The sequence below is a fragment of the Uloborus diversus genome, chromosome 9 (assembly GCF_026930045.1).
Source record: "Uloborus diversus isolate 005 chromosome 9, Udiv.v.3.1, whole genome shotgun sequence".
Lineage (NCBI taxonomy): Eukaryota > Metazoa > Arthropoda > Arachnida > Araneae > Uloboridae > Uloborus > Uloborus diversus.
Genome location: NC_072739.1, coordinates 58,917,952 through 58,990,040, shown reverse-complemented (window position 1 = coordinate 58,990,040; position 72,089 = coordinate 58,917,952). Strand labels below are relative to the sequence as shown.

At 33.0% G+C, this 72,089-nt stretch overlaps 1 protein-coding gene across 1 annotated transcript; it reads left to right on the top strand.

Moving 5' to 3' along the window:
- Nucleotides 1-37,790: 37,790 nt before the first annotated feature.
- LOC129230246 (speckle-type POZ protein-like) lies at nt 37,791-58,069 on the top strand. The gene is made up of 2 exons (XM_054864646.1): nt 37,791-37,921; nt 57,426-58,069. The coding sequence occupies exons 1-2, from the start codon at nt 37,894-37,896 to the stop codon at nt 58,067-58,069; spliced, it is 672 nt and encodes a 223-aa protein (XP_054720621.1). The 5' UTR covers nt 37,791-37,893.
- The last annotated feature ends 14,020 nt before the right edge of the window (nt 58,070-72,089 follow it).

Below are 72,089 nucleotides of genomic sequence, written 5' to 3'. Positions count from 1 at the left end.
CATCATGTATTTTTAAGTTGAATTTTCATATAAAGTACATTTTGCTTAGAAAACAATTTGCAAGGATTTTTGAGTTTATTTAATTTCAACTGAATAACTTTACTTTCCTTCAATGATTACAGCAGTTAACCTTTTAAAGTCGCAATTGCATATGATATATGTTACATTAAATAAATTCATTTCTCAGTTTTGTAGAATATTTAGCTTTGAAACTATAATGCTTTACTTACTGACCTTAGGCGAGCACGGAAATCACCTTTTTTAACGACGTAAATACTGGGAAAGCACGTTTTATCGCAGGGCAATTTTCTTGCTGTTGAGAGTTAAAAAATTTTGTGGAAAGTGATTTCTTAGCCAGTTCTTGCTAACAATTGAAGCTACTATGACGTCATGCATTGTTAAGATTTTGAAGTATTGTTGAAACACATTGTTATAGTTTGTTTGATTATGACAAAGAACTTTCAAATTAATCGATGGTCCGTAAAGACAGATATTGTTCCTTTACAACAAGCTGGATCTTATAACACTATTTTGTAATCCCTTAAACTTAGAACAATATTTGAGTTTAAATCTAAGTAACTAATGATAAACCTTTAAAAGAACAATGAATCGAACAGTGTATTTAACACTAAAAAGCAAATCACGCAATCGAAAATAGTTTGTAAATAAAAATGAAGATTTTACAAAACATTGAAAATGTCTTAATGATATCAATTAACGAAACACATTTTACACACAGCAAATCTATATTTACACGGAGTAGTGTATACAATACAAGAACGCACATACTGTTGATGAGCAAAAGAGAGATAATTTTTATTATAAAAATTTTAATTTAATTTCACACATAGTCAACTCTTTTAGGAAACAATTCCCAACTGGATTTGTTCGAATACAAATCACAACTCGAGCAGGACGTGAGACAATCAAAATTTTCTATAATATCTTCTGTAATTTTGGTGGAAAACCAAAATGCCCGACAACTTTTGTAATACTTTAGAAAGCTAGTTAAACTTATCATGTAGATTCCTATTTAAAACCATAATTTTACCTGCTTCAGACGCCAATTTAATGCAAATTGAATTTGTTTCCTTTTCTTCAGGAGATTGGCTTTATGTCTTTGATTTAGTGCTCATCCTAATGTCCTTGTTTTTGTCTTGTCATTGTTTTGCTTACAAACTTTAAAATTCGCTAATTTTTTTCTCAGATGTTTCCTCCGGCTCGTCACTCAAAATTTAAAACTTCGTTTATGTGTCTATTTTGACTAATTTTTCAAAATTCTAGAAGTTTTATGTCCTTGTCTCTTTAATAAAACCTATTGTTTTGGCTTTTCTTTCCACTACTTAACAATCGTTTGGCGTAGTATAGCCTTTTAAGGCTCTTGCGCCAAAAAATCCAATCAAACCAACCAACCAATCAGACGCCAATTTATCTTCCTAAACATTTTTTCATATGCTAAAAAGAAGTTACATATATCTCTCTTTTCTTGACAGTTTTGTGGTCTTCCATTTTAAAATACTTTCAAACAACTCAGCCTACTCTGCTTCGTAAATTTTGAAGACATTTGATACGCTTGGATTGTCAATTTTTTAAGCGCTTACTTTCCTCCTATTGAATACCGAATAATGGGCCTTGCCCGTGTATGCATTCTGCGCAAGACAGACATCGACTTAGTATTTTTAAGGGGGTCCGGGACACAAAAATCCTCAAATTTTGCAATTTTTTTTTATAATTTGAAAAATTGCTCCGTTTTTTTCTGCTTAAGAGGACGTTTGAATCTTGTTTCTACCTTAAATAGAACGAAAGTTATAGTTATTTTTGTTGCATGCATCTAACGAATGTGTACAAAACTTTAAAACTTTAAACGCGTTTTTCTCCATGATGCCATTTTTCCCGATTTCTTGCATTCGAACTCTTATAAGTCAGGAACCGATAGAGATAAGGTAATGAAACTTGGAGCATATCTTTTTCAAGCAATTTACTTTAATTTTTATTCAGCGAATTTGAAAAAAACGTTTACTGCAAAAATTATGATTTTTTTAAAAAAAAGTATCTTTGAATTTTTCGAAATTTTTCTTTAAATATTTTTTATTTTTTATTAAATCAATATTTTTAAAATCGCCGAATAAAATTTAAAGCTTAGATATTTGTGCATACTTTTTTGAAAAAAAATTGAAAATTGACCAACAATATTTTGAGTTATAGCAATTTAAAGCAACCCCATTTTTTTGAAAAACACTAATTAAATTTAAATAAAAAAATATTTTTTTTTCATATTTATGTTATGATTTTGCTTATTAAATAAATGATGAATCAGTTCAAAAAATTTCAAAACTCTAAAGTACATAATAAAAAAATTTTCAAAATGTGTCCCGGACCCCCTTAAAAGAATCGTTATTTCCTAAAATTTTGCATCAATAATACCACACAGTTAACTTTATAAAAATTAATTCCTCAACCAATTTCGTTCAAACATAAGATAGGAAGCAATTAAAGTTCATGTTTCCAATAAAATACATTAAATAAATAAATATCATTAAGCTCATAACATTAGACTTGAAAAAAAAAACTGTTGTGGAGGCAACCCAACGCTACAATAATTACTTCGTTTTACGCAGCAAAGGAAGAATTGTATTCACGAGAGAATTTTCACTCAAATGTCGACCTAAATTTCCATTTTGCTCACCTCCGAAGGAATGTTGAGTTCTTTTTTCGACCCGACCGCATTTGCATATGTACCTAAAAGCGTATGGATATCCGAAACATCTATTTTGACAATCTCCGAGTTAATTACCAAAGAGTTTTCTCGTGACGTCTGTATGTGCGTACGTATCTCACATAATTCAAAAACGGAAAGCCGTAAAAAATTGAAATTGGGTAAGTAGACTCTTATTTCGGTCTAGTTGTACACCTCCTTTTTTGTTGCATCTGGATGTTTCAAAGGGGATCTTTTTCATCCTTTTGGGGAAAATCAGTGATAATTTCAATCCAATCAAAATCACTCGTCAAGCTATGATGGGTGAAAATTGCTTCTACATTTGAAGGAAGCAATTGCCTGTTTGGTGATATTTTGATAATTGAAATTTTAACCCTAACTCCAGTGGATTAACCCTACTGAAATGACACAGTCCAACCAGTAAAACAGTTAAGTTACCGGATCCCGTTCAGCCGTGTCAAAATAAAGCATTTCCCTGCATGTCAAACTTTACCAACAAATGTTATCAAATTATCGTAGCGGGAGTGAGTGATATTGTTGATGAAGTCAGGGGCGTTACTCGATCATTCGCTATTACGTATATGAGGATTTATTCTGTGATATGAAATCAGGGAAAACAAAAAGTGTTTCGATCGAAACAACAAAATGAAAATAAAATGTTTTCATTTTGCCCGAAAATGTAAAAGCAAAGATTTAGATTTTAGTGATTTCATTTCAAATGATACAATACACGTAAAAGCATTATGATGCGTTATTTTCTGGTTAGTTTTTCTTGTCTAAATTAATAATGCATCTTAAAGCTTGAAAAATATTCTTCTAATTTTTGAAAATTTAATGATGTATCATCAAAGTATTGGTGATATTGTTTTTACGGTACAACGCACCAGGTATGTAAACTAACTTTCCGCAAGTTCTGTGGAAAAAAGAGCATTAAATTTAGATTTTAAATCAGCTCGTTTTTCTCACATTTTGAGTTGTGTCACTTTCTTTGCACTTACAATACCGGATCTCAACTTCTCATATTTTTCTTCCTATGATGGCTTGATTTAAGCGGTCCAGAACCAAAATTCTTTCTAAGGGAGATAGATATGCACAATTACACTTTTTTACCTCTCTGCTCAATGAATGGGATACTTCCCAGAAATTGCACAATTGTAGTAGTAGAACATATTCTTGCTCGTAGAGTTACTAGAAAAATTCGAGTTTTCAACTTTTTGTTTGAAATTAGTTTGTTACCTTACGTAGGACTCGGAAAATTTTTCAAAAAAATCTAATCAATGCTAAAATAGTAAAAAGTCATAATATTTTAATTGCACTAATTTTCCGAAAGTTTTTTTTTCTCTCTCTTTTAATAATGTTTTTTCGGTTATATCTTTTTCACGGAATCATAATACTCAAATTTCAAGATGTCGCACTCCGGCAGAGAAAGAGAAAACAATGGAGATAGTCAAGGTTTTACGCAATAGTGGTTTTAAGCAATTTAGTCTCAAATGTTACAATACGCGCAAAAAAATTATGATGTGATGTTTACTGGTTAGTTTTTGTTGTCTAAGATAATAATGCATACTTTAAGTTAGAAATTTTTGCTTCTAAATTATTAAGCTTGAATGATTTGTCACTATCGATTATATCATTTTTACGCCACCGTACACCAGTTAAGTTAGCTAATTTTATGAGAGTTTTGTGACAAGAAAGAGCATTAAATATAAATTTTACATCAATAGCTAATTTTTCCTTTTTTTGAAAATTTTGAATTGTGTCACTTTCCTTGTCGGGGTGCGATTCATCATAGAACTTGATTTAATTTTTTTACGTGACTTTTTTAACATTGCAAGCAAGTCCTACATTTGGAAATTTGCCGGGGGAGGGGAGGGGCACAGGTTTTGTGTTCAATACATTTTATAAGGAAAAAACTACAAAATACGTACAAAAAAGCCTAGTTTCATTATGTTTGTAAAATCCAGGGGGGGGGGTGGAGATCAATTGATACAACTGATAGCCCAAATGACGGGCCTGATTGCAAAGCACGTAGCAAATGCTTAATTTCCCCCACTTAATCAAGTTAAGTTTGAGCTCATGAACCAACAAAACCCAGACAAAAGGCATTTTTCTGAGATTATATTTCACATACTAAAATATTTGGCACTTACCTTAACTATTCGCCGAAGAGCCAGTATGTAATGCGGACGGTCAAAAACAATTTTTGAAAATCTTTTATTATGCAGGATAATTTTAGTACCTCAGAGCCAGAGGCCAGAACAACTTAGATCCCGCTCTTTTAACCCTGGAAAAAATTGTAAAGGTTTTTTTTTTTTAAGAATGACTATCACATGACTCGATGCGGAATGGTGGCCTAAATCTGATATTACTTTCATACTGGTAGCTAATGCTCTGTAAATTGACATTAAAAAAATGAAAATAACACTACGTTCATCAACAGCAATAACGAGCCTGATTCTGTAAAAGGACTCGCGTAAAACGTACGGCAGGTTTTTATCGCTCCATGCAATGCGTACAGCAGTGAAAATCATACTATTTCACTATAGAACTATTTAAGTTTAGTGTTGTCTTTTTGCTAGAAAGAAATCCTTCCTTTGTCAGGAGTGCTATAAGAAAATAGCATAAAGCAAACTGTATAACCTTTTGCCTTTGCTTACCATGGCCATTGACAAAAATATTTTAAACCTGAACTGACCATAAGCCCAGGGCTGTGGAGTCGGTGGGGTTCGAAGAGTCGGAGTCGGGCGGATTTTGGGGTAAAGGAGTCGGAGTCTTAGTCGTTAGAAAACAGGCCGACTCCGACTCCGGGCTTCTTTTTTTAATTAATATTCACTGACTCTCCTTGCATTTTTTAACAACTGACTACCAATTGGTTCGATTTACTAAGGCCTAATAAATAATACGAAAATAACTGTCATTGGCAACCAGCTGGCTTGATTGTTTGTCGACCTTTCTGTAACAGATACCTATGCCGTCCCCTAATTTGCTTGTTTTTTAACTCTCTTTAACTAATAGTAGCTCTCAGCAAACGGTTTTGTACCTAACATGTTCCAAGTAATCATTTTCAAAATAAAAATAATAATATACCAGTCGACCCGTGCGGAACTCCGCACTGTGCTTCGAATCGTTTCATAAGGTATTTCGCTCTTTAAGAATTTCAAAGGAAGAACATTATGAAGAAGAACCGAAAAAAAAGTAAGCGCAGAAGAGAGGGCATGTAATTTAAAGACATCAGTAACAAAACCTCGTTAAATACAACGTTGTGATAATTTGATCATCGCTCACCTTTTGGTCGTACATATTTTCAATTCAAACATAAATATCATTAAAAATGTGGCTGAGTAGTGACTCGTGAAAAAGCAATAATTGTGCATGTAAAAAAACAGGTTGTGGCAAATACAGTCCTGCCCATGTGAGCATCTGACGGGGAAAAAAAAGAAATATTAAAGAGATATTTATTAGCACGTATTCGAATTGGCGCCATTCTGATTAACAGCCCGACACCCCAACAAACCTAGCAATTGCGCCTTCCTTTTCGAAAGCTATTCATTGAAGGAATGCGTAGTAAAAAACAGCAAAAAAGCTTTTTGCCAATAATAATAATAATAATAATAATAATAATAATAATAATAATAATAATAATAATAATAATAATAATAATAACAATAGTAATAAGATCATGCTTCAATGTTTTGTCATTAACCAGCATGATACGATTTAAAATTATTCGAAAAGCATGGAATTTGATTAAAGAATGACGAAGATCTCAAGTAGCGATTGAAACGAACATTCTAGAGAAGTAATAAATTAGATTGAAAATAAGTGTTTTTATCTTTGAATATTGAACTATTTCACATAGAAGGTTGCTTTAACAGTTACGGCTTAAATGCCCGCACCTTTTTCTCTTTTAATCGAACACTTAAAATTCAAAACCAAAACCAGTTGAACTGAGTCCGTGTTTTAAGTGTAATTTTTCGAACGTAGACAAAATGTTTTTTTTTCAGCAGAAAGCAGAGGAGTAGAAAATGATTTCTTGCTAATGAAGTTGATAATAATTTTAATGCTTTATATCGTATTCGCGCGAATAAAAAATTAAAGGTTTACTATGTGAAACTCGTAGTTTTAATTTGGCGTAGTATTTTTTCATGTGTACAAAAGTTCGAACACTGCTATTAGAAACATCTACATTTCAGCATACAATGAAAATGTTTTTCTGCACAAAAAGGATTTCCTTTAAGTAAATCTAATACTTTTTTATGCTTACATTATGCTGAGTGGTCTTATATATATATATATATATATATATATATATATATATATATATATATATATATATATATATATATATATATATATATATATATATATGTGTGTGTATAGGTATGTGCGTATATGCGATATGTATATGTATTTCAAGTTTTCCCTTCAGTTTCTTTCCCTCCCCCTCAACCACCATGGTACCCTTCACCGGTTAAGCTAGAAATGGCAGGTACGAAGGTATCATTGGTTTAAAATAAAAATAAAAATAAAATAAAATAAAAAAATGCTGAGTAGTCTGGATGTAGTCCAAGCTTAAAAAAGGAAGAACACTCTTCGATTAACAGTCAACTTATCCGAATGATAACTGTAGCCTGCATAAAGGAGTCGAAACACCAAGTAGCATTCCCACTGCATTTATTTTATCACGTTTGTATGTTATGAGTACATGTAATGCGTAATACTAATATAAATTTGATATTTTTTCGGACAGCCCAAACTTGCCTGAAGTTCAGATAGTTTATAGCCGAACGCTCTACCGAAAAAAACTTATCAATTTAACCGAACAACTAAGTCTAGTGCTTTTAAGCTTTATTAAAATATGAACACACATACAGGCTTTTTTTTTTTTTTTTTTGCCGAAAGCGACGTAAAAAATGGAAAACTGCATTAGAACTTTGCATGAGAAGGGAATAATATATAAGATAAGATATTGAAGAAACATTTTTTCATTCTTGAAAATTTTTACAATTTGTTACCGCAGGCTGCTTGAACCGTTATGACTTAGATGGCAGCACGTGTTCATCATTTAACAGTACGGTTAAAATACAAAATAAATTGAACTATGCTCTTTTTTAAGCGTAGCTTTTCGAATGTAGTAAAAATGTGATAAGCTATTTGTTTTTTTGCAAAAAGAAGAAAAAATATATATATTACCCTTCAAATTGAGGTAGTAATTTTTTTATTTGTACAGAGAGTCAAAAACTCATTAGAAGAATATATATTTCAATATACGATTTATTATTTTTTTCTGAACAAAAAACAATTCTATTGTAGTCTGAAATCTTAAACCTGTTACTTATATTTTCACTTACATTATGCTTTAATTTTCTTACCAGAGTCAAAGCTTTAAAAAAAAACCGTATAGTTCAGAAGTACTTTAGCATGAAACCACATCAAGTTTTCTTAACAGCAAAGTTCGTTTCCTACTCATTTATTCTATTCCCTCAGATTTGTTATTCACTTAATTAAGTCGGCATGTAATGCACGATATTTCTCTAATTTATTTGATGCAGGTTGTCCGGACGTGGGCCCGAACACGCATTCTCCTAGTTACGAGGGGGACGCTCTGCCGATCAAGCTATTCAGCTCTGTCGGTCATAGTGCAAGTTAAAGTTATAAGTTTAACCGAAAATCTCATTCTGGTTCTTTAAAACAGGTTTTTCGGCTGAAAAAAACTATTTTTTGACCGTGGGTCTATTTTTCGTCAGTAGCCAGCACCAAAAGCTTTAAAATAAGGTGTAAATCAAAGAAATCGATCAAGAATTGAGGAAAATCTGGCGTAGAAACCAAAAACAGGCTACAGAAATAATATATAAGGATTTTTTGCTGCGGTCTCAGCTATGAAATAGCAAAAGAAATGTATCCTTTGAGCAAGTCAGTGTCCGTAGCTCTGGAGAAAACTTCTGAGGGTGATCGGTAAATTCAAATAAGTGTTGGCGTGAACACATGAATCCAAAAGATCCGATAGTATATACACCTGTTTTTTAAAATCTAAGGACTATATTCTCTGCTTGGTTCTCTCTAAAAAGTATGAAATAAAATAAGAATGTGATTTCTGATTACAACACTCAATAATTGCAATTAATCTAAAAATCTTCACATTAAAGTTAATTCTGAAGCAACCAGTAAAATTATAATTAAAAATTAAGCATATGTATAGTAAAAGCTATTCGCACAAAGCTGTATACCGCTGCATTTTGTGTAAAATTTGCTAAAGACGTACATGTACTTGTCCTCTTTGCGTAATATAGTGCCCTACGCTCGTTGAAATTTTAAAAATGAAATATAATTTAATTCTGAAAAATTCCCCCAATAAATCGTAAAATGTTTGTATTTTTTATAAACTTCAAAATTTACTAGGGATGTCAGCCCCCCCCCCTGAAGAAAAGTTTTTTGACTCACCAAAAAAGCTTTTGTTCTTTTAAGTTACAGCTTTCAAAAATTGAAAGCACTCGATTTGATCAACATCTATTTGTTAAAGATTAAAGGGGAGCAAATTTATCCTTTTCAATTTTTTAGAAAGCCGGATTTTTAAGTAATCTCACTTTTAAAATCGCAGCTATTAGAAAATTTGATCTTCAAATGGAATTTCTAATATTTTATGCATCCTAAGTTTACAATAAAATACTAATATTTCAATCGCTGTTTAGGGTTTTTTTCCCGGTCCCATGAGGGGGGGGGGATTGAAAATAAATGACTAAATAAATACATAAAAAAACGGAGTCAGAGTAAGAAGCATCAAAATCCAGGAGTCGGAGTCGACCATTTTCCTTCCTTCTCCGCAGCCCTGCATAAGCCATTACTAAATTGTGAAATTCTGACTGTCACTGAATACGTTGAGTTCCTAATAGCAGACAGTGAAAAAAATATGATTTCTTCACTTCTACTAGTACTTTTTATTATTAATGAGACACTAAAAGTAGACTACATAATATTTACCGAACCAAAAGTCAAAATAAATCCTTTAGCTCTTAATTTATATTAAAACTAATAGAACTTATTCCCAAGTTTGTTGGCACCGTTAAGCACCGTTAGGCTAACATTTGGTGCTTCTGGATCCTTTGAGTTAGTTCATTCTACTTTTATTTGCTCAATTTCGAAGAAAGCTATTTAGGGAGCTTTGACCCAAGCTAACTCGTAAGACTTGACCCAAAGAATAATTTGATGTTTTTTTTAAAGAATTTTTGTTTTTGAATAGCTATAATATTGTGGTTTAGACCTTAATTATTTGCTTTTATCTAAGCAATAACTTTAATATCGTGAATATGAATTGGTAATTTTGTTTACTTAAGGAATAACTAAAATATTTTGGTCTAATAAATTGTTTTTGTTAGACAAACAATTAAAATACTAATGATCATTAAGCCCAATGATCTGCTTCTTAATACAATAACTGAAACATTGTTTAGGTCTTAGCTGATAAAGTTTTGAATTAGACTTCTGCTTTTCTACTGATTAAAGGGATTAATTTTTAAAAAATCTGTAACACTTCACCTAAAGAGTGAATATTTGTTCATTCGCTTCAAGTATCCCTTAATAAAGCAAAAAATACCATTAAACATGGGGTTTTGATTTCAGTATCTATGAATCTTCTTACATTCACGTGGGGGGTCATGTCTCCCTAGGTATTGGGTCAAGTCTCCCTAGCTCAGACGTGATGAATATAATTTTTTGTATCATTTCTTTTTAGAATTATGCTATTATTTTTAGCCATGATGATGCGCAAAATGGCAAACTATGTATATTTTTTTATTTCGTTCTAACTATTCTACAAAAAATAAAATAAATAAATAAATAAAAAAGCAAAAATTGGGTCAAGTCTTACTAGTTTCCCCTACTAGAAATTTTCAGAAGTGGTTAGCCCACATCATCGAGGACGGAGGAAAAAGTGGAAACAGTGCTGTATTGGCTTCTAGTTATACGGCTAGGACTAGGTTTACAGATCCGAATCAAAAACTTCAGATGCGCTGAAGGACTGCATGCTCAATGTCCTCCTAACTAATGTATCACAGATACAACAATCACAGATGTACCCCGGAGATTACGAACAACCGAAGTTTGAAGTTTCCCTCCATAGCAGTTCTACCATACCACACTCCATAACCAAACTTATTTCGATAAAACCATTATAACAATTAATAATGGAGTTATTGCTTTTTTCAAAAATAGGGCTTACTTTTCGTCCACCCCGTATTTCATTTACAAAGATCTGCAAAACTAAGTATCATTGTCTGGATGTTTAAACTGTCGGTAACATGTATGATCGAATCTAATATTTTTAAAACTTGCATAATCTTCTTATGAACAAAATTATCAATAATTGGATTGTTGATCGTTTTGTTCAACAACCTGTCTTGAAGAAATATTGAACATCATGTAAGATTTTAAAAAAACGAATGAATTTTTAAAACATTCTACACTGAAATATTTTGTAACTTTAGACAGGCCATGAAATTGTTAGAAAAGCGATTTCCTGAAATAAAAACATTATGATAAAGAAACTTTTTTTAAAGATTTTGAACTACTTAAAAGTATTTATAATAAAGCTGGCTTTATGTTCGCGTAAAGGGATTTTCTATACAAAGTTTTTTAAAGAGAGAAAACCTTAACGTAAATTGTTCCGGAAAACAACAAAAGAGCGCGGTTATGTATCTACTAGGTGCCAAAATGACAATTACGGAGTTTATTTTCAAAACGTATCACATCCATTTTTGAAAAAAAAAAAAAAATTCCGTTTTCAAAATCATATAAGCCTTATCGACTCATGAATTTCTTTCTTCTCGAAGTGGTTTATATCAATTGTTAAAAAATACGTAAACATTGGTTTTACCACCTAAACGAGGTATATCCATGCATCCCCTTATTTCTCGCCAAGTCTTTTATAGCAAAGTGGAACTTGTCCCTTATTTGCCGGTACCCACTCATTCATTTTCATACCAAAAAGGGCACCTATACAAATTTGAATTTACCATTTCTAACTCAAAAGTAGTTCACAAATAAAATAGCGGAGCGAAGCGCTGGCTGAGCATTCCTAATCAAGCCTGATACCCGTCCATATTAGGAGATTGCAGCACCTTGCGCCTTGTGCAAGTCTGTTATCAGTTAGGCAAACGCGACCTCAAATTGTGATTACTAAATTAATATTAAATAGTTAATATTACTATTCAAATATGATTAATTAATGATTTATTGAACATTTTTGATTAATTGTGTTAAAAATTATGATCTATTAATACCTATACAATAAAAAATGTTGAATATTTTGTTTCAATCTAATAAAGTTTATTTCTGAAGAAAATTCGTGTATTTTTGCAAAAGGGGTGACACCCATTGTTTTACACCAAAGAGGAATATATCCAAAATAAAATTGGCAATTCAGATCTGGTAAAATTGAGGAAAAATTACTACATTTTTTTCCAATAGTCACTTGTTATTCTACGAAAACTTTGTGAGAAATTCGAAATTCTAACAGTTAGTGTTTCTGCGTAAAACGTTTTTTTTTTTTTTTTTTTTTGAGCAATCACGATTGCTTATTGCTTTCATTTGACTGTTTTTGATGTCCTTTGATTTTTCCCACCGCCACCCTCCGCACCATCACCGTGGACAGGCGGGCTCCTCACGCTGCTGCTCCTATAGCGAAAGCCGTCTCCAGGTTGCATCCATGTCCTACACACACGCGCATACATACACAACTACACAAACACGCACACACACACAAACACACATACATACAGACACTTACACATATACACACACAAAAACCTACACACACACACACAAAACTACCCACACTTTCATGCCTGCACACAGACACAAACACACATGCCTACACACACATACCCTATACGCGCATACATACATATCTCCCCCCACACACACTCGTGATTGCGAAAAACATAATTTGAATTCAAGATGTCAAAATTCAAATTATTATTATTATTTTTTTTTTTTTTTTTTTGCCAAAAAAGTATAAAACTGGATACAATCTGTTTTGAAAGTAAACTCCTCAATTACTAACTACACACGATTTTTTGTCTCGTTCCTGAAAGTCTCGTGTGCATCATAACGTTTGTTTCAAAATTTTGCAAAATTTGAAATGGCAATTGAATTTTTATTTATCGTTTGATTTCAAACATAGTTACTTTTAGCTGAGTAACTCATCTTACGAAATTATGAAACGCTTTTAGTAGTAATATAAACACCTTTTTCAGCCAAGTGTTTTTCAAAGCATTTACGAAACAAATTTTTGCATGACGGAAGAATACATCTTAAAATGGTAATTATTTTTTAGTTTAATTTAAACCACAGTGTACTTAGATGTAATTCACGTAATGAAAAACTAAAGTACAGTATAACCTCGATGTAACTATTGTCAATGGACTGGAAAAAGTTATCGTTAAATCATCATGAAATTGATCGTTAAATCGGGTATCGTTAAATCGAAGTTATACTGTATCCCCCTTCCTCTCCCAGTTCTACATCAAGTAGAACACATTTTTAAGGTTAATTTCTAGTAAAGTATATTCTGGTTCTAAATATAATTGTCAAGATAGACGTTTATCTTTTTTTTTTTTTTTTTGAGCAATCACGATTGCTTATTGTTCTCACTTGACCGTCCTTGGCGTTGTGGTTCCTTTTTCAGCTTGGACCAGAGGCAGCACCACCGCCCACCGGCCTCTGCAGGCGCGCCGGAATCAACTTTTCCTGGTCGGAGACGTCCATGTCCTGTACACACACATGCTCACACACATATACACACACGCCTACGTGCATACACACAGGTCTATACACACACACAAGCCTACACATGCATGCACGCGCGCCTACGCACACACACACACCACTACAAACGCAAGCCCAGGAGGAGGGACAAGCTTGGGGGGAGAGGAGCCTTTTCTAGAAACAATAACTCCAATGAGTAGGGCCATGTTGCAACTCGTGATTGCGAAATACATAATTTGAATTCAAAATTTCAGAATTCAAATTATTATTATTTTTTTTTTTTTGCCAATGTTTATTCTTTTTCAACTGTTACCTCAGGTAATATTTTAAAATGTTGCGCAAAATAACTCCGATTTGACTCAAAAAGAAACATAGGAGCACTCGGCACTTAATAGTATTCTTTTCGCTAGTTCATTTCGTCTGCATTCTGGCAAAAAGCATTCAGTACAGAAAACATAGTTTGATAAATCACTGCAAATAGTTACACTTTATAAATAGTAATCTCCACATGTAATCGAATTGTACACTTTAAAAGTTACATAAATAAACTTACACAAAGAGTTAAGGGCCTGTAAAATGATTTTTGCTACTTTTCATGGCGATTTGAAAGTGCAATTTGAAGATGTCTCAAAACTTTCAGATCGATGAACTTTGACTGAGAGCCACCGTTATAAAGTATTAAAAGTACATGATACAAAAAAAAATGAATTTATTTCGCAAATCTGTACAATAATTTGGTTTGAAACTATAATACTTTAGTTACTTACCTTAGACAACTACGGATTTGGTCTTTTCTAGTGACACAAAGACTGGGACAGCAGTTTTTAATCGCACCAAAAATTTCTTGCGACTAATAGCTCCAAAATTTCGACTTAAGTGATTTGTGAAATATTGTTTCCCAATAATGTAAGACTACTTTCACGTTATGTATTGTTTACATTTCAGGGTGAAATAGCACAATTGTTGAAACACATTGTTGCAATTTAAGTTTGGATGAATAAAGAAGTTTTAAATCAATTGATGACCTGAAACGAAGTATTATTGGTTCAACCTTCTCTGAAACACATTTTTGCATTAATAGGTCAATGCCAATATCTTTGACAATGGCAAAAAGAGAAAAAAAAATTAATTTGAATTTTGACATCTTGAATTCAAATTATATTTTTCGCAATCACAAGTGTGGGTATGTAGGCGTGTGTGTTTGTGTGTGGGGGTATGTGTGTTTGTGTGCAGGGGTATGTGTATGTGTGTGTAGGAATGTGTGTTTGTCTGTGCGCTGGCATAAGTGTGTGGGTAGTTGTGTATACGAATGTGTGTATGTGTGTGGGGGGGGGTATGTGTATGTGTGTGTAGGCATATGTGTTTGTGTCATTGTGCAGGCATGAATGTGTGGGTAGTTGTGTGTATGTGTGTGTGCGTGTGTGTGTGTAGCTGCGTATGTTTGCGCTTGTGTGTAGGACATGGATGCAACCTGGAGACGGCTTTCGCTATAGGAGCAGCATCGTGAGGAGCCGGTCGACGGTGACAGGGTGCGGAGGGTGGCGGTGGGAAGATAAAAAGATAGGACATCAAAACAGTCAAATGAGAACAATAAGCAATCGTGATTGCTCAAAAAAGGACATTTTGACGTGAGATTTTTCGATTGAAAATTACAATGCTTTTTCTATTATTAAATCAAAAATTGGAGAAAAAATAAACATTTTAAATTTAAAAAAAAGGTTCAGTGTATTTGAGACATAAAAAGGTAACTTTTCTCAAAGTTTCGTTTAAAAAAAAAATCTTTTTTTTTTTTTTTTTTTTTTTTACTGGAAATAAAAATAAAAATCCGAGAAGTTAGTTTTTAGAATTTTTCGCATGAATTTTGATGTTATGTAAAAGAAGTGCAAAGACAAAAGTTGTAGTTCGTTTTATTACCAACAATTTTTTTTCGATACAATTGGTAGTTTTGGGGCAAATTGTGATAAACCGTTTTCCTCCTTTAACCCCCCTCCTCCCCCCTTCCCGAACTCAGATCGCCCGTAAATTATTTTTCCTATTAATTTTATTATATTTTCTTACTTTTCCAATCGGCTTCATCCTGTTCTAAATTTTTTTGGTCTCAAGCATTATTGGCACTGGCCTATAAAGAATATTTGAAATAAGAAATATAGTTGATGCTCGATATAAAGATAATTTAATTTACGAAAACTAACGATTTTAAGAACAGCTCTGTTGTAAAGTAAGAAATAACGTCAAAAAGCACAAATTGCAGATTACTGCAGACACGTGTTTCAGCGTTACAAGGAACGCCTTTTCCGATGCAAAAAATATTAAGCTTATGAATGAAAAGACATCCGATAAAAAACAAGAGCTAGATAAGCAAACAGCTTAAAAGATAAAAATAGCGGATTAACTAAACACTAATCAGAAAATAATAAACCAATAAAGAACCAATAGGACTGCATACAAAGGGTAAGAGCTCTCTCACAGGCACAGTTCAGCCGAAAGAAAGAATTGAATTAAGCCAAAGATTAAGCCAAAGCTAAAACAAAAAGAAATGTTAATAACCGAGAGTCGCAAGAAGTGAAAAACTGAATGGAAGGAAAAACATCAGGAAATGAAATAAAATCAAAAAATTTCGAAAAGGAAAAAATAAAGATAAATAGAAGAAAAAAAAAGGGATAGAAATATCAACCCATGAAAAAAAGTAAAAAATAAACAAAGCAAGATAGATAAAAATGAATGCATAAAAATAATAATAAAAAAAGGTATGCAAAATAGAAAAAAATGGATGGGGAAAAGACTGTATTAAAGATATGGGAGCCAGACATTGGAAAAATACGGGACAGCTTTAAGATCATTACCTAAGATAGAACTGTTCCTCAAAATATGGAAAACTTCCCAACAGTCAAGATATGATGAAGTGGGGCATTTTTGGGTAATCTGATAAGAATTATAATCAAAAGAGTGATTCGAATCCCAACAATGTTGACCAATACTAGACTTATTTATTTGCTGTTTTTTCACATAATTTTGATGATCTTTCAAGCGAATTTTTAAAGCACGCCGAGTCTGTCCAATACAGACAAGTTTACAACTACAATTAATTTTACAAATTTCACAACAATAGGGTGGTTTCCTTCAGTCTAGGATTTTTTCCTCAATTGTATCAGACCTAAATTGCCAATTTTATTTCGGATGTATTCCTTTTTGGTGTAAAACAGTGAATATCATCCCTTTTGCAAAAAAAAAAAAAAAAAAAGAAAGAAAGAAAGAAAAAGAAACACGCATTTTCTTCAGAAATAAACTTTAAAATTGAAACAAAATATTCGACATTTTTTAATTTTTTTTTTACTCTACTTTATTCCTTCTTACTTACTTTATTTTTTTCATTGAAAATTTCAAAAAAAAAAGACCTTCGATCCAATTAAGTATGAACAATGAAACCACCCAAGCCGGTTCAAGTAATAACGTTGTATATATAGGTATTATTAGATCACAATTTTTATCACAATTTTTCAATTAATCACAATTTAATCATTAATTAATCACAATTTAATAGTAATATCAATTATTTAATATTAATATAGTAATCACAATTTGAGGTCGCGCTTGCCTAACTGATAACAGATTTGCATAAGGTGCAAGGTGCAGCGATCTCTTAATCGTGGCCCACGGGTGAATTCCGATTTGGATATGTGCTTTTGATATGAAAGTGAATGAGTGGATACCGGAAAATAAGGGATAAGTTCCACTTTGCTGTAAATGACTTGGCGAGAAATAAAGGGATGGATATACACCGTTTTGGTGGTAAAACCAAAATTTTCGCATTTTTTACCGTAGATATAAACCACTTCAAGAAGAACGAAATTCATGGATCGATAGAGCTTATACTAGAGATTCTGAAAACGAAAAAAAAAAAAAAAATTTCCAAATGTGGATAGAATCCGTTTTGAAAGTAAACTCTTCATTTTTGATTTAGAGGATGAGACGATAGTCTATGAGGAGGTAAAGAAACAGCAAAAGGTTTGCGATGAACAGTAATTTCAAAACCACTTTCAATACGAGAAACAAGTACATCAAGAAATGAAATGTAATTATCCCGTTCTTTATCACAAGAAAATTGAATATGAGGATCAACAGAGTTTAAAATAGATAAAACTTCCTCACTTTCAAACTGATTCTAGTTCATTAGAACAAACTAATCATCAACATACCGAACATAAAATTGAAACTGCAGTTTTTGGAACAGCTTAACCTCTACAACACAGGATACATTTTTTTTTTTTTTTTTTTTTTTTTTTTTGTGGAGGGTGGGGAGTTGTAAAAAAAAAAACACCCAGAAAAGCCTGGGTCAATGGGTTTTTTAAAAAACAGCTGGAGTTTTTGCCAACCCTAAGAGATTCAGGGGAGCACTGCGCACCCCCAGAAGGTTTTCGAAATCCATATAATGCGATTGTAGGGTGGGGTACTCCCCCGGAAAATTTTCGAAAATAGCTTTCAATGATCTTTGATAATGTTAGTGGGAGGAGGAGTTAAGAAGCCCTTCTTCAGTAATTTTTCGAAATTGGAATTCCAGAAATACAATTATAACTGATCTTCAAAGATGCTATGGACAAATTTTAGCGACATTAAGGGGAGGGGAAGTTTGGAGACCTCCGAAGTCTTTCCAAATTTAAGTCCTTAAAACGAAACTATAAACACTTTAATGATGAAGAGGGGGCGTTTCTCGAGGGTTTGGGGGAGGAGTAGCGCTCTTTCTGAAGCTTTTCGAAATTGAAGTTCTAATTCGAAGTTCATTTTAATGTCGAAAGGCGATGAGGCTCAGGAACTCTTCCTAGGAATTCTTTCAGAATCAAGGTTTCAAGAATGCGCTTCTAGACTACCTTTGATTTGATGACGTGAAATAAAAGGATAAGATTCGAAGACCTCCCCTCCTCTCTTCTCCTTTCTTGTGCTACATCCCTATTTTTTTTTCTTTTATAAAATACTGATAAAAACGTTGTCGAAAACCTTCCCCAGTATTTTTTTCCAAAACCGTTTCAGTGAGCTTTGGTTTTTTTCATCATGGAATTCTCTAATTTCCAGCCCACTATTTTTATTCGTTTGAAATACAAGTGTTTGCCACTCCAATAGAAAAACAAAAACTTAACATTTTGTACTGCTATGGTACTTTTCAGTGATACCTTAGGTTTTGTTCACTTGATTTTATTTTAGATATCATGCAACCTGAATCTTTGATAAATTTTTGATGCAGGGGAATGTGGGGCAAAGTGAAATGATTAAGATGAATGAGTTTTTTCAAAATTAACAAATCGAGAATTTGTTTTGAAAAATTACAGTACGTAAAGAAAGAACATTCTATTAATAAAACTTGCGTTGAAACAGTATTTTCTATTTTTGGCAGTAAATTAGAGTCTTCAAAAAAAGATGGAAAAGTTTCACTTTTTTTCATGGGACAAAGTGAAAAATAAAATATTTTCTAATGAAATATTTTCTATTCGATTATAAAACATATTTTTGATTGAAAGAATCAGTAAATAAAATGTTGAATCAATAAAGGAAAAGATAATAAAACGATGAACGAATAATCAAATGAATAAATCGATTAATGTATGAAAAAAATAAATCAGCAAGTAAAAGCATTAATAAATAAGAAAATATGTAAATGAATATATATATATATATATATATATATATATATATATATAAAATTAAGCAAACAGAATTTCAAATATTAAACAAATTATAAATAATTAATGATGATAAAAAGGAAAAGTGCAGACAGCTATTAAGTAGGAAAAGATAAAGAGTGAATCCAGAGCTCATCAGCCGTGGAGGATTCATTAATTATGGTCAAAAGACCAAAATTTTAACTATGAACTAAAAGAGAATTTTTAAGCTCCAGTACATGCAATATAGAGTAACAATGGACAAAAGCACCACTTGCTAAACTAAAACCAATAAACTAGAGCTCAAACCTAAAACTAAAAGCAGGGGGTTTCGCCTCGATTTATTAGGAAAACAAGTTCCGATAATTAGTCATCCACGGGACAGTACCTGCCGATAAGAAAATTGTCTTACCTTGAAATCCATGTAAACAAATAGTCCCGTGGATGGCTAATTATCGGAACTTGTTTTCCTAATTAGTCGAGGCGAAACCCCCTGCTTTTAGTTTTAGGTTTGAGCTCTAGTTTACTGGTTTTAGTTTAGCAAGTGGTGCTTTTGCCCATTGTTACTCTGTATTCCATGTATTGGAGCTTAAACATTCTCTTTTGGTTCATAGTTAAAATTTTGGTCTTTTGACCATAATTAATGAATCCTCCACGGCTGATGGGCTCTGGATTCACTCTTTATCTTTTCCTACTTAATAGCTGTCTGCATTTTTCCTTTTTATCATCATTAATTATTTATAATTTGTTTAATATTTGAAATTCTGTTTGCTTAATTTTATATTTACTTGGCTTTTTAGTTTTGCTGCGTTGCGCATCTATGGGCTTTTGGTGTGGTCTTTTCAATATTTTTCACTTTTATTATATATATATATATATATATATATATATATATATATATATATATATATATATATATATATATATATATATATATATATATATATATATATATATATATATATATAACTGAATTACTAAGGGAAGGAATGTAAATGAATTAACAAAAATGAAAACGTAAGTGATTTTTATTGAATGATTGAGTGAGTAAATGAAACAAGCTATTTATTTCACTTTGCCCCATCTACTTTGCCCCGTATGTACTTGACTAGCTCTACAATTTACTTAAAATAAAAATAAGCTTAATATTAAATAAATTAATACTGAATTTAATATTAGGAGGTCTCAATTACTGTTTAAAATGTTAATAACAAGAACTTTAACATTTTATAGTAACAAAAATAACTTTTGACTTGCTACAAAATTTATTATTACAATTACACTTATTACAATAGTTATGCTATTGTACTTGACTTATTACAATATGAGTAACATTTTTTTAAAAATTGCCTCTATTATCAAATGCTTTAATCTTCGGCGGAATTTTTTCCTAACTGGAATACAGTCGACTCCCGCTACAACGCGTTTTGACTTACGCGAAATGGCTATAACGTGAGTTTTTCTCGTGTAACGAATATTAGAACTAACGCGAATTCCTCGACAACAACACGCCATATTTCGGAAAGGAATAGTGGTGCTAAGTGTCGGCTTTGCTATTGACTACTAAATATTAGTTTCGTGAATGTATTTTTTTTCTTATCACTAACTGCGCAACTTCCCACACTGCACTAGTCTAAACATCGCTTTGTTAGTGTGTATAAATAACCACTCCACATTTTTCATTTATTCTTATAAATTCTAAAATAAAAGGTGAAGAAATACTGTGGTATCAAACTTTTTATGTAAAGTGTGAAGATGGAAAGCAAAACAGAAAGTTTTTGACAAGGTAAAGATTCTTGATTACTCTTGAACAACTAAAAAATGGATCGAAGGAATCACATCAACTAGGTATGAGTGAGGTTTCCTTACGTACAATTAAAAGTCAGGAAAAGGCAATCCCTAAAAGTCAAGAACTTCGTTTTAACATAAAGCTAGGTCTAAGCAACATGCAAACAGTATGAAAGGGGGGGGGGGGAGATTAGCACGAGGTTTGAAGGGAAACAAGAGCATCAGTATGAAAGGAAAGTAGTGTTACCACAGATGTGAAAACATTATAAAAGTAAGGGCGAAGCAACTGTATTTAAAAATATATTAGAATAACGATCTGATTATGCGGCATAAATCATCATCCACAATTTTTAAGTAACAAATATAACTATTTTATCTGCTGAATAATAATATTACAGTGCAGTGCTTTATTATTACTATATACTGTATGTACCGTACCGGTTTGTTTTAGGACACTCTCTCCCATTGTTCATTGATTTTGTACATTGTAACAGTATTATACGTTGAATAATGCAGCTTTTTTTTAAATCATGAAAATTCAGCTCTTCCAGTGAGAAACGGTAATATATAGTGTAAAAATGGTCTAAAACAGTTTGAGGGATGTTTAAAAATGTATGAAATAATTAGGTATGTTAATTTAAAAAATCGTATACACACCCTTTTCCACAACGCAAAATTTCGACTTACGCGAGGGGTCTTGGAATATATCCCTTGCGTAAGTCGAGATTCGACTGTAGACTACATATGGTACTACATACACTCCTGTTTGTGAAAATTGCAACACCACGAAGAACTTACACGAGTGAGCTGAAAAACTGAAGGAAATGTAAAGTAGGGCATAATGGTTAGAATTGCAAACCGGTAGCGCATTCGTATGCTGAGCTGAGCAGCGTCCTCTGAACGGTAGATCGAACCGAATATAAATAGACGGCTTTAGCGAGGCGTGTATGATTATCAGTGGTTATATGCTAGAGTAAACGTTAACTGAATCTTTACTATGCCTCTTCGACGAAAGAAAGCGAAATTTGAGCAAAGTTCAGAGTTTGGACGGGGCAGAATCGTCACCCTCCGTGAAGCTGGATTGTCTTATCGTGCAGTAGCCGTTCGTGTGCAGTGTAACAGCAGCACAATCATGCGTGTTTGGAAGCAGTGGACGGACGAGGGTCGGACAGCTCGAAAAACCGGGAGTGGACCCAAAATGTGGCGTCAGCTCGTGATGACAGACACCTGGTGCGTATGGCGCTGACCAACCGCACAACTTTTTCTAGACAATTGGCAACACAGTATTCAACAGCTACAGGTGTTTCATTTTGTGCTTCATCAATTCGGAGACGTCTGCTGCAGCGTAGGCTGCGTGCAAGGATTTCTTTATACAGGATTTCTCTCACGCAAAACCATCGCCACCTGCGGCTACAATGGGTTAATGTGCATAGGAGCTGGCGTGCTGATTGGCAGCAGGTCGTCTTTTCTGACGAATCCCGCTTCAATTTGTGACATCATGATGAATTCGTGTCAAGCGCTATGCCAGTGAACGGCACATTTCGGAGTGCATTATCGAACGCCACAGTGGACGAACACCCGGAGTTATGGTCTGGGGTGCCATAGCATATCATGGACGATCACAATTGCTACGAATTGTGGGCAATTTGAACAGTACCCGATACATAAACGAAGTTTTACAGACCAAAGCTATTCCTTTCCTTCAAGGATTGCCAGGGGCTGTATTCCAGCAGGATAATGCCCGTCCACATGTCGCCAGGACTGTCAAGCAGCAGGTACAGCTTCTTCCTTGGCCTGCATATTCCCCGGATATGTCACCGATTGAACAAATGTGGGATTTCGTTGGGCGGCGTCTCGCTCGTGATCCTCGTCCTGTTGCTTCGACAGGCGATTTTTGGTTGCACATACAAACAATATGGAATATTTTTCCGCAGGCAGATATTCAAACTTTGTTTCACTCGATGCCGAGTCGTGTAACAGCTCTTATTGCGGTGCGTGGTGGCCACATAAAGTACTAATTTCTATCTATTTCTATTGTTTGTAAATGCAATCAATTTTGTAGTAATCAAAATGTAATCATTTATTTGTACTCAACTGTGTTTTAAATTTCATTCAACTATGATGCTTCCTTCATGGTGTTGCAATTTTCACAAACAGGAGTGTAGTTGAAATAGTACCCGATAGGTGGAGCTAAAAGCAGAGTAAATATTTCACCATTTCACTTTGCCCCGCTATTTCAGTTTGCCCCATGTCCCCCACTTTTGTTTTTGTATTTTAAAAAGTAGAACTACAGGCATGATTATTCATTACAATTTTAAACCTGTGTTTATTATTTTAAGTATTTTAGCTTTTTTTCTATTTTAAAGATATTTCCGCAGCCCACGTGTGTTTTTCTTTTACGCAGTGATTTTCCGGACAATATTTTTACAAAAAAAAAAAAAAAAAATACATATAAATAAATAATATAAATTGTTTATGAAATAATAAATAATAGTTATGAATAAAGCCATTATTTAATTAACTGAAGTTTGTCATAGGCTTTTACTATAACTTATAGGCTTGCTAGATTTCTGACATGTTCAACCGGGACACCAGAATGCCCCTCCCCTCGACACGCACGCAATGTTGCTGGTATTCAATAGGGTACACATCTTTGGCCAGTTTGTAAAGTGTTTTTAGAGGGTAGTTCATTCTCAATGCTATACATAAATGGTTACTAATTGCGAACCAAAACCAGGCAGATAAATTTAAACATTTTAATTTGAAACACCTTGGGTAAATACCCAAAATCTGGATATTTTACAAAAAAATACAACAAGTGAATAGGATTTTTTTTTAAATCTAAATATGAAATAATTGGTAAAACTGATACATACCTATGTATTACACAGTTTATATTATTTTTACTTTCTTCTATATCTATATATATAAAAATGGACTTTGGTAAATTTGTTCCCTAAGATCTCGGAAACTACCCGGCAGATTCGGCTGAAACTTTCACCGTTTGTTCTTTTTGGTACTGAGGACGTTTGTAGACCAGTTCGAAAAAAATCCGATTGATAGTTCCTTTTTTATTCTAATTCGTCCAAATTTTCGCATAAATGCCCAAATATGACGGTGAAAAAATGCTTGCACATATTAAAATAAAGTGTGTCCATCGAAAGCGCTTATTTTTCTGCTGAAGATAGCATCTGTTAGAAAGTTCTAAGTTGTATGAAAAACGAGTTATGAGCTTTTTTGTTCCATGTTCGAAGGCTTTCCTCAACCCGATTCATTATTTAGTGTATCATCTCAACTCCCAGTTCATAGTTAGAATTGTTGAATATTTTTGTGTTTCGTCTGACTGTTTGAGGCTTTTCTCAAGTCAGATCTTAAGTAACGTTTTTTCCCCCAAGATTGGCTAATAATAACTAGATTTGGTTGATTATTTTCCATTTAAATGGAACTTTAGTGTAATTAATAGGGTTTTTTTTATTATTTGTGCTCTTAGGATTTTTTAATCATTATCCAATCTAACAGCAAAAACCTCGCCATAATTTATGCAAAAAGATTTCAGTACCGTATGCATTTGGCAGTTTTTTCAAATGTCGCGATTTTTGAAGTCAAAGACTAAGTAATAATGTTTGTCAGCTTTCACCATGTAAACAAAATATCGTCAATCAAAGAATCTTTAAAAACTTTTTTTTACTGTAAAATAATCAAGCAACTAAATTAGGCAAATCCATAAACAGCACAAAAACTTCCATTAATGTGACTTTGTGCACAAATTCAAACCATCGCCAAATTTTACTACTTATTTTGGAAACATTTCGGATGAAATTGTTTAGCGCCATTTTGTGGTGACCAAAATTATCTTAGCATATGGCGACAATATCTCTTTAACAAAAATTAGTAACATACCGTTTTACAAAGTAAGGAGGGGGAGCATTATCCAAGGTATCCCAAAACGATTCCCGCAAAGTCGGTAACATTTAAATCGCACCAAGAACCCACAATAGTTAAAATTTTCCAAAATAACTAAAGCAAGTTTAAGGGGATCACGGGCGCGCGGCTATATTTTTTTAAACAGTTCGTTTTTCAATAGACATACAGAGAAGGTAAGACTCCGTGTAAAAAAAAAAAAAGTATTAACTGATAAATCTTTTTAAACATGTGAAGTTTAATTTCATATTTCAGAAATTTTTCAAATTTGTATACGCTTTCGTGTTTTCGTTTCTAAATGAATACTATTTTGCTCTTTTTACTTATTGCTACTTTAGTTTTATGAGTAAGGAAGAAGCTAGATTTTAAATGACGTCAAAAAGGTGTGTTTTAAGTTCTTTCACTTAAAATAGAAAACAAATGCGAGTAACGATTGTTTCTCATAATTATTGCTAACCCAGGCAACGCCGGGTAATTTTGCTAGTCTAATATATAGAAGAAAGTATTGGATTCGTGCAAATTTTCGAATTTCGAATTTTGACGGATTCGAACGTTTTGAGGTGTGCTGAGTCCATTTCGACTATTTTTGGAAAATGTCTGCCTGTCTGTGTGTGTGTATGTGTGTGTGTGTGTGTATGTGTGTGTGTATGTATGTGTGTGTGTCACGTCTGTGTGTGACCAGTTTTTTGTGGCCGCTCTACAGCAAAAACTACCGCATGAAATTGAACGAAATTTGGTACACATATGTGCCCCTATGTGAACTTGTGCCCATTGGTTTTTGGCGCGAATTCCTCCAAGGGGGGGTGGAGCAATGGGACGTTTTTTGAGTTACGCGTGCTTGCTATTCCTCAGGAAGTAACTGGCGGAATCAAACAAAATTTTGTCCATATGTTGCCCCTAACAGGAGCAGGTGCTGATTCAATTTTGGTGTCAATAGCTCAAACGGGGGTTGAGTTATAGAACGTTTTTTGTCGTCAATTGTGACTGCTGTATCTCAAGAAATAACGAACGGAATCAAACAAAAATTTTTTGACAAGTAGCCCTTAGTGAGTATAAGAGCTGATTTTATTTTGGTGTCAACAGCTAAAAAGGGGGTAGCGCAATCGCCCGTTCTTTTTTTCCATTGTGAGTGCCCTATCTCAAGAAGTAATGCTACGTTCTGGTTGAAATTTGGAATATATGTGAATCCATACGTAAACAGGCTTTGGTTCAATTTTGACTCCAATCGCTCCAAGAGGTGTTGACTTTTTTTTTTTTTTTTTTTTGCGAATAAAAATAGTTTTATTAATGCAACAATAAGAAAGATAAATCGTAATAGATTGTCGTCTGCGTATTTCTCGTGATTTTAATTGTATGGAAATGATCGGAAATATTATCTCAATGAATTAAAATTTTGAACTGTTGCCATCTTATGTTTGTTAATAAATAAAATATTTGTAATTCATTCAAGTAAGGCTTTTAAAGTAACTTTCAATTTTCGCTCTTTGCTTTGCTTTTACAATAATTCAGACATTGGGATGGTCGTCAAGTTTTTGCATGTGTCATTTTGTTTTTGTTAGGAATATTGCTTCCTCGTCAAGCATGGGGAGGGATCACAAAAAGGAAAAATATAGAAGAAAGTTTCGTGATGGCCACAACATACTAGTAATTGCATGGAAATAATCGGAAATATTATCTCAATGATTTGAAATTTTTAACTGTTGCCATCTTGTATTTGTTGACAGATAAAAGTTTGTAATTATTTTAAGCAAGGCTTTTAAAATAATTCTCAATTTTCATTCTTTGCTTTGCTTTTGAGATAAATCAGGAATTGGGATGGTCATCAAGTTTTGGCATGTGTAATTTTGTTTTCGTTGGGAATATTGCTTCCTCGTTAAGCATGGGGAGGGATCAGAATTATAAGAAAGATATAGAAGAAAGTTTCGTGATGGCCACAACATACTAGTTTATTGAAAGACTTCATGAAATTATGAAAGAAACATATCGTGAAACAAAGAATCTTTCTTATCAATGTCATAATCTGAGAAGTATAAACAATTCAGTGAACTTCAGGATTTCAAAATCACAATCTAGGTTAGTCATATCCAAACAAGGGCGTATATAAGGGAGGGGTTGAGGGAGCCCGGACCTCCTCCAAAATCTGGGAAAAAATTAAATAAAGGTAGTTATTATTTGGTTTTAGTTAGCTCACAAATAACTTCCGATCTTTCAGCTACAGAAAAATAATAATAATAATAATGATAGGGATAGTTATAATACGTTATATCAAGGATTTCTGAGCTGGGTTGCTCAGGAAGAGGTGAAGGGTGTCGCAGGGCCGATCCTAGGGTGTTGGCCGCCCGTGTGCAAAGACCTAATGTGCCGCCCCTCAAGAGTAATTTGCATATTTTGACTAATCTTTAACGTCTATATAAATCTTTCTTTAAATTTCTATGCCAAGTTCGAATTTTAAAAAAAGGGGGTGGGGGAACAGAAGAATGATCTTATAAAATGGAAGAATTTTTTTATAATAAGAAACTCCTTAGGTACAATTTATAACTTTGAATCACAAATTCGCAGATTACCATCTGTGAATTTGTGCTTTTTATACGTTGTTACTTTTCGCATTTTATAGTCTTTCTTCGGTGACAGCAGACGGAGGAAGGAGAAGCGTGGGGGGGAGGGGTCCGGGGTTCAGGGGAGGAGGATTGCTCCAAGAAAATTATCGAAATTAGCGTATGAAAAATATTTTTAGTTAATCTTTAGTTGTGTTTGGTTGCAAGGACAAAAAAGTCAAGTATATTCAAGGTACACGGAAAATTTTTTGAAATTGACGTCAAATATCGCAATTTTAGGAACTTTTTCGAGACTTTAGGTGAAAGTAATGTTGCATTTCTTTCCCGAAATTCTTTCAACATTGAAATCAATTTGAAGCTATTTTTTAAGACTGTCGCTTAGGAAGGATCGGCTATATTCTTTGGATCGGCGTTCTTCCCGAAAAATCTCCGAAACTAAAATTTTAAACCCGCAATTTTGGGTTAGCTTTGTTGACGTTGCAAGAGGGAGGGAGATTCAATCGTCTCCCGTCGAAGGATTTCGAAATATAAGTTTAAAACGCAAATTTAGGCCGTCTTTGGTGCACTGTAAAAAAAATTCGGAAACGTTTCTGAGTATATCGTGCAGCTGCGGTTCATGAAATTTTCAAAAACGTTTCTGAGTATTTCGGAATTCTCTTTCTGTAATGTCCGGAAACGTGTCTGAGTATTTCGGAATCCTCTTTCTGTAATGTCCAGAAACGTGTCTGAGTATTTCGGAATCCTCTTTCTATAATTTCCAGAAATGTTTCTGAGTATTTTGGAATCCTCTTTTTGTAATTTTCAGAAACGTTTCTGAGTATTTCGGAATCCTCTTTCCGTAATTTCCAGAAATGTTTCTGAGTATTCTGTGCAGCTGTGGTTCATGAAAGTTTCGAAAACGTTTCCGAGTATTTCGGAATTCTCCAAACAATTTTCAAAAACGTTTCTGAGAATTTCGGAATCCTTTTTCCGTGGTTTTTTCTAAAAAATAATTCTTTTTTAATAGTATTGCATGCCATATCAGTTTCAATTCTTTGATATCTAAGAGCAATGAAACAAGCAATTTTAGAATCATTCGTGGATTTTTCTTTTCTGAATTTCTAATGACAAATAGCATGGTTAACAGCATAACATATGCACAGTTATAAATTTTTGAAAATTTATGAAATAATATAGTAGTTTCATTCGTAATCACAAAATCGTCGGGGGAGGGAAGGGGAGCACTTTCTCAAAAGTGGGATTGTTTGTTAAACAATATTAAACTTCAGTTTTTCTCTCAATATTTTCAAGACAAAATTATCAACATATTGTATTTTTAATGCAGAACTTAAAAACAATTCTTGTATCAAACTTGATAGCTTTTATTTTCGGATAAAATTTGACAGAACTTACCTACACTTTTCGTTCCGAAATTATTTCACGTCAAGTCAATTTCTTTGACGAACAAAGTGTACCGAAAAGTACCAACAGAGAAATTGATGAATTTAAATATGACACCAAAGTCCCCCTGCTGGAACCATTCGGGTTTATTCCTCTGTTCTTGCCCTTTTCCAGTTTATCACAAATATAGATACTTAATCAAAATAGGTTACTGATTTAGAGTGTGCGCAAAATGCATTATATATTTTATTTATTAAAACATTGAACTCTATTACATGATTATTCCATTTCATATATACGAGAGCTCCCCCCCCCCCCCACACCATAAGAGTGATGGTGTGCACCCATAAAATGATATAAAGCGCCCCCCACCTTAAAAAAAGCAACCCCTTAAAAATGTCAATGGCACAGTCTGCGTGGTGAACGCCCCTCGTCTTCTCACCATATGTGCATTGCATATTAATAACATAGTATTTAAAAACTGATCACTTTTAAAACGATGACATGAAATAATATTACTTTTTATTTCAGCATGTAAATGCAGCTGTTCCATTTTTGCCACTGACTCATTTCTCCTGACTGTTCTACATTAAACTAGTATATCCACGAAGGAAATGTTATTTTCGGAACTAATGTCAAGGAATTTTTTTATTGTTAACCACATTTAACAAAATGAATAAGCAGATGAATTAATTTCATAACTATGTTCTTACTAATAGATAACATGGTCATTTTCTAATGGTATAAATATTTTTAAATGAATGAATAAATTATAATAAAAAAAGATAAATTATACCGGCACATTTTTTGTGAAGCATATTACAATACTAGAAAATATTTGCATTACCATATTTCTAATGAATTAAACAATTGATTTTTTTTTTCTTTTTGAACCAAAATGTATGTACATCCAAGTATTTCGAAATAACTTTTCTGTTATTGCTTCTCAAATATAAATCTTACTTCTTTTGCGTAATTAATCAGTTTCAGTTAGTTACAACAAATAGTACACCGCGCACATAGGTATGTAGGATAACTTTAAATTAATTCGATAAACCCAAAAACAGTTACAATTGGAGCCTCATCAAATGCAAATCAACAAAAATATAAATGTATATAACAACATGTTTTAAAATATTCATTAATACTTACAAGTGAACATGAGCGGAAGAAAATCTAAGTACCTCCATTACAACTGAATAAGTAATCCAAAGGGTTTCGTTTCATTAAGTATAAACACGGATGTTGAAACTATTCACGCTTGAACACACAATATATATCTAATTATGGTCGCATTGGAAATTGTAAAGAAGCAAATGGTTATTAACTAACTTAATAGCTGCCTACATCGTCTAAAAAATCAAGGGCAGTCCAAAATGCAAAGGCGTAAAATTAGTTTCGACACATTTTACTACTCTCTAGACATGAAATAACAAGCAATCCAATGCTCTACAGCAACCATAGATAAGAAAAAAAGAAGTTCTCGTTATTTCCGACTCATTGGCGCCTGTGTTGGAAGGATGAAATAGGTTTCGAAGCGTTGCGTCATCACTTCCGCTTCTAGATATCTTGAAATAACAAAAAGCTTTCTGAATATTGAGGAATTCGCTATTGGATGAAGGATTCCTACTATTTCGGAAACGTTTCCGATATATCTAGAAACGTTTCCGAAATTTGTTACAGTGTGACGGTAGGGGATCTGGCGGCTATCCTCCAGTGATTTCTCGGCACTATTTTTTCAAAAACCCGTTTTTGGCTAGATTTGAAAGCAAAAGGGGAAACATGAGAATATTTCGAATCAAAATATTTTTCGGAACTGAAATCCATTATTGGCTATTTTTTGGGAAGAAAGGTTTTGAGAGTTCTTAAGCGGATATTTCTAAAATCGCAATTGTATATTATCTTTGGTAACGTTAACAAAACTGGGAAGCTTCTGCGGATCTTTCGGATAATTTTCAACATTAATATCTGAAAAATATAACTATAGACTTTTGTCCACCTCACCTCGAAGATTGACGGATATGCCCTCTAGCGCCGTAAAAAGTTACATGAGGCAGTTCTCCGGAATTCTTTAGAAATATAAGTCCCAAAATCGATTTTTAAGCATTGTTTGATAACGATGGGACTAAGAGCGGGCGGGGGTTCAGTGTGCCCCCACGAACTGTGTTTTTGAAACTGAAGTCAATTTCAGGCTAGTTTAGGCAGGAAGCTGTGGCTCCACGGAACCGTCTAAAAACTAAATTTTCAGGTATAGTGATTGCGTTGGAGAAAAGGGGGATCCGGGGTCTTTCCCCAAAAGTTCTTGAAACTGATGTTTGAAAAACGCAATTTTAGTTTGTTTTTCAATACGTTAAGTGGGAGGGGGTGGAATTAGGGGCTTCTCTAAAGACGCTAATTGAGACTGTCTTTGGTAGTAATAATGTTTGCGAATGGATTTCGGGGTCCTCCGCTGCAAAAATTTCGAAAAATGCCAAAGCAGTTTTATATGACGTTTGATGATAGGTCGTCTGAAAACACGTTTTGGATTTTGGAGCCAACATTTTTAGGCTATGTTTGATTAAGTTAAGGTGGAAAAGGTGAATCAGAGACTTAATTGGGTCCTTAAGATCGATGGTTCAACCAGCGAAATTTTCCGAAAGTAAAGTCCTAGAAACGCAATTTTAAGCCTTCTTTAGTTTCGTCAAGGAGGTCATGGTATCCTTTTGGATCTTCGTTTTGGAACTACATTTAAATTTGCTCCCCAGGGCAAGGGCCCTGTCCTCCTATCTGATCTGAAACCGGGCAGTTCATTCAAGATTTTAATCAGAAAAATTGTCGTAAAGGAGGAAAAAGTACAACATTTTAGTTCGTCATTCATATATGTTACTCTCAAGGGAGTCGCAATTTTCCACTTTCTCTCCACGCATCCACGATTGTTAAACACAGAGTTTGTTACATAGTTTGCTGTTTGAAATGCTTGCGGGAGTATCTAATCAGTATAGCTTTTTTTTAAATAAATAAAAACCTGTCTTCATTGTTTAGGTCTATAAAAGCTTGGGGAGTAAACATTAGTGGCCGCCCTCGGTGCTCCTTTTAGACGGCACCATTTCATGCTTTAGAAGGGGGCCTTTCCCCTCCCCAATATCCATGCCTGATTACCGGTTCTGTCACAAACTTTGCAACCAAATGAAGCATGTGTGTTAAGAGTAGATATTAATGGACAATGAACCAACACAATTCTCCCTAACATTCTATTTTTCTTATACTATGCTATGCTGTCGGGAAATCGACACATACTTTGACAATTGAACATTTAAAAATGAGCATATTTATTCTACTTATTATAAGTTATCTTGTGAGAAATTCTTGAGGAATTTTGCTGGATTATAAGAACTATATGATGCGGCCTTCGGTCGCCCCTTGCTGTGGCCGCCCTTGTGCGGCGCATACTCTGCACACCTGCTAGGATCGGCCCTGGGGTGTCGCGAAGTGTCCATGGTAACTATAATCCTCATATAAATAATAGCGAATGATCGAGTAACGCAGACGTCATCAACAATGAAACTCGCGCCACGACATGGTATTTTGATATTTTTTGGTAATATTTGACATGCAGGGAAATGCTTTATTTTGACAGGGCTGAACTCGATCCTCTAACTGGACCGTTTTACTGGTAAGACTCATTTTAGGAGAATGAAGAAACGTAAAAATCGTTGACAATGAAAGCTATCTACTGGAGTTTCGGGTTAATCCACTGGAGTTAGGATTAAAATTTTGACTATTGAAATGTCATCAAACAGGCAATTGCTTCGTTCAAATGTAGAAGCAATTTGCACCCGTCATACCTTAATGGGCGATTTTCTAGTATGTAATAAAACTAGACTGTGTCGTGAGAAAATTTTAATTCTTCAAAGGATGCCGCGAATCGTTAGAGTTTAGGAACCCTCTGCGTTAGAGGGCACCAGTCAATGGTATTCAGAAGTGATCAGGGAATCCGTACCTCTTTCTCAAGAAAAGAACGTGTTTTGGGAAAGTGAAGTAATTAAAAAAAAAAAAAACAGATAATGTGGGGGAGAAAATCCCAATTCTTTCAAAAAGAAGACTTTAAATTAAAAATGTTTAACAGATGCGAATTATTGCTTAGCAAATTAATTTCCCCTCTGTTTCTTTCACTATAATCCCCTCCCCCTCTTTTTTCCAGTCTATCTGAAAAGAAGGGTCTTCAAAATGTTTCTCTCATTAACCCTGCAAGAAATTTAAAATAAGTTTTAGTTGTTTGGTTGGAGTAATATTGGAAAATTGATGTCCTAAAAACGCATTTATTTAGGCGTTTTTCGAACAGCAATTGCAAAACATTGCTGGAGGAGAGTCCTAAAACCACCATCCTTACTATACCAAAAATAGTCTGAAATTGTGCCTTTTAAGATTTTAATTTTGAAAAATTTCGGAAGGAGATCCTTAACCTCTCCTTACCTCTAAACGACTCCATTCTCTAAAGATAACCTGAAATTGCGTTTTACCTTTCAGGGGAAGATTCTCGAAGTCTTCCTTTCCAAAGATTGCTTAATGTTGGGACAAAATCTGAATTTCTTTTGAAACGAACCTTAAAATAAAAATGTCAAAAGTTGCTGACCATTATTCAGGTAATTATGAACAACAGCTCTTATTTTCTTATTTCTTTCATTCCCCCCCCCCCCCTCCCATCCCATTTTTTTCTTTTTCCTATTCGGTCTAAAAATAAAAACGTCTTCAAAATGCTACACTTCGCAAGCCTTCTCTCCCCCCCCCCCACCCCCGAAAAAACCCTAAAAGAGCGTCTCAAATCTCGTTTTCAAAGCTTCAATGTCGAAAAATTTCCAGGGGACAATTATTTAACAAATTTTTTTCTAATAGCATCGAAAATCATTCAAGATTGCTTTTCTGGAGCTTCAATTTTGAAATGACCCTAACGTTACCAAATGTGGTTCACAATCGCGTTTTTATGACCTCCAATTTCTAACAATTTCTAAACATTTAAGGAAGAGAGTGTTTAAATCTCCCTCCCCCCCCCCTAATATCACTCAATATCTCTTTAAAACTTCGTTTTTTAGGACTTCAGTTTCGAAATAGTTTGGGGGGAAAGCTCCAGAACCGTCCTGCCCTTAACATCATCGAATTTAGTCTGAAATCATTGAAGCTGCGTTTTTAGAACTTCAATTTCTAAAAATCGGGAGGAGGGATGATCGATTTAGGTTCTTCTTTTTTTTTTTCTTAATTCAAATCGATCGGGGGCAACTTCAAAAAGCCCCATATCATTTCATTACCCTAACGCCGACAAATATAGCCGAAAATGGCGTTTTTAAAGCTTTAATTTCAAAAAATTTCCAGAGAAGTCCCACAGAATTTTTCCTCTCCGTAGCATCAGCAGAGACCGCTTAATAGGCGTTCTTAAACCTAATATTTAAAAAGAATTTCCGAAGGAAAAACCCCTGGATCCCCCCCGCACGGGTCATCTAAAGTGAGAACTTTTAAGAGTGCCCGCTTAAAACTATTCTTCGATCGTGCCACTCTGGGTGACGGAATGAAGCCTCTGAAAAAAATGAAAAGATCAGGACGCTGTTTCTCCCCCCCCCCCCAAAAAAAAAATGAAACTTCCAAAAAAAAAGTGGGGGGGGGGGAGAGCTAATCTTGGTAATATGGGCCCCCTCCAAAATAAAAGCATATATACGCCATTGTATCAAAATGAAAAAAAAGGAAGCATGAGGGATGTTTTGAATAAACTCAGAAGTTATTAAGCTTATGATATTATTGATTTATTTTATTGCTGTTTAAGTGATAACGAGGCAAATATAGAAACAGTTTTCACATTAATAAGCAAAAAAAAAAAAATTAAAATATGGTTTTCTGTTGCCTTGCTCATTGGCATTTGCTCCCCGGTACTTCATGATGAAAATTTATTCAAACTATTTTTAACACAACCAATGGGGTCGTTTCCAAAATTTTAAAAGGATTTTTTTCTGAAAGAGCATGCTTAAAAACATAGGATCTGACCATTTTTTAAATAATTTGTTTAAGTTCATTATTTTTTTTAAAAAAACTTAAATCGGAGCGCTTTTATTGTTTACGGCTTTTGACGATGACATCACAAATGATGAAATGCCATTCAGTGTTGCCACTCACAGTGCAAAATATTTAATTCGCATCTTCACTCACGGGTATTGGCAACGATATGGTTGATAGCAAGCGTAGAGCGCAATATTTAGTTTGCTTCTTGATTATCATAACGTGGAAACGTAGTAGAAAGATGCGACAAAGTGCATCATTTGTGACGTCATCAAGACCACTTCTTGTTTGAAAAATCGGACATTTAATAAAAAAAAAAAAAAACTGTTGGGAAAAATGAAAGTATTTCTGGGTCCATATTTTTTAATTTTATTTTATTTTATTTATTTATTTATTTATTTATTTATTTATTTATTTTTTGCTCATTCTGTTCATTTAAATGACTAAAAGTAGTACTTTTGACTGAAAGAAACCACCCCATTAGTGATGTAGGATGGGAAGGTAAATATTTTTTGGGTATTCATTCGAAGGCAGGGTAAATCCCCTAGTACAAAGTTTCCCAAACTGTGGTCCGCGGACCCCCAGGGGTCCGCGAGTCCATGCCAGGGGGTCCGTGGTTTTATCCCTCTAAAACACTAAACATAATTGAGATTGAAGGATGAGTAACGATAATTTAATTTAAAAAGGAAAGACCATTTATGAGGAATAAAGAAGTTCTTGTTTAAGTACATGCAGGACGTAGCAACCCCCCCCCCCGGAAGTAAATACATTACACATTACATTATTAATTTTGTGTACATGACAAAGCTCATATTGTTACAAAATTATATTAAGCAAACATTGAGGTACATTATTACAGCTGGGATATTATACTGCAAATAAAACTTTTGCTCCAATATGTTTAAGACGCATCGTGAAGACACTAAAACGTAGAAAAGTTGGGCTAAATTTAATAGTCAACATTCAAAATTTCAAGTAAGTTTGCAGTCGGTTTTAATAAATATGGAGCACCACTGTTTTATAAATTTGTTGCACAATACAATAATTGAATTGAAAATAGAATTTTACTTCCATAACTCAAAATAACAATGTAAGAAATGAAAACCAGACAAGAGTTACAGAACAATGAATAAATAAATTTAAAGGAAAAAAGCGTAAAAATATATTAGGAAAAAAATAGATTTAACTATGTCAAATTATTTATTTATTATTTATTTATATATATATATATATATATATATATATATTTTTTTTTTTTTTTTTTTTTTTTTTTTTTTTAAAGGAGGGAGGGGGGATCGCGGAGGTCTGAAGTTTGGAAACCTTTGCCTTAGTAATTGCACATTTAAAAAAAAAAATCGGTGGTATCAAAAGGTGATGATTTTCTTTTTAAAACATAAACGGTAAAATGGAAGATTAAAAATATAAAAATTTATATATTATAAATTTTTTGATTAAAGGCTTTATGAAATCCTATCAAAAAAAAAAAAAACTGTCAGAATTTAGAATGAACTATTCTAAAACTTAAATAGGATGTGTGCTTTTTTTTGTAACAAGTTAAGTTTTTTACTTTTTGTAGAATAGCTTTTTATATCTGAAATTTGGCTATCAATTGATTAGGCATATCCAACATATTTAATGTGAATATCATATTAGATTGTTAAGTTGTTTCACACAATAATTCTTTAAATATGTGATCAAAATACAATTTTTGGGCAAAAATTTGTTTTGTATATGGTTGGTTATATGCATAGTGGAATACATACAGAAAAGTATTTTAGTTGAATATAAATTTTTTAAATAAATACCCGGGTAAATACCCATTTTGGGTATTTACCCGGTTATATATATCCTGGGTATTTACCCTTAAAATAAATACCCGGGTATTTTACATCACTAGTTAGAAGAAACACTTTGAATAAGGAATACAAATTTGAATAATATTTACATTGGTTAGAACTGTTTCTGTTTCGATCTTGTTGCAAAGATCTTCACACAAACGCTAATCCAATACTAGTTAAACACGTTAGTGTTACAAATGGGACGCGACCGGCATTTTCTTTCAGAAGTTTTTAGAAAAGAAACTTTTTTTGTTCTTTTTTTTCTTTTCATTTTCTCAATTTTTATTATCTTTTAAATTTTTTGAGATTGCAAAGATTTCTTTCTTCTTTTTTTCCCCATCAATGAAATGAAATTAGGGACCCCCATTTCTGCAAAAAGAAAGGCTCACTACCCCCCCCCCCCGGCACGCCTTGTGTACCACGGCACGGCTTGCTGGTTCATACAAAATGTTCTTCATGTGCGTAGCCTACGAGGATGAAACGCAGATTCTCGTAGGCTACGTCATGTGTGTAGAAATTAAAATGTTGGACGTTTTGCAAAACCATCAACTAGATGGCAGCACAATAAAGATCAACTTTTTAAATGATTCTGAAGAGGAATTTGTCAAGTACAATCACAATCACGTGATATGATTTCAATTTCAGCGGTAAACGGTAAATAAACGCGCACACGAAACCCATGTTTTCTCGAAAAGTGTGAGTAAGGAATAAAGATCAAAAAGTTCTAAAGAGTGTTGGATTGTGCAGTAACGAGAGCAATGGATGTTGTAACTAGTGATTCGTTTTCAGTTTATTGTGGTTGTGACTGTGATAAGCACGAAGTAGGAAGGAAACATTATCACTCTTCCGTTGAATGGAATATCGGTCGCATAAGTGATAGAATTGTATCGCAAGGCGATTATATTGTAAGCCCGACATTTCATTGTGGCACCGTTTCTTGGAATCTAAGTATTTATCCGAATGGACCTAAATATATATCATCCTCCTTTCCACACTTGAAAAGACCTGTGCTGTATATAAACATTGTAGATAATTTTTTAACTGGTAACTGCACCACCTATTTAAAAACCCTTTTTTTAAACAGAAAAGGAAATACAGTATCTGAGTTTAAATCTGAGAAACACGTGTTCAGTCAAGCATGTAAGCGAGAATTGGTATATGCAGATTATGGTGGCTTCATCAGTAAATTATTGCATGAACAAAATTCGTTGACCATTTGTTTTGATATTCGTATAGAAGAAAATACAATTTCAGGTGTATTAATGAAACAGATGACAAACATTTTCAAAGGTAATACTTCTTTTATTGAAACTGTTGGATTTCTTCTTTACGACTTTTCTTTTTTGTAAATGCATTGGCGTCAAGGACGGATCCAAGGGATGGAAAATTGAGGTGATCGCCCCTCCCTTGGGGGACTCACTCCAGGTAAATTTTCGATATCGAATTTATAAAAGGCGATTTTAGACCATCTTTGATAAAGTTAGTTCGGGGAAGAGAGGTTTGAGGTTCTCCCCGGAAGTTTTTTAGAATTCATGTTTGAAACATTTTTGATGGACATTTACCAGGATATAGGACACCAGTATACATAGTAAAGGACATGCAACAGAAAAAAAAATCAATTGCCCCTTCCTTGACAAATTTCTGGATCCGCGGTTATGGCCTAGCAACATCAAAGCTGAATATGGGCAACTGAATTTTGCGAGGCCCCTGATCAGTTTCTTTCGGACCGTTTGCTCCGGGGAGGCACTTTGGAAGTTTGGGGGGGGGGGGGCAGGGCATATTTAAAGGGGCGGGGCACTATAAGAGTTCAGAGGAGGTCAAGGGCGTAATTAAGTAGTGTAACATGCAGCTCCCCCCCCCCCCCAAGGAATAAATTCAAAATTACCAACTCTGAATAATTTTATAGCATCAGTTTTGTAAAGTTACCTTCATGTTTGGCTTGCCCAGCCTTCCTGTAATAAATCCCTGTATGTGCCCTCTGGCTCGACAATATGAGTTTTAATAAACGCTGCTGGTGCATTATATCATGCCCAAAGAAATGTAACAGTCACTAAGTTTCACAGAAAAAAATGATTAGACCTGGATTATTTGCACTAAAAAATCAAGAAAAAAGGCATGCATATATCCACTAAAAATGCTAAAAGTATTCACTAAACACTAAAAAATATGAGCTAAAAACAAAGAATATATTTGCTCTTTTTTTTTAAAACTTATGTAAAAAAAGAAGTGATAAAATCTTGTGAAAAATGGAGCAATATATTTTTTAAATTACCTTTTTTATGCATTTATATGCACTAAACGTCAAAAAGGGCCGAATTTGCATCAAAATATGCCAAATTTTCAGAAATATCTTTGGAGAGAAAGATGTTTATGACACCATGTTATTTGTCATATAAAAGATAAACTAACACAGGCATTATAGGCATTTCCATTACAGCCCGCTATCCCTTCCCCTCTATACAATGACCCTCATCCAGGAAACTTTTGATTTCCAACAAGATGTACCATGAGTGCTCACAGAGTTCTATGTCTTAAGGTTCCAGTGAGGAACTTTCCATCGACAGTGACAAAATGGAAGCCATAGAGGCTGATCCCCCCGCCCCCCTTAATGGTTGAGTTCCGAATTTTCTACAATTTCTTTTTTAAAAAATCTTTAAAAGTAATGCATTTAAAGTGGAGCATTTTAAGAAAATTTAGAAACTTCTGTTAATGAAGAACATTTGACGTAACATTTTTCATTAACAGAGAGATCATGTCAGACTGTAGAAGGCTCAGTTTTTGATACAAGAAAGTTTCCTTCTGGCTCGGATTTTGATCCGAGGCAATATCACTCGGGCTCTCAAAAATGAGCCCGAACTCATCTCTAAAAGAAACACTGCCCCTGATTGTATAACCTAATGTTACATCTGAAGGAACAAGAACTAATACAGTGAAACCTGCATAAGTTGACCACTTACGGTGCAGTATTTTAGCAGTCAACTTACAAAGAGCTTTTTTCTAGATTTCAGCCCTTTGGCGGTCATTATAGACAGGCGATCAACTTATAAGGGTGGTTAACTTTACAGGTTTAACTGTATACAGTGAAATACCGTTACAGCCTGTGGCGGCTATTCGGGGGGGGGGGGGGGTATGGTTCTTTTATTTCTCTTATTTGTTAATTAGGGGCAACAACTAGAATTTGTTTTAAAAAAAATTAGAAATGTTAAAATTTTCAGAACATAATTATTTGGTTTACTTTGTATATTGGTTTACAAAACAATGTTTATCATTAGCAGTAACTTTTACTTTATGTATTCATTGTTTAGATATTACTAGTGAATTAATTTTTTTACTTTAACAAGCCAAAATTGTTCAATGAAATTATCGCTAAGTGTTTGTGACATCTCAAAATTCTTTGGGGTAAATAATGTGTCTAATTCATGTCTAAGTGTTTCTTCGGGAAAGTAATTGTGTACAAAATTCATCAAAATCTTAACAAAAACGTGAGTTAAGTTGTTAGTTTTACATAAATTACTACTCATCTGTCTCAAAACCAGCCCTAGCAAAATTTTGTATTTTTTTTCCTTTCTTTTTTCTTTGCTGCCGCTAGTCTTATGAGTTTCAGTTCCAACCGCCACCTCTGGTTACAACGAACTTCAAGGGGCTTGCAAATTTTGTTTGTTGTAATGGAATTAGGGTCAAAAACTGAAAACAGGGGCGCCGACTTGGAATAAATATTGAGGGGGCCGGACACCAGGGTCTAGAGAGTATGTTGAAGTACGGAGTCCCCCCCCCCCCTTGAAAAAAATTCAGATTTTTGTGCCTTGAAAATGCCAACTTACATATTTTCTGGTGTGTATAATTTATACAAACAAACAATATGTGACATTGCGTTTTCAAAGTAAAACAATTGCTTCAATTAGATCATGTCACTTGCCTTAAGTGAGGGACAATTTTACAGTTCCATTTTGTGGGGAGCCAAAGCTACGCTACGGCACTATACAAGGTAGTGTACTTGATTTGCATGGAAAGGCACTCCCAGTGGCACCGATTTATAACAACTATTGGGGGGAGAGTGTCATAACGGGGGGCCTTGCCAGGGGAAATTTTCTAAATTTGAGATAAAAAATAGTGAGTTTTAAAGTTTTTTAAGCATTTTAGAGTCATATGATCGACATTAGAACCCCAAAAACTCGACTCTCGGTAAATCGACACTCTGAGAAACTCGACAAGCCAACACATTTTTTTGGCTTTGAAAAAAGAAAAAAAATGGGATTTTCGTAAAAAGCTATTTAATTTTTAGTAATAATTATGCTTTTAGTCTATTGCAGAGCAGTGAATATATAGCTCTGAAAAGATTGAAATGATATCTAAATAAATCTAAACTATCATTAAAAAATAAAGCATAAAAGATTGATGTCGCACTTTGATTACTAAAAGTGAAAACGCTAATTTAAGCTTGCTTTGACAGACCCCGAAGAGTTCCTATTTTTTCCTACTTTTTCCTATTTTTTAGAGCACTGTCCTTATTTTCCTACTTTTTCCTTTTTTTTCCTACTTTTTCTTTCTTTAAGTATAGCACTTCTAACTGTGCATTGATTATTATTTTTACCATGCCGCCCCCATAATTTTCTGCATGTTTCAAATTTGAAAAACAAAAGAAACAAGCGGTTCCTGAACTGACTACATTGACATTCCTAAACTGACATTGACTGACTACAGTAATTTCTTTAAGGAGCGCCGCGGCGCGGCGTCTGCGTGTTTAAAAGTTAAATTTTCGAAAGTGACTTTTTTACCATTGCTCCGTTTATGATCGACTTTTCTTTTTATCGCTCCGACTTCAGTCCTACTGTTTTAACGAAACAATAAAGAAGTGGATACCGACACATTCTAATATATTACTTACAATTATATATTACTTACCCGTTAATTAGAAGCTTTAATTAAAGTAAACGGCCGAGTGTAAAAGAAGTGCGGGAAAAGCCGAATTTCCTATTCACCAATTTTTCGTATAGATGATTACAAGGGAAATGGAGCTCTATTTAAACAGAAAGGCAATGTAAAACCTTAAAAGGAACGTAAGGAAGCAAAAATTGAAAAACCTGTACACAGTACATATTTTCTTGATGTTAGTACAAAATAAAAGCGACATATAACAGAAATTCGCAAAAACGGAACACTTCAAAAATAATCGCAGAAACTAACTTTTTTCATACATAAATATGATTATTGTTCATTCTAAATAGGAAACATGATTATAAAATTTATAAAATTTCAGTTTCTTTCTTTGCAAAGAGTGTATTTGCAAAAAAAAAAAAAAAAACTCGGCAAAACCTAGATGGGCAAAACGTTCCCGATTTTTGGAGAAAAATCGGAAATCAATTTAAATGCAAGATACCGTTTTTATTTCTTCACATTTTTAAAAGTGGGGGGGGGGAATAGAGCCACAAGCAAATATGTACTGTATTTCCTTTTCTTTTTAATAGATATTTTTAAATCTGATATATCATCAATATCGAGGAGTTGCTCCCCCCCCATCACTCTCAATTTCGTGAACAATTTCCGGATGAATATTTTTGTTGTATGGTGAGGAATGAATTGTTTACCATGCATGATTATCCCTTTTTTTCCGTGACAAAAATTTTGGAAGAAGGAGGTAAAAAATCATCAAACCAATAAAACAATATTCGTTTTTATTGCTTGATTAAAATTAAAACTTCCCCGTCATTTTGATTTTTCCACCGGGGATGGCTAGCGAAGTATGTGTTCTAAATGCAAATTTTGTCTGAAAACAATAAAAACGACACAAACTTATAGTTAAGCATTAATTTTCTGAAGCCAGGGAAGGGAGAAATTTTTCTCACTGACCCCCCTAAATGACGTTCCTGAAAGAAAAATTTTCTTGTATGCTATAAATATATAACATAATATAAACCCTTTAGTTTACTTATTTCGTTATTTATTTAGTTTAATTATTTTATTATGAATTTTATATCCCATATTTAAGAACAAATTTATTTTAGTTCTGCACTTATAGTCTATTTCCTTTTTTTTCAAACTCAAACATCTTCCCCTGCTTATGCAAAACCGCATGTCAGTTGCTGATTATTTTCAACTAAAACTAATTTAATATTTGCTTTGCTTTTTGTATCATAGTTTATGACAACAGGAACTGAAAGTGTTAGTATTTTCAAATGATAAATGGATGCTATTGAAGGAATGTTTTCGTTTTTGACAAACCAAATCTTGAACAAAAATGGTTTTATTGCACCAAAATATGAGTTTTATTATTATTTTTTTTATTTTTATTTATTATTATTATTATTATTATTGCGATCCCTATATTGCATTTTATTCATTTCTTCTTGAAATTTTTATTACTGTATTGTTGAAAGGTGTTTCTTTGTTTGGATTTTATTTTCATATTTTTGTATTTAATACCTTTGAGTCCACTAGTTTATTTTTCATATTGAAAATTGTCAGTTTGTTTCTTTCGTTTTGTTATTTGACTCGGTCTTTCATTAAATCCCTTTAATAATTCAAAAGTACTGTTAGTTAATTTTTGGGACAGTTTTAAATCAAAAATACTGTTAGTTTATTTTATATTAGAAATAAAGTTTACACTAAATCTGTTTATTCTTATCTCTTCCTATTTTTTCCTACTTTTTTAAGTGATTTTTTTCCTAATTTTCCTACTTTTTTAATTTTTAATTCCTTATTTCCTACTTTTTCCCCCCAAAAAACCACTTCGGGGTCTGCTTTGAATAAGGCCCAGAGTTCATTAAATAAAAATAATGTCTCAAAATTAATGCTTTAATTTAGTTAAAAAAGTTAATACACAGATTACTTTATTAACTCTAATAATTGAAGAAAACTATCACGCCTTCCATTAAATGTACAAATCAAACCCTGATATATTTTTTCCAGATCAGCAACACTTGGATGAGAGCGCTGCCAGCGAAACTTCACCCGAAAGTTTGCGCACTGGGACAAATTCTATGAGTACTCTCAGCTTCGTAACACTATCCTTATTCACACCACTCGTTTTCAATTAACCTGCTTACTACAGCAATAGTTATTTGTTTTAATTCATTAATAGTTATTTGTTTTAATTTTGTGATTTTAGAAACCATAATATGACAAATAATGTTCTTAAATTATTGAGGGGGCTCTGCCCCCCAAACCAAACTATTGAGGAGGCTTGGGCCCCCTCAAGCCCCATGGAGTCGGCGCCACTGACTGAAAATTAATTTTGTTGAATCTGTTATTTCATTTTTGTACGGGAATTCTACAATCAGCTCATTAACTTTTTGCATCAATCATTTTGATATCAATCAGCTATGCATTTTGATTTAGACATGGTAGTAGCTTGACACAATTTTTAGAAACAGCTTATTGGCCCTTTCCTAAAGTAGTTTGGTGGTAATTAAGTTTTCGATCATTAAATGGCACCATAGTCAAGAGAAGAAAATCTTCACTAAGCTGTAAAAGATTCTCAAACATATATATATATATATATATATATATATATATATTTCCTTCAGTTCAAAAATTGTTATTTATTGCATTTAAGTCAATTTTTGCAGTATATTTCAAGCATTTTCATTCACACACATGCATAAATGGCGAAAAAATTGGTTACTATTATGAAAAAAAAAACCTCATACGTACAAATTGAAATTTTTAATGAAGAATTCAACTTCTACCTAGCTAGATTAGAAAAATAAGTTACAAAAATTATATTTGAAAGTTCACATTGAATAAATATTCTATAATAAAACATAACTTTGACATATTTCATTCTGTTTTTTATATTTTCTCACAAAATAGTTTCTCTAAAAATGTAGTTTTGAACAGGACGGTAAAAATCATTGTATTCACTGATTTTTACCGTCCAAAACCTTGCCAACCCTGGTTTAAAATATTTTTAAAAACTAAACTGATTTTTTGTGATTTGAAACATGTCTTCATCCTGTGTTAGGAAACTCTCACTATATCTGTTTTTCATGTATATGTGGAATCTTTATCTATTTAAAAAAAATCCTTTTAACTAACCAAGTGAGAAACTCCAGTAAAATACAGACAGGGATGTGCACAGAGGGGAGAAGGGACACCTGTTGGTCCGGGCCCAAGCCTGAAGTAGGCCCGAGATTTTAAAAATAGGAGGTTAAATATATGAAAGGACATAGAGGTAAACAATATGGAGGGGAGCTTAAAAAAAGACCTTTTTTAACAGGCCCCAAAATTTCTGTGAACACCCCTGAATACAGATCAATTTTCTTCATTTAGAAAGAACATAAGTGGAATACTCAACAGAAATGACTGGCTGCTTGTCAGTTACTGATTATTATTCTTTATTACAACAAAATTGTACAGAAATAAGAATTTTCTGCCTTTAGTCTAAAGTAATCTTCAATTTTTTTTTTTTTAATTTTTGAATCTTAATCTTGTTTGAATGATGTAGCAACTATCCCTACCTAACACATTTCCCAATTCAGTATATTCAGTAAGTTACCGAATTGGTACTTACTGAATATATCTGCCTTGCCTGCAATATTCAAGTTGAACTGAACCATTGTTTGGTTGTCTGGTCAGTGCTAATTCTGTATTAGCTACCAGTTTGTTTGGCACTCTTGGCTTCCTTAAGAGGTTTTCCACCTCCAGCTCAGTCACTCCTATGCCGGGCTGATGAGTGCTAATAAGCACAAAACTGCAGTCCTTGGCTGGAATTGACTGAGCTGGTGGTGTATTTCATGTATTTCTGCCTTAGCCCTGGCTATAGGTTGGTAACTTACTGAATATATCTGCCTTGCCTGCAATATTCGAGTTCAATTGAACCATTGTTTCGGTCACTCGTCTGGTCAGTGCTAATTCTGTATTAGCTACCAGTTTGTTTGGCACTCTTGGCTTCCTTAAGAGGTTTTCCACCTCCAGCTCAGTCATTCCTATGCCAGGCTGACGAGTGCTAATAAGCACCGAATGCAGTCCTCGGCTGGAATTGACTGAGCTGGCGGTGTATTTCATGTATTCATACATTTCACAATGTTTTATAAAATGAAAACTGTCTGTGAACCAATTATGTATTAAATGATAATTTAAAGAATTATGGTGATGGCGAACAGATTGGTATTTCTCCGCATGTGGAGGAATTACTTTTAAGTTTAAATAATTTCGCGCAATAATCTTAATGTCTATTTAATGGGAATAGGGAAAGGTAGCCCCATCTAGTTTTGAATCCTGCCGGACTAGCCCAGAAAAATCAAGACTGCATTTTAATGTTTTGAAAACAATTTTTTTAAGAAATAAAAAGTTTCTATAGAAATTTTTTTTGGTAGGGGTGTATAAGCGAGTTAAAATTTGCCTCAAATTACCAAATGAGAGTTCAACCAGGGCTGTCAGCTTAGTTGTTAACTAGGGGCCTGACCGCCACAGGATCTGAGTAAAATAATTTTTTATAAGCTTTATGTAGGGATGGAGCCGGCGACCAAACTGACAATCTGTATCAACTATAATGTAAGCTTAAAAAATTGTTTTCTCGTGCATAAAATTAAAGATTTTTCCTCACTAAGTGCCAATTTGGATCTTTGGGTATTTGATGAAGTAAATCAAAGTTTCATTGTAAGGCTTCTGGAGGTGTGAGGCCGTGGGCTGTAGCCCACCCCTTGCAATGCCACTGTGTTTATGCAGAGCAATCATTTAGTCCCCACATTTCAAATTTTTCCATGGGAAGCAAAGAGTATATGTCAGGATTGGCAAACGTCCCGGTTTTTAAAGGGAAATAGTCCCTTATCCTTATTTAAAAACTGTCATGCCCCCCCCCCCCCCCCCGTAGATTTTTGATAAGGGACAACTAAAGTCCCATTTCAAGTTCAGAGCTTTACTTTATGAATACAGACAGTGAATGAGAAATTATTTTAAGAAAAAAAAGTAAATAGAAGAAAAAGGAAATTCATGTGTGGCAGCAAATATGAAAATTGTTTAAGTTTTAGCTATAGTTAAAGCAGAACTCAATTCTAGCTATCAATTCAACAAGTGTAAGTTGCAATGAAATTTTTCACAACATGAAAACACATATAAACTTAAAGATTTGTTTAGTTTCACAGTTCTCATCAAAGTAGGAAATTTTCACTTTAGAAAGCAGAACTGAATTTTATATTGTCGTTTGGCAACAGGTTAAATATTTATTTCGGGTCTTGCTTAACACGGAGTAGGAAGAAGGAGAGAAATGTCCTACGGGTTTGCTAGTGTAAAAGTGGCAACGATTGTTCACTTTTTCCAGAGCGCGCTGTCGGCGAACCGCTCCCGTCAATCGCAGCAGATCAATGTAAATGATGCTAAGTTTCTCATTTTTTTAGAGGCAGCTATTAAAGCAAAAAAAGAAAAAAAACTTCTGGAAATTGGTTGTAATAAGGGGCCAATATAGTGGACGATGTACGGCTTTCGTACACAGGAAGTTAGCGCAGTATTTTGATGGAAAAATTTATTTTATTTTTCATCACCAACTTGCCGAATTCGTCTGCTATTAATATTGCGCTGTGCGATGTTTTATTGCGATACGAGTTAGAATTTTTCTATTCCTGTAAATGATTGACAAAATGAGAATGCAGTACAATTATTTACGTAAATACATTTTTTTTAAATTAGTTGTAAATTTCGTGACATGTTTCGAGAACTAATTAAAGCGAAATAATTTTTTGCTTTCACGACCTTTAACAGATAAAAATAAATGTAAATGTTCTTTTTACTTACCTTCAAGCTGATATTGACCATAAAAATTTTTATTCATGTATTTACTCACTGCTTAGACATAATTATTATCATTGCTTTTTATTATTATTGCATTTATTTCAACAACCAAATTCGAAAAAAAAAAAAAAAAAATCGGAAAACCTTTTTTCATTTAAAAAATACATGTACAATAAGAGTAAATCTTAATTTTTGAAAACTTGATTAATTTCAACAGAAAATCCCACAAATATCTCAAAAAAAGCGTTCCAAGGTATAATTTTTTAATGAATAAGGTTTCTCGATTTTTTTTTCCCCATTTGGTTGTCGAAATAAATGCAATAATAATAAAAAGCAATGATAATAATTATGTCTAAGCAGTGAGTAAATACATGAATAAAATTTTTATAATCAATATCAGCTTGAAGTTAAGTAAATAGAACATTAACATTAATTTTTATCTGTTAAAGGTCGTAAAAGCAAAAAATTATTTCGTTTTAATTAGTTCTCAAAACATGTTACGAAATTTACAAATAATTTTAAAAAATGTATTTACGTAAATAATTGTACTACATTCTCATTTTGTCAATTATTTACATTAATAGAAAAATTCCAACTCGTAATAAATAAAACATCGCACAGCGCAATATTAATAGCAGACGAATTCGGCAAGTTGGTGATGAAAAATAAAATTAATTTTTCCATCAAAATACTGTGCAAACTTCCTGTGGACGAAAGCCGTACATCGTCCACTATATTAGCCCCTTACTACAACCAATTTCCAGTAGTATTTTTCTGTTTTTGCTTTAATAGCTGCCTCTAAAAAAATGAGAAACTTAGCATCATTTACATTGATCTGCTGCGATTGTCGGGAGCGGTGCACATACAGCGCCCTCTGGAAAAAGTGAACGATCGTTGCCACTTCTACATAGTAAAGATTTATCTCCTCCTCTTTAACCTCCCTGTTGCTTAACAATGGGCTAAAATTTACATTATAAGACTTTAAAAACTGCTAAAAAGAAAATACAGAGGTGTGAAAATTATTAGATTAATTGTGATTCAGTTTTTCTTGATTAATTTTGTAAATACTTGCAATAATTCATGAAGGAAAATTTGTTTTGCTATTCCAATCATTTTTTCACTCCTTTAGAGTAGTTTTAGGAACATTACTTTGTTAAATGTTGGCATTTATAAGAAAGAAAAATATTCTTGGTGCGGGCCCTTGAATCTCTCCTCCACGTAAAATCACGAAAAGATCGTATTAAACTGCGTTTTTAGCGCTACAAGTGCAAGAAAAAAAAAAAACCAGAGAACCCCTTGAACCTCCCTCTTCTGAACATTCGACATAATGTTTGCGTTTTTAAGGTTTCAATTTCGAAAAATGGGCGGGGGGGGGGGTTGCACCCGAGCGCTTAATATTACGAAAGGCAGTTAAATGCATTTCAAAGATTCCAAATCAGAAAAACTATCTTGGATGAGCCCTCAAATCTCTCGTCCCTCTAACATCATCAAAAAGAGCGTCTCAAACTGCATTCTTAGAGCTACAATTTCGAAAAATAGACAAGTGAGCGCCATCAAACCTCCTCCCCTAACATTACTAAAGATCGTCTAAAATGCGTTTTTAAGACTACGAATTCGAAAATTTTACGGGGGAGAAACCCCCGGACCCCCTTTACTTCGTAGTTAATATTATACTTACGTTAGGTTCATATCGGCTTCCTCTTAAATCAGAAGTCCCATGGAGTCGCCTCAGAACGAACAGTACTTACGGAAATACTACTTTGAGGCGACGATATATGCACACCTTTGTTGAAAAAAGAGGAAAATTATTGGGAATGTTACAGCCTTTATGATAAAACTTGTGTCGCCAAGTAAAAATTCCTTAAAAAATGCTCTGGCTCATGGTGCTGTGTGGTAAGCATCACAGAAAGCATGAGGACCCAATATCAACATGAAAAAGTGCTTGAACAAAGGTTTTATAGTTAACGGTTTGTTTCCACATGAAGACTTCTTATTCATGCATGATGGAGTTCTGTGCCTTGAAGCAAAATTGCCCATATGGGGACTTAAGCCCCCCCCCCCCCCTCCTGAGAACTTCCTTGCTTTTAGTACTTTCTTCTTTGCAAAAAATGCAAAAACAGGGGTCTGGCCAGAGCAAATTTGGGTCCGTTAACGGACCCTTCACAGAAATCCGATCAACCAAAACGGAACTTTCACAAAAATCCGATCAACCAAAACGGACCTTTCACAAAAATCCGATCAACCGAAACGGACCCTTCACAAAAATTCTGGTAAACAAAAACGGATCTTTCACAAATAGTTTATTGAAAGAGCAAATCTCAAATTAAAATAATACAGCATATTTAAAGTTAAATTGGAGAAATCAACTTATACAAAATCAGCTAATTTTGCAAAAGGAAAAAAAAAAATCGGCACTCTTGTGATGCTCCTGCAAGCCATAAATAATTACTACCGCCAAATTAATATAATGCCTGTTGTTGGTTTCTTTGAAAGAAATTAACAGCTGAAAGTCAGTTAGGTTTATAATTTTGCTTGTTTGTTTTATGCAGCGGTGTTGTTGTAAACTTCTTTGGAAAAGCGTCAACATTCTCTGAATAGGCGTAGTAAGCACTTTTCTCCCCACTCATGATTTAATCATCAATAATATACAGCGAAATGAATTTAGAACTGCAAAGGATAGTATGGGTGGGGCGGATGTAATCGCTTCAGATAGGGTTACAATATTTAAACTTATCGCCACTTAGTGTCTGGTGGTGCGATGTTAAACTGTTATTTTGGGAGAAAGTTATATGGGTTTGGTTTTTCGATACTAAAAAGGATAATTAACTTTAAATAAACTTTTATTTACTGTTATTTTTTTCTATAGATGTCTACATTTTGAAAAACGCAATCTTTTTACATCCGATATGAGAATCATATTTTTTTTTTTTTCAAGCTAGCTTCGCTTTATTAGGATGCAAATAGATGAAAAGTCTCTTTATTTTTGTAACAAAGCTTATTTCAAGTTTTTAAAGGGGAATTCCATTTTCTTTTATGAGTCAATAATTAAAATGCTGAATCGACGGTTTATTTTTTATTTAATTAATTAATTTATTTTGCTTCAACTGTGTCCAGATATTAATGATATGTTTATCATAGGGCTCTAAAATGCAATTTAAAAGTAATTTTATCAAAAATATTTATTTTACAAGCCGTTTTTTATGCTTTTGATTCCTTCACTTTGAGGATTGCAATCTCTTTGCACCCGCTGTGGAAATCTGATTTTTCGAATTTTCGATGTTTAGTACGCTTAGTTAATAACAAATAAAATATTTTTTTATTTTTGTGAAAATCCCGGAGTTTATAAGGTTTGAACGAAACTCTGTGCTCTTAAACAGTGTCTTGGATTAAGAAGTTAAATGCTGAACCCCTGCCTATTTTTTTTTCTTACAGCTATTTTAAATACAATACAAAAAAACATTTCTAGTATAATTTAACATGATGTAGAATGGTAGATAAATATTGATACTTGAGGGGTGCCCATCTACAAGGGAGCGATGCCTCCCCCCTCTCTTCAAATACTAGAAAAACACTCAAGAATGATATTCTCAACAGAAAAGAGAAAACACTCAACTTTAAGTGTCAATGATGCAGTTTCCACCATCTCAAGAGTCTAAACTTTCGTTTTTACAAGAATTTTTTTTTTTTAATTATTTGATTTTTCGCAAAAATAATTGATTTTTCACAAAATTATTTTATTTTTCACAAAAAACGGACCCTGTGAAAAATCCTGGACAGACCCCTGAAAAAGGTATCTTCTCCAGCAATTAATAAGTTATTAAAAATGTCAAATTTTAATAACTCTAATCTGTACTGAAATCTCTTTCTATAGGGAAAATATCCTGCTAAACCATGTGGAAAATATCTGAGCCCCCCCCCCCCTTAAAATTTTGCATATGGGCGCCCTTGTCTTGAAGCTTTATCTGTAACCAAAATTTCGAGTGAAAAAAATGTGTAAAACACTTCCACCACATGGAAACAGTCTCATGACGAGTAAATACAAATTAATTGAGAAGAACTTATAAAAAGAATGCCAAGAGGGATCGAAACTTTAATTAAAAAAATAAGAAGATGCCCCCTCTTTAATATTAAATGTATCAATATTTTTTTTTAATAAAGTATTTCTTTGATATAACAAGATTTTACTGTACATTTCACAATTATTCTAATAATTTTCACACCTCTGTAATTATAGCTCGTGTTACTTCCTAATAGTGTAGCTTTCTATAAAGAAAAAATGGCTAAAATCGGTTCAGTAGTTTTGGAGCCTGTTCGATACAAACAAAGCAAAAAAATATTTCCTCTTTTTATATTAGGGTCATTCCATAGTGAACGACGTAACATTCGGAGCTGATTTTCTTACTATATAAAAAAGTAGTATAGTAGTAGGAGTAAAAATATATATATATATTTTTTTTTTTTGGTTTAAAATGCACAAGGTGACTATTTTTCATTTCTACCAAGAAGTTGAAGCAAAATAAGCACTGGCAGGTATTTTTTCACCAAAAAAGGCATTGTAACTAACGTAACATTTTTGCAACCTTGAGAAACAATGCTTATGATACAAGGTAAATTTTTCTGAAAGTTACGCAGGCATTTAAAATTGGCCGATATATTTGTAAGAGGCAAACAGTCTGTTTTAAAAAATATACTACAGATTTACTACAGATGAATCTTTTTTGGCCCTTAATGGTACTTTTACGAAAAACTGTGTGTGACTAAAGTAACAGAACTAACTTAACCATTGATTAACCATATAAAAAACTTTTTGAAATTAATCTCTTGCTCTTATACAGTAGAGAACCAATTATCCGGGAAGTTCGGGACCATCGCTATCCCGGATATCTGAATTTCCCGGTTTTCTGGATCGCTAAAAAGCGCTATTGGCCGATTCTTTGTTAATCTTTAATACATAGTTATGCATACACTGTTAAAAATTCAGGAAGATTTTCTAGTAATTGTTACTGTAAAATGGCGGGCTAACGCATCGCTGATTTTTACGGTAATTTTTACCGGAGAAATTAGCGATCCCAGCGCCAATTGGTTGCTGCGGCCTACCAAGGAAACCGTAAAATTTTACAGTAACATTTGATTTTTACGGTAATAGTTACTGGCGACATGGATGCCAGTAACAATTACCGTAAATTTTCCGGAAAATTTTTAACAGTGTATTAAAATAAGAAGAAAACAGTTCAGAAATGCCTTTAAATACCGAAATATTAAAAAACTAATAGTGAGAGAATAATTTAAACACCAAAAAACTTAAATTATTCATAATACCTGGGACCCTCACATTCTGTTTGGAAAAGAAAGAAAAAAAAAAAAAAAACCACCACTTTTCGATGTTTTAAAACGAAAGAAAATGAAGGGAAGGGCAAAAAATAAATTTTTAAACCTAAATGTGCTATTTTTCTACTATAGTGTATGGATAACTAATGCTTTTGTATTTCGTTAATAAGAACAGAAATTTGATTTATGAGTTCTTGCAGTCTTATTAGTCTTGCGTTTAATGGATTTCTAGATTTCACGATCAACTAACTATCCGGAAAGTTCGCGAATCTGGTTTTCGGCGTTTCCCGCACTTTCGCGACGTCACTTCGGCTAAACGCCTTAAATTATAGGCCATTCAATAAAATACTGCATTAAATAAGAATTGTTTAGAAATTATTTAGAAATTAATGCGACCCTTTTCAGTTAGAAGAATAAAAGACGAAAATTTCAGAGTTACTACTCATCAAGTATAACCAATTGAAGTTGGTGTTTGCAAACGTTTTCCCGAGTTATACTTGGGTAACATGGTTTTATTGAGAAATTACTCATATTCTTTTTTGTATTAAAAAAAAATGCTTAATTTTTCGAAAATTGCCAAAACTGCTTATTTTTTAAAAATAGCGGGAAAACCGGGCAAAAGTTGCCGGTTTTCTGGTTTCCCGGTTTTTTGGTTCCCGGATAAAAGGTTTTTTACTGTATTACTTTTACACTTTTTAGGAACCTTTTTTATGTTGCATCATGGTTTTTTCTTTACTTTTTTTCTATATTAGCGTAAGAAATTTGATGGAAGGATTCAGTTCAATTAACTCAGTTTAAATGAGCAAAGAAAAAAATAAATAAGTAAAAAACTGCTTTTACTAACTGAATAACATCATTTTTGGGCTAGTTAAATCCTAAATATCTCTCTTTTAAAAAGTTAACTTTATACAAGTTGATAGCTTCACCAAATTCTAGTGTTCTGCCAATATACTAGTTATCGTCATAAGAAACCCCGTAGTACTTTTCAACGGCACATGATTTTTTAAAGTTTACTGATTCATCAAACAAATAGTGTTGTGTATCTTGAATCAAAATGTAATATTGAAAAAAATATTTGAATATTTTTGCAGAATGCATTTTAATTCCAGATATCACCGCAAATGTTTAAATTTCTATATGATCATTCATGCATTTTCTGAAATATGATGCAGCCGCGCTTATTGTCACTGTATCATGTAACATCTTCAAATGTTTTCCAACAAGACTGCCATTACTTCATTTTAATAATAGGTGGAGATGAATTTTTTAAAAAATAGACGTTCTCCTTTGCAAAGACTGTCTTTCTATTTTCTTAATTCTTTTGCTTAGATTCTCGTGTTGAATGCACATTCAGCAGAGTACTCATTTTGCTTTACTCGCCTTTTTTTAAAAAATAATACTTTAAATTGGAAGTATCTTTTTAAGGACCTTTAAAAAAGTATTTTTCTAAGTAGACAGAAGTTCTACAATGTAATATTGCTGGTATTTTTCACCCTAAATATTTTTAATCAATATAGAATGCCTACTTTTTCAAAATTGTTCATGAAAATGTAAATTAAATTAGTTAAATTAAGTACGTTTTAAATGTTAGCAGTCATTTTTTAAATGTTACATTAGTCACACTAATTATTTTATATTTACTGCTACTAATATAAATATTTTGCACTTTTTAAGTAGATATGACACGAAAATAAAAAGTGCTGTTTGGTTCAATGATCTGGTTTAGTTTTTAAGCAGAAAATAGTACATTTTTGTGACTAACGCAACATAAATATTTTCAGTGAAATAATCAAACTAATTAAAATACTTATTTTATAATGTATGCAAAAAGAACAGTCAATTTTAATGGGCCAACATCTAATCTTTTAGAAGAAACATAGTAGTTCTTTTAAAAATTTGCAAAACTTTTTACATTACACAAGGAAACTTAGACGCATGTTTTTTGCATATGCTAAGCCTTTTCTACAACCTTGCACGTTTAGAGCCAGAAGAGAAACACTGAATGAAATTTTTACGAACTGTTACTGGATTTATGTACTAAAATCAGGGTTGGCAAGGTTTTGGACACTATGGTAAAAACCACGGTGTTTTTACCGTCCTGTCCAAAACTGTTCAAAACTATATTTTTAGAAATATTGTATTCTGTGAGAAAACATCAGAAGCAGAATAAAATGTATCGAAGCAATGTTTTATATTGAACATTTGTTCAATGAGAACATTCAACTTATGTATGCACCTGATTTCAATCTAGTTACATAGAAGTTGAATTCTTGATTAAAATTTCAATTTGTATGCATGAGTTGATTTAGTTCTTTTTTTTTTTTTTTGACATTAGCAACCAATTTCCTTATGTTTATGTGTGTGTACCAATGAAATCAGGGCTGGCAAGGTTTTTCCATCCTGTTCAAAACCCTTGTGTCCAAAACTACGTTTTGAGAAACTATATTTGGTGAAAAAATATCAATAACAACAAAATGTGGCAACATTATTTTTTTGACTATTTAATATATTTATTCAATGTGAACATTCAAGTATAAATATATATGTAGCTGATTTTAAGGTAGTTATACGTAGAAATTAAATTCTTCATTAAAAATTTCAATTTGTATGCAAGAGTTTTTTTTCATCAATAAACCAAATTTTTCGACATTTATGCATGTGTGCAAAAGAAAGTGTTCCAAATATAGTGCAATAAAGTATTACGTTAAAAATATGAGCTAAAAAAAGAACAGCACAAGTTTTATAAATTTAGTGTTTAACCATCAATTTTTTGTTTTCTGATGTATGATTTAAAAAATAATTTTCGTTATAACATCATGCAAAACTTATTCGCAAAAACCATTATTTTTTTTAATTTATTTATTAATTTATTTATTTTTTTGCACTGAAATATGACACATTCAATAACTTTCCTTTGTGTTATAAATGGAACTGGAATTTGTTGTGTTGTTAGTGTTGTGAATTTCTTTTCATAACTCTACCAACTGTTACATAAAGAAGTTTTTATGTAATAGTTATTGGCAATTTTTTTAAGCAAAATATTTTTTAAATGAATATTTTGGAGAGAAATATTATCAACTACTCATTAATTAAACCTCATTAATATCTATATTTGTGCATTACGAATATTGCAATAAGTACGAATTGATTAGATTACACCACTTTAGCTTTGGCATAGTTTTGGATAGTTTAAGTCAGTTTTGGACAATTTCGGTCGGTAAAAACCACCTGTCCTAAACCAGTTTTGGACAGTCCAAAACCCAACCCTGACTAGAATGTATGCTGAATGAAATAATGGTAGGTTGCAATTAGGGCGTTGTGGAAAAAAATTCTGAGGTTGAGGTTGACCTTTCTATGGAATGACCCATTAGTATAGATTCATGATATAATTTATGCAATAAAATGGGATAATCACAAGAACGTAGTTATTTTTTACGGCCTTGTATTTTTGTTTCTTTAGTTATTGTACAGCCTTGTTTTCATCCATAAAATGATTTGTTTTTGTTATGAATATGCTACCCAAGTTAACCCCTTCAGACCTGGTGTCCGGTATACCGGACATACACTTTAAACAGCTGCTAATCATTTAATAATTGATTTAATTAGTTGATTTTTTTTGTCACATTCTCTTTACATTCTACTTATTATAATCTGAAATAATTTTTTGTTTTCGGATTGACAACACTGACATATAAGTATTGAGAGGTAGAGAGTGGCTCATTTTTCCAACCATGGATTTTCATCTGAAAAGCGAGGTTTTCTTCCTGATTTTTAAAAAAAATATATAATCTTTAATTAATTGTTTCAAACGCTTATATTATGTTTTATAATTGTTTATGGAACATTTTATAATGAAGTTTGTTCGGTATTTTATTGTTTTTGTATATAAAATATTGATTTCAAAAATATAAGTCCGGAATACTGGACGTGCTATAACTCTTTTAATTTTTCTCCTACAAATTGAAAATTTTGTCTATAAGATACTCTTTACCATAGTACACTGTGTACCAAATATCAACATTTTTGGTCCAATATTTCACGATTCCGACTCAAGAGGTTAAAATCATTCCATCTTACTAACTGTGAAACAGAATTACTTATTTCTACTTTAACGATTATTTAAACGATTTTAGCTTTCTTATGAATGACTCAGAAGTGCTCCATTTTAGCATGACTGTCAAAGTAAAATGTATGTTATACGGTCTCATTGATTTTTCTGTATAATGATAGTAACATTATAGTAGTACAAAGAATAGTTTCCTCTTTTTTTTTGCGAGTTATTTAATAAAAAATAAAATTTCTAATGGAATTTTTGTGGATGAATTAAAATACGTTATCAGTGCTTTAATAGACATGTAGAAAGAAATTAAGTTAAAAGAGAGCAATTTCTAATTATAAGTTATACAAATACGAAATGTTTATTCCAGTGCTTCCCAACCTGGGAACGATCGCCCCCTAGAGGTAAAATTTGGGGGGCGATCAGTGTTTAAAAGGTAAAATTAAAATTTTAAAAAGCCAGCAAATATATCGAAATTGAAAACACATAGTCTGACCACCGATGAGATGGAAATGCAAACATCCGGTTTACAAGCGGAAATGGACTTATCCAATAGTTTTCCAGCGATGCCAAAAACTTTTACTTGATTTGAATACTCTTGCAATAGGATTTTTTAGGTTTGAACTCAAGTCAGTTGATATGCTCATATATTTTCAATACAAGTTGCTTTTTTTTTTTTTTTAGCTGAGACCTCACCATTGAAAAAAGAAGCTGGTACGAATACATTATCTGAAGATTTTCAGAAAGTACATTTACACAATGATATCTCAACAGAAAAAGATGAGGATACGGCTGTACTGTGTGCGGACTTGGAAACATTGCACAAGAACCCGCGATTTGCTGATGTCATTCTAAAATTAGGAGAGCGGGAGTTTCCGGCGCACAAGGTGATTCTGGCAAGTCGGTCAAAAGTGTTTGAAGCCATGTTCGAACATGACATGCAAGAAAATCAACAAGACGCTGTTAGTCTTGTTGAAATGGAAGTCGGTACTATTGAGGACATGCTTAGCTACATCTACTGTAGCAAAGTGCGTCAACTGTCTCCTGAAGAAGCGCTCAAATTGTATGTTGCAGCAGATCGGTACGACTTGCAGGGACTGGTGCTCAAGTGTCGTAAAATTATGCTCAGTGGGTTATCTATCGACAATATTTGTGATATATCTGCTGTTGCCGATTTGCACAATGACCAGTTACTAATAGACGCTGTAAAATCTCTTCTATCTAAAGATGCTAAAAAACTTCTAATGACAGACAAGTGGCTAATGTTTTCCAAGGAGAACCCACTTTTAGCTTTAAATTTAGTTCAGTCTGTTATTTTAGGTCATTGATTGTTGGTTTTGCAAAGTTGATGTTATTGACTACAATAATATTTTTATAACTCTTGGCTTAAAACCTTGATTTCGAAAGGAATGTTTTACTACTATACCATAATTAACGCCGATGACATCGTGATAAAGTTAGTCAAGCCAAAATTTATTGCTGTTGTTGGTTTTTTACATTTTTTTTTTTTTTTTTGAAATATATGGGTTATTCTTCAAAAAGTGTAACTTTTCTGTCACACGCCTTCTACAGTAAAAACTTTAAGGAAAAATTCATTTACCAATGATTTTTAATTTCATCAAAAATATATCTATTTCATCCTGCCAACAATTTTTTAATAACCATTTTTATTTCACTATATTTTTAATTCATAACATGTGAATTCTCACCTCCATGGCATGTCACACACCTTGTGACTGTTTATGTTGCTTAATAACTTGTTTAATTAAAAGTATATACTTCTTTATTTATTATTCCTTTTACAAGTGTCTCAACAACTAATTGTTTCAGTATTTTTAATTTTGTATTTTGTTTCTTTTAGAAGGACAAGGTCACACAATAAATTCTCACCTCCGTTACCTAAACACAAAATGCCATTCCTCATTAACACATGGCAATAATGATGTCAAATTTTATTTCCCATGATACAAGGGAGCCCCCTTCTTGATTTTTAGGCAGAGTTGAAGTTGTGAGATTTTTGTCAAAAAATAAGAAGATAGATTTTGCTTTACAAACTTAGTGTGGTTATTCTGAATTCTCACCTCCGTGAACTTGAATTTCAGGGATGTAAATTAATGTAAAAAAGGAAGTGAACATGTTTTCGTATGCTTAACATGTGCAGATTGTAGCAACGAAGAAAAAAAAATCCATGTATCCATTAGGCCTATATTAATGGAAAGATCCTTACCTCCATGACAGAGTTTATGAATGTCATTGTTTCTGAGGTGAAAATAACTGATGGTGGGGAAATACATCAATAGGCATTCTGCCAAAATTATAAAATACCAGTATATCCTCAAATTTACTACATAAATACTATTTTTTAACATACATTTGAAACTACTAATTAATACGTACTTTAATCCAGAGAGCTTAATACAGTAGAAGACCATTATAACGCACACCTTGGGACCAGAGCTTTTGCATTACACAGGTTTTGGCGTTATATAGATCATTTCACAAATTTTGAAACTAACATTCAGAATATATCTATATATTGGCACTTCAGAATGAGTTTTATCTTCAATGAGTATTAAAGCACCAATATTACAATTAGTTATTCACAAATAAATATGTTTTACAATCTAAAGAAAGTGCATTACCCTGCACTGCTTCATGACTCGCATAACAGCTGCATTTTCAAGAGCCATCTGGTATTTTCTGTTTACTATGAGTACAAATTTTAAATTTAAAAGCTTTGAATTAAGATGGAAAAATGAAAAACTTGAAAAATTTAATTTGGTTAACCATTTTTATGTTTATAAAACAAAACAGAGGGATTTTTTAAGCTTCCAAAACCTATTGTTTACTTCTGAAAAGTTGTGCGGTTTATAGAGCATTGCGTTATATAGGTCGGCGTTATAATGGTCTTCTACTGTATTATATTCCCACTAATCATTAAAATAGCTGATTGTTTGAACAACTAACAAAATTACTACTTTGATATTAAATTAACCTCGATTTTTAAATATTAAAAGTTTTTTTTTCCTTCCGTGAACAAGGCATTTTTTAATTTTTTTTATTTATGAGTAAAATAATTGGAACTTAGCTGGCAATTGTTTATGGTTACTTCTAGTAGGTAACACTTTCATGTAAGAATGGAAAAAAAAAAAAAAGAAAACAAAGGTTTCAAAATTGAAAAATATTTGCTTTAAGAGTTTTCTGGAGAATGACCCATATAGACTGATTTTTTTTAACCCAAGTGCCTTCTTTAAATGTTCTTCAATTAGCGTTATTGAAAATATTTTAAAATTAGTTAAAAGCCACAACTTTTACTCGTGCTTTGAGCTTAAACGTGCATTTCTGTCATTTTGTTTTGAACTATAGATAACGTGTAAATAAATCCGAACGATATTACTTTATCTTCAGGAAGAGTGAAAGATGAGAGAAATCTTCTCTTTTTTCTGGTAATGGGCAGCCAATAAGTTTTTAAGGTGGAATACCTTTGCATTTGTTATTTTTCACAAGAGGTGTTTCCAAAAATTTTACATACTTTTTATGTATCTTTTGATATTATAATGTGTTGGTGATTGAATAAATGAAAAGCTCATTTGTAGCACCTTCCTCGTCGGGTTTTAGTTAATGATTTATTTACAGATACAAATACAAAAGTGACGACCAGCAACAGGCTCTGGGTCCAGCTAGACTGGTCCTAGTGTATTTACAATCCCCAGTGAAGATCAATGGCCCTCTTAAAACTATCTACTCCCTTGCTAATTCCCAATTCTTCCGGTAAGCTGTTCCAAGGTTCCACTACCCTGCTAAAATAATAATTTTTCCTAATATCCATGTTAGCCTGAGAACTACTAGTTGAGGATGATAAAACTGAGGTGAAAGAATAAATTTCAGCAGAAAAGAATTTTATCTTTCATTCAAAAGCCCACAGAATTCCGAAAAAATGTGGTATTTTTTCGTCGTAGGTATGTCCAGTGGCGTAGCTAGGGGGGGGGGCGGAGGGGGCGGTCCGCCCCGGGCGGCACTTTTCTAGGGGCGGCAAATTGGCCCTTTTGATGTGAAAGAATTAAATGTATTTTCTAAATAAGGAAATTATGGTTTTAATCTATTACTTCAAGCAAGAAAATCTCTTCTTAACGCACTCAAAAAGACAAAATAACTTTTCTGAGACATAATGGACAATTTAAGTATTCATGTAGTTTTTTCAATTATTCCAAGAAAGTGACACCACAAACGAAGAAAAGTGCGGCTCAAGTCATTTCAAACCAAACTTTCCCAGAAAAATATGCCTGTTTCAACACTCAAATTTATGATTGAAAGCTCGATAATAATAAGAAACTCTCTACCTGACTTGAGCCGCTATTTTCTTCGTTTGCGGTGTCATTTTATTGGAATAATTGAAAACTAAAGGAATAATACGTAAATATTCCATTCTGATCCAGAAAAGTAATTTTATCTTTTTGAGTGTATTATGAAAAGTGTATAGTATTTTTTTAAAAATCTGTTATTTAGACTGTAGAGGTTAACTTCGGGAAGACGAAAACAATGAACTTTTCCAATTTTTGTTATAAGAAAAAGCTAATAAAGGATTTTAAGTTTAGAGTTTTGTTGGTATATATTATTTTCGGGCATTGTTAAAAATCTTCAAGAAGAAGAACATTATTGCTCCAAGTGGCATTTCTGTGTTTTGTGTGTGATTGAGATTCTGAATTGCTAGTATGCTTTTTACTTACGCTGTAGTTGTTTTTAATAAAAATGTTATTGTTGTATAAATGCTTGATGTTTGTTTTAAACGACGAAACTGCAACTCTGCTATGTTGGAAGTTTTTCCAACAAGTTTCTTAATAGCCTGCTAGTGAAACAAAAATTTCCCTTTATTTTACTTCAGGAAAATGGTGACAAGAGTAAGAAAAAAGGAGGGGGGGGGAGGTGTTAAATGTTACACGAAACAATTTATTGCTCGTCACACTTTATATGTTTCCGAGTTTGCTTTGATTTTCCACTCTTTACAAGCGTTCTCTTCTTCAAACGAAGTATAAGAGATTTCAATTTTTTCGCTTTTGCGAGTAGATAATCTATCCGACAATTTTAGATCACATATTAATCTACTCTTTATGGAAAGTAAGCGAATTTCGTTTTTCAAAATTTGCGTTGGACCCTCAACTTATCCAAACATAGTCTAAAATGCGTTTTAAAGAATATTCAGTTTCAAATAAGTTCGGTTGGGAACCTCTCCCACCCCCAACCTGTAGTCGAACAGTGCAAGAATGTTTTTTTAGGCGGGAGAGCGCTTTAATATCTTATCCCTTTTCCTGATACCACCAAATACGTTTAGAAATACGTTTTTAGACCTTAATGTGTGAAAATTTCTGGGCCGAGCCCCTAGCCCTACCGTTTTCTCTAAAGTAGCAAATACAGCCAAAAAGCATATATTTAGTCCTTTAATTCTGAAAACATTCCTAGAGAAAACTCCCAATTTCTCTTCTAAAATCTCAATATCTAGCATAAAATTACGTTTTCAATGCTTCGATACTTCAATATCAATTTAAGAAAACAGCATTTGAATCCTGATTGTCCTTGATCTTCTAAAGTGATCAAACGTAGCCTAAAATACGTTTTTAGGACCTCAATTTTGGAATTTTTCCGAGACAGATATCTTAGTTGCCCTCCTTCTCTCAACTTATGTCTTCCAAGATTAAAACTGCGTTTTTAAAACTTCAATTTTGAAAAATTTCTCTTCACCTCTTTTTCTTACGTCCCCAAAGATAGCGAAAATTTTCTTTCTTAGAAATTTGCGTGAGTAGGAGATTTCACAAATCCTTCCTTCTAACTGATAGTCTAAAAGGAAATTCAGCTTTAAGAATGATTTTTAGAGGGAAACCTCCCTCTGTCCCTTCTTCCTCCTAACATTATTAAACAAAGGCCAAAATCGGACGTTAATTACGGAAATTTTTCAGAAGAGAACCGCTTGGGGCTTCACAACATTTTTTTAAGCCATTAGGGAACCTCTCAACGTCATCAAAGACGCATGGAATTGCGTTTTTGAGACTTCGCTGCCGAAAAATTTCCAAAGATAGAACCCGAATCTTTCAATTTCAACCAAACCACCAAAGGTACCCTTAAAATTGATTTCAATTTAAAAAACATTCAGTAAGAAACCTCCGCGCCTCTATCTCCTAACTCCTACAACTGCGTTAGAATACGCATGCAATTGCGTTGCCAAAGATAGCCAAAAATTGCATATTTAGGAGCTTAAAATTTTCACATTGAGTATCCGACCATTCCCGATTTCCTTGACTTCTTCCAAGTAGGCTAAGCTGCATTTTAAAATTTCTCAAAATTTCCTTTCGTTGCCTACCGATTCCCTGACGTCAACAAAGAAACACTAAAAGAGACTAATTTTGAAAAAAAAAAAAAAAATCTTTAGCAAATCCACACACACACACAACGCACACTTTCTAAAAACTTTACAAAATTTATGGTTTTTGAATTAAATTTAGCAATTTTCTCCAAATGTGGGGCTTTATCCTCCCCCCCCCCCCCCCCGCTTTTTTCTTTTGAAAGTATATAGAGAATAATAAGGTCTTATTTTTTCTTCAATTAAATTGCTAGTTTTAATTTAAACACGTTTGAGAGTTTTGTGTATAAGCTATTTCACAACGAAAGGGCGGCAAATTGAGGGACCGCCCCGGGCGGCAAACACTGTAGCTACGCCACTGGGTATGTCACGACTCATTTTCAACATTTTTCGCCTCACTGGTCAAAACAAAGCGCTTATTGGCTCGTCAAATGCTGCCAAAATCAATATTGCTAAAATTTATTGTTTAATTCTTAAGTGAAACAATCCTTTAAAAAATCCACCAAAAAAACTACCATGTAGTGGCCCATCATGAAACTTTCTTCTGTTATTGTTGTTTGTTGTGCCCAAGGATTAAGCAAAAAGAAAAATGCCAAGTCAAATATTGAACTTTGTTTTGAACACCTTTATTTGCACACGCATAAAAATGTAGGAAAATGTGGTTACTTCTATTTAAAGTACAAAATAGTATTTTAATAGATTTACAGTATACCCTCGTTTTACGCGTTTTTTTTTTTTTTTTTTTTTTTTTTTTTTAATACGGTTTCGATTATAGGATCATTCCATATCAAATCGATCGAAAAAGTAAGATTTTCGAGCTGACCCCTTCCGAATTTTTTTTTTTTTTTTAATTTTGGACGTTTGGTAATAAAAGTAAAAACCCAAATTTTTACATTTTTAATACAAATATACTTTAATTGGGAGTCATTACAAAAAATTGAATTTTGGTAGACGGAGTAGCTTTTGAACACATATAACTTTTGTTTTAACTGCACTACATGCAAAAACTTGATATCATTTTAAAGCTCGTAAAACGCGCTTTTAGATGATATATTACATGATACAAAAATGCAATCTTAAGTTTTGAAGGTCATTCAAAATTACCTTTGACATTGAATATTTTCAAAAAGTTATTATTTTATAAATCTGAAAAAAATATATAGTATACTACACACTATTGTGTTCTTTGTGTCAAGTTTCATGTTGGGACAATTAGGGGATCGGCTATAATTTAATGTTTCATGCAACGGATGTTTGACGATAAATTGAAAAATAATGATATAGCAACGTTTGGCAGACGATAAATTAGAAATGTAAAACAAGTTTAAAATTATATTTGCTGTTTTTTAAATATCGTCTGCAGATTGACTTACAGATGCTATTTTCCCTGCCTGCGATAGAGTGGTCCCGGGTTCGAATCCCAGCTCGGGCATGGATGTATTTTCTCTTTGCTGTCCTTGTCCTTCCTTTTTGTGAATGTGTTGTGCTGTGAATGGTTGCCTACCCTATTACAGCGTCCCAAAGGCATGTGTGTATTGTGGAAGTCGAACTTCACACTAGATTACGGTACAGTGGGAAAAGTGAAGCAGCGCACCCCAAATTGCCAGTCTCGCTGGCACAAGACAACAACAAGGTTCTCATCCCGATGAGTTGATTGAACTTTTTAGTTGATTCAACTCTTAAGGACATTACCAAGCGTTCGCTCTATACACGAGTAAATTTGTCAACTCGGTTCAGCTTTAACAGCATTGTGAGGTATTTTTAGAAGAAAAATTGAATCTACAAAGCTGCCTCATGTGAAGACAATTGAATACTCCAGTCAACGAGTTAACAAGCAACTGTTTTGAAAAGTTGATTTAACTAACCGCCTCGTGTTATAAAGTTCTAATAGATTGCTACAAGTAATAAAGTGCTTTTAGAACTTTCTTTACCTAAACAAGTGATTGCATTGCAGTTTTAGTATGTTGTAAGCAAAAGTGACCCAAGCTTAAAATTTTTTGGCGGTCAGAAATTCTTAATTTACTGAATGGGACTTTAAATTTCGTCGCATGATCATAATTTTGCATATAAAACTCCAAATTTTGCGGAATGATGATAATTTTGCTGAATCATCAGACAAAATTTGTTGAATAAGGACATTTTTGGAAGCTCATATTGGCCTCCCGTGTCCTCCATCGGGGCGCACCTGATTTTAATCCTTTTCATCTGCCATAACGTGTGCACTTGAGGCCAGTTTTTACTCAAGTCAGAAACTGGTAGGGGATATAAAATTGTAGAAGCAGAAAGCAACCTACAAAGCATTGTCAAGAAGAAGTATGTAACTGTTAAGTCAAGTTTGACTGCATGGATAACTTGTATAATCATTTTATGTAATGTACTCATTGTACATCACATTGAATGAATTTTTCTGATGTTGTATTATCAGCATGATTATGACACATTAGGGCACACATATTTGACTTTCAATTGATTTTTGGCCTCTCGGAGTAACATTAATTTTTAATTATGCATGATCAGAGTGTTGTCCCAACATAAAACTTGGCACAAATTAAAAAAAATAAGTTTATACAAAATATATATTTTTTTCAGATTTTTAAAATTATAACTTTTGGAAATACTCAAGGACAAAGGTCAATTTCAAATGACCTTAAAAATGAAAAATTGTTAAATTATGCATGATCCCAGTGTTGTCCCAACATGAAAGTTGGCACAAATAAAGAAAATAATAGTGTATACTAGAGACGTATCGAGTAGCACTTTGGCCGAGTACCGAGTACTCGGCCGAGTTACCAAGTACCAATTATGTTTTATTGGAATTGTAGTATAGACCTCCTTGTCCATATAATAGTTTTTAAAATTAAATTCCTGCTGAAGTTTAATTACGCATTATATAAACAATTTTGTTTGTGTCAAAAATTTTACCAAAAAATTATTCTTAAAATTAAAAATAAATAAAATGTATGATTAATCAAGTTGGAATTAAAACAAATTACAGTAAAATCTCTGTAATGCGGACACTAACAGGACAATTTTTTTTTGTCCGCAATAGAGAGGTGTCCGCAGGACAGGGGTTTAATAATGTTATTTGCATTGGAACTGGGGAATTAAAAATTTGTATCAAGTCTTGTAATGTCTAGGCTTTAATAAAGTCGAACTGTACAATTTAAGGGCTGCACTTCCCCCAACTGACCTTATATCTAATTATCTACAAGGAAATTTTATAGGAAATCTAAAACAAATACTCTTTACTTCCAGTAACCAGTTAGCATTAGAATTCTAAGAAATTATTAAAACCACTCTTCATCTTATCATGATTAAAAAATAAAATTAAAAAAAAATCATATTTTATCAGTATTAATTTTAAGACAAAGATTTTTTTTATTGAAATCGTGATTATAATACGCTAATTACTTCAAGACAATGAGTAAAGGGAAGGGAGGTAAGGCATTAATGACGGCTTCCTCCTTGCCTGTAGGGTTGCTTATTTTACTTAGCATGGAACGCGTGAAAGGAAAATTCGAGCTATGTAAAATAAACAACTTTACAGAGGAAGTTCATGAGTTCATCCTTTGGTTTTTGAGTTAAGATCCAATTCTTTGATGCTCGGGAAAAAAGATGCACAAATATGTGGCAATGTATAATCGCGCCTCATTAATTTTATTTTAATATGCATTTATTAGTTTCACCTACATGTATGTATCTTCTAATGGAAATTTTCTATACTCAAATTAATTAATTTACTATTAATTGTTAGTTTATTCCAATTCTAACCAATATTTTGGCATAAATTCAACAATGTGAAGAAGAAAAGAAAGAATATTAAAAATGCTCGCAAAAATATTTAAAAATATCTATAAAACCTTTTATTTATCTGCATCAGACAAAATTTGTTCCAATGTTAGAACATGAATTATAATTGTTTTTAATTAATTTCAGGCCAAAATTTAGGTGAGTCTTCAAATGGAAATTTATTGCTGATCAGGCCATTGTAGAACAATACTTTTATTAAAATGAATCTCAAATTTTCAAAGTAATGTGAATATGATTTCCGCACACATACATCGATGACTGGCATAATTATTCTCTTTGGAGTTTGAGAGACGGCATTTCGAATGCTTCCCGAGAGCTTTAGTCACTTTTTTTCTGGGCAAATTTCAAGAATATAAAAGATTTTGAATTATGTTGAAATGAATATGTTTTCGTAAAACAAGTTAAATTAATAGAAAAAAAAGAAAATAATAGTTTAAAAATCTAAAAAAAAACACGCTTTTGTAGCTAAATGAACTAAAAAGTAAAAAATAATCTTTGGATGTTAAGTTTATAAAGTAATTCACCAAACGCTTAATTTTAATGTAATACAAAAAACCGTGGTGGGCTTCATATCAGTTGTCTTGAATTTCGTCCATACACTGTAACAAATTTCGGAAACGTTTCTAGATATATCGGAAACGTTTCCGAAATAGTAGGAATCCTTCATCCGATAGCGAATACCTCAATATTTAGAAAGCTTTTTGTTATTTCAAGATATCTAGAAGCGGAAGTGATGACGCAACGTTTCGAAACCTATTTCATCCTTCCAACCCGGGCGCCAATGAGTCGGAAATAACGAGAACTTATTTTTTTTCTTATCTATGGTTGCTGCAGTCAGCAACTGTTTAGCATTGGATTACTTGTTATTTCATGTCTAGAGAGTAGTAAAATGTGTCAAAACTAATTTTACGCCTTTGCATTTTGGACTGCCTTTGATTTTTTAGACGATGTACGCAGCTATTAAGTTAGTTAATAACCATTTGCTTCTTTATAATTTCCAATGCGACCATAATTAGATATATATTGTGTGTTCAAGCGTGAATAGTTTCAACACCCGTGTTTATACTTAATGAAACGAAACCCTTTGGATTACTTATTCAGTTGTAATGGAGGTACTTAGATTTTCTTCCGCTCATGTTCACTTGTAAGTATTAATGAATATTTTAAAACATGTTGTTATATACATTTATATTTTTGTTGATTTGCATTTGATGAGACTAAAATTGTAACTGTTTTTGGGTTTATCGAATTAATTTCAAGTTATCCTACATGTGCGCAGTGTACTATTTGTTGTAACCAACTGAAACTGATTAATTACGCAAAAGAAATAAGATTTATATTTGAGAAGCAATCACAGAAAAGTTTTTTCGAAATACTTGGATGTACATACATTTTGGTTCAAAAAGAAAAAAAAATCAATTGTTTAATTCATTAAAAATATGGTAATGCAAATATTTTCTAGTATTGTAATATGCTTCACAAAAATTTGCCAGTATTATCTTTTTTTATTATAATTTATTCATTCGTTTAAAAATATTTATACCATTAGAAAATGACCATATTATCTATTAGTAAGAACATAGTTATGCAATTAATTCATCTGCTTATCCATTTTGTTAAATGTGGTTAACGATAAAAAAAATTCCTTGACATTAGTTGTTCCGAAAATAACATTTCCTTCGTGGATAGACTAGTTTAATGTAGGACAGTCAGGAGGAATGAGTCAGTGGCAAAAATGGAACAGCTGCATTTACATGCCGAAATAAAAAGTAATATTATTTCATGTCACCGTTTTAAAAGTGATCATTTTTTAAATACTATGTTATTAATATGCAATGCACATATGGGGAGAAGACGAGGGTCGTTCACCACGCAGACTGTGCCATTGACATTTTCAAGGGGTTGCTTTTTTTAAGGGGGGGGGGCACTTTATATCATTTTATGGGTGCACCATCACTCTTATGGTGTGGGGGGGGGACTCTCGTATATATGAAATGGAATAATCATGTAATAGAGTTCAATGTTTTAATAAATAAAATATATAATGCATTTTGCGCTCACTCTAAAAATAAAATCAGTAACCTATTTTGATTAAGTATCTATATTTGTGATAAACTGGAAAAGGGCAAGCATGGGCGGATTTATGGGGGGTCAGAGGGGGGCAATGCCCCCCCCCAGTTTTGGGTAGATCTATGTAGTAAGAACACATCTTCCAAAAATTAAGAAAAAAAAAAGTTTTATTATTCTTTCTTTTTTCAATAGTTCAGAAGGGCATGGGTGGATTTATAAGGAGGGGGCATAGGGGGCAGTGCTCCCCCAGTTTTGGGACGACTTTATGCAGTAACAACACATCTTCCAAAATCTTAAAACAAAAAAATCATAACTTTTTCTTTTTTGAATAGTTTAATGAAAATGAAGAGAAAAGCGAATGTCGTTTTCTGATGGGAGGAAAGAAAAGGGGGGAAAAAACGAACATTAAATACAAATAGTACAGCTGTCACTGGGGTGCTGAAAATGTGTCGAAATTCACTATTTTGGACTGAAAATCATTTGGGCAAGTATATGAATGAAAATATAGGCTAAACGAGCTATACATTAAGCTGCGACACTTATAATAATTGACTATTATTTTAACAAATTAAAACTTAAAGCAAAGGGCAAAAATCTCCCTCCCCCTCATTCGCGCTAACAGAACGATCTACTCGTTATGATTTTTGTCCACATTTAAAGTATATTCGTGCATAATATTTATGTTCTTAGTAGATTAATTGGCCTTTTGAGAAATTCTAAAAAACATAGTTTTTACTTTTCCTTTTCTCTCTCTCTCTCTCTCTCGTTTTAAAGAGAGAGAGAGAGAAAGAGAAAACAAATACTGTCGCAAACTGAATAAATTTCAGTTATCTGAGTGTTCTGATTAAATGAATCTTTTTAATTAGAGGGAGTGTACAATTTTACTTACTTTATAAATACTGTTTAAAAAGTAAGGTAAGTCATAATCATCTAAGTCTAATTGAGTAAATCCTTGTCATTATTGAAAACTAAATAATTGAGTCATAAAAAGTTTTGGAAAAATTTGCTGAAATTTTATAAAAGTCTATAAAAACCTAACAAAGATTGGTAAAATCGTAAAAATCCTTTAACCGTAAAAACTGACGAATTTTCGTGAAAATTACAAAAAATCAAGCAAAAATCTGCAGGTAAGAGTAAATTACAAACAGGGCCGAATTTGCCTATAAGATAAACAAACTATTGCTTAGGGCCCTTTCTTTGAAGTGGGTCCCTAACTTCCAAAAAAAATTCATGATTCGTTACTTAAAAAATGGAAATTGCTTGAAAAAACTAATTTCATTTTTAAGTGCTTGAAAACCTTGAATATTTGAAAACGTGTGGCTACAAACCTTAAGTTTTAAATTTTCTAACAAATGGTAGAGGGAGAGGAATGCCAAAATATGTCAAATTCAGCTCCTTGCAACATCCTATATTAAAAATGTAAAAATCATGGTTCTCACGTTTGTAACATATTATTTGAAATAAATTTTTGTGACTCACATGTTTCATATTTTGCTATTTATTCAATCCCGAATGCAGTATTTTTGGAAATTTTTTTGTATTGATTGCTTTTATCTTACTTCTTCTGCATATTGTCTATCTGTTTAGCACGGAAAAAAATACACACTACTTCTATTTCTTTTCGTTTTCTGCCCTACTTGCAACTGAAGAAAAGTTGTTGTCATGAGAAATCTATGGTTTCTTTTAAATTTAAAATAGCTATTTCTTACAAAGTTAGAACAGGACTGTAAAAATTTACAATCAAGTACTAAAACATCAGACTGGAAAGTACAAATGAAGTGCGTTGAATAATTTCATTTATTCTAGAGTCCTTGAAAATAATTAGATAAGTCTTTGAAAATCCTAAGCAAAGCGGGCTCCAATTACTTCTACACCATATTATTAATCTGTTTAGCCAGGAAAAAAAATTATACACTACCTCTATTCCTTTTCGTTTTCTGCACTACTTATAATTAAAAAAAGGTTGTAATGAGAAATCTATAGTTTACTTTTTCTTTCAAACTTAAAATGGCTGTTTCTTACAAAGTTTGAACAATGCTGTACAACTGTATAATCTAGTTATTAATTTCTATGTCTATCCAATTAATCTTTATAAGGCTTCAAAATGCAGAATTTTATATCCATTTTACAAAATTTCCTTCGGGGGAGAAACCCCCGGCCCCCTGAAATTGGAGATATTCTATTTCCCACTTAAAAGGGAGCCCTGCATCACTCTCGATACCAGCTCCCTCTCTTAAGGTCAATTCAAAAAGGACAGCATGAAAACACACATTAATGAAAACGACACACAAAAAAGTAAAGCATGGATTTATGCATCACAGGAAACAGACAAAAACATGAGAGTGGGGGCAATAAAAATGTTGCTCAAAAAAAAAAAAAAAAAAAAAAATCCTGCCCCCCCCCAGGAACTCAGTCCTAAATCCGCCTATGAGGGCAAGAACAGAAGAATAAACCCGAATGGTTCCAGCAGGGGGACTTTGGTGTCATATTTAAATTCATCAATTTCTCTTTTGGTACTTTTCGGTACCCTTTGTTCGTCAAAGAAATTGACTTGACGTGAGCGAATTTCGTAACGCAAAGTGTAGGTAAGTTTTGTCAAATTTTATCCGAAAATAAAAGCTATCAAGTTTGATACAAGATATGTTTTTAAGTTCTGCATTAAAAATACAATATGTTGATAATTTTGTCTTGAAAATATTGAGAGAAAAACTGAAGTTTAATATTGTTTAACAAACAATCCCACTTTTGAGAAAGTACTCCCCTTCCCTCCCCCGACGATTTTGTGATTATGAATGAAACTACTATATTATTTCATAAATTTTCAAAAATTTATAACTGTGCATATGTTATGCTGTTGTCATGCTATTTGTCATTAGAAATTCAAAAAAAAAAATCCACGAATGATTCTAAAATTGCTTGTATTATTGCTCTTAGATATGAAAGAATTGAAACTGATATGGTATGTAATACTATAATAAAGAATTATATTTTAGAAATAATCACGGAAAAAGGATTCCGTAATTCTCGGAAACGTTTTTGAAAATTGTTTGGAGAATTCCGAAATACTCGGAAACGTTTTCGAAACTTTCATGAACCACAGCTGCACAGAATACTCA

Coding starts and splice junctions, on each gene's coding strand:
- LOC129230246 (XM_054864646.1), top strand. CDS start 37,894: ATGAAACAGATGACAAACATTTTCAAAG. Junction 37,922..57,425: donor GATGACAAACATTTTCAAAG/GTAATACTTCTT, acceptor TTTTTTTTTTAG/CTGAGACCTCACCATTGAAA.